The 72,089-nt window shown below is 31.8% G+C and overlaps 7 protein-coding genes across 7 annotated transcripts in view; all 7 read right to left on the reverse strand.

Annotated features, from left to right (window-relative positions):
- LOC132715074 (heavy metal-binding protein HIP-like) overlaps positions 1–1,779 on the reverse strand; it is a 3,965-nt gene extending 2,186 nt beyond the window's left edge. Inside the window, exon 1 of the mRNA XM_060698047.1 lies at positions 1,485–1,779. Within this exon, the coding sequence (XP_060554030.1) occupies positions 1,485–1,695 (211 nt within the window). The 5' untranslated portion in view covers positions 1,696–1,779. The remainder of the gene's footprint in view (positions 1–1,484) is intronic.
- Positions 1,780–7,128: 5,349 nt separating this feature from the next.
- On the reverse strand, positions 7,129–11,325 carry LOC132715080 (complement C1q and tumor necrosis factor-related protein 9A-like). The gene is made up of 2 exons (XM_060698054.1): positions 11,077–11,325; positions 7,129–9,439 (listed from the first exon to the last, which is right to left on the reverse strand). Exons 1-2 carry the CDS (start codon positions 11,264–11,266, stop codon positions 9,027–9,029), a joined length of 603 nt encoding a protein of 200 aa, XP_060554037.1. The 5' UTR covers positions 11,267–11,325; the 3' UTR covers positions 7,129–9,026.
- A 7,321-nt stretch (positions 11,326–18,646) lies between these two features.
- On the reverse strand, positions 18,647–21,110 carry LOC132715084 (uncharacterized). The gene is made up of 2 exons (XM_060698058.1): positions 20,540–21,110; positions 18,647–19,059 (listed from the first exon to the last, which is right to left on the reverse strand). The coding sequence occupies exons 1-2, from the start codon at positions 21,108–21,110 to the stop codon at positions 18,647–18,649; spliced, it is 984 nt and encodes a 327-aa protein (XP_060554041.1).
- Positions 21,111–29,240: 8,130 nt separating this feature from the next.
- On the reverse strand, positions 29,241–34,232 carry LOC132715081 (C1q-related factor-like). Its single transcript, XM_060698055.1, has 2 exons — positions 33,856–34,232; positions 29,241–30,773 (listed from the first exon to the last, which is right to left on the reverse strand). Exons 1-2 carry the CDS (start codon positions 34,184–34,186, stop codon positions 30,358–30,360), a joined length of 747 nt encoding a protein of 248 aa, XP_060554038.1. The 5' UTR covers positions 34,187–34,232; the 3' UTR covers positions 29,241–30,357.
- A 7,126-nt stretch (positions 34,233–41,358) lies between these two features.
- LOC132715082 (heavy metal-binding protein HIP-like) lies at positions 41,359–45,186 on the reverse strand. Its single transcript, XM_060698056.1, has 2 exons — positions 44,749–45,186; positions 41,359–42,747 (listed from the first exon to the last, which is right to left on the reverse strand). Exons 1-2 carry the CDS (start codon positions 45,077–45,079, stop codon positions 42,332–42,334), a joined length of 747 nt encoding a protein of 248 aa, XP_060554039.1. The 5' UTR covers positions 45,080–45,186; the 3' UTR covers positions 41,359–42,331.
- Positions 45,187–53,761: 8,575 nt separating this feature from the next.
- LOC132715078 (complement C1q and tumor necrosis factor-related protein 9A-like) lies at positions 53,762–58,852 on the reverse strand. Its single transcript, XM_060698053.1, has 2 exons — positions 58,448–58,852; positions 53,762–56,234 (listed from the first exon to the last, which is right to left on the reverse strand). The coding sequence occupies exons 1-2, from the start codon at positions 58,776–58,778 to the stop codon at positions 55,822–55,824; spliced, it is 744 nt and encodes a 247-aa protein (XP_060554036.1). The 5' UTR covers positions 58,779–58,852; the 3' UTR covers positions 53,762–55,821.
- A 6,463-nt stretch (positions 58,853–65,315) lies between these two features.
- LOC132715076 (heavy metal-binding protein HIP-like) lies at positions 65,316–68,172 on the reverse strand. Its single transcript, XM_060698048.1, has 2 exons — positions 67,628–68,172; positions 65,316–66,222 (listed from the first exon to the last, which is right to left on the reverse strand). The coding sequence occupies exons 1-2, from the start codon at positions 68,076–68,078 to the stop codon at positions 65,810–65,812; spliced, it is 864 nt and encodes a 287-aa protein (XP_060554031.1). The 5' UTR covers positions 68,079–68,172; the 3' UTR covers positions 65,316–65,809.
- Positions 68,173–72,089: the final 3,917 nt, after the last annotated feature.

The following is a 72,089-nucleotide window of genomic DNA, read 5'->3' on the forward strand; positions in this document are numbered from 1 at the left end:
AACGGACCGGGTTTACAAGGTCACCCTTCAAGATACTGTTGCTAAACTGGCGTCTACATAATCATGATGATGAAAAACACACCTTAAGGTCTTTTGAAAAAAAGAAAATAGCGACCGGGCACAAACTTTACGAGTCCAATATTAAGATTGACCACTCGTGTTTTTATTTACAAGCTGTATTCGCATAAATTGCCTAAAGACTTGATTACGCCAATGTTTTGCATTTATATCAATAAATAAAACATAGGTCAGATCTAACAACGAATCTTAACTAACCAAAACGTCGGAAAGCATAATTTCGTCGGTTTGAGAACATTCTGTACAATTAATTCTTGGAATGTTTAATATTTTTCAAAACAATCAACAAAGAACGCATTTGTACAAAGTACGACATCTACCGTGCCGTGTACGAGGAACGTAAGTTATTATCTATTTAGGCATTCCAATTGTTAGTTCTGAATGTTAATATATAGGTTATTATGTATAGTGCTAAAATAACCATTTGCTAGACTTATTGATGAAGTTACTCGCAAAAATAAATATTTTATAAAATGGCCAATTAGATATTTGTTGAAGTATAATTTTAATACTACATGTATTGAAAGAGTCGAAAGAAATCATATTATGCGAGCCTCTGCTATTGTTTTCATTTACACATCTTGTAAAGCAACAATTATACACAGCATTAGATCTAGTCTTTCATTGACACTTAGTCTTTTTAGGCAAAGAGACAATCGCGGCCCAGGGGTTAAGGTCGTTGACTTCAAACCAATTGCATCTCACAATTGAATGTTCAAATTGCGCCAGCGTCTTCAAATATTCTTTGATGTGAGGAAGCTATCCAATAAGCTACCAGAACGTCGGCGGTTCTACTCAGGTGCCCGTTTGTGCCTGAAATAGTGCACAAGATGACATCTAAGGTCAAAGCTGTCAAGTCACCAAAATACCTACACTTGTTGGTGCGACGTAAAGCGCAATACAAAAAAGTTTCGGTAATGAGATGAACGGAGAGGACGACAAATAATTGTAATTTTTCATATAGCCTATAGCTCTTGTCCATTTGCATAACTTATCAATCTACATTCGAATACATATCTGTCTCTATGTATAAATCGACCTGCACGTATACATAAATAAACCTCAACGTAAGTTTCTTTTTTTTTTAATATTAACATGTTGTCTCACAGGTTATTCTGCTGTGTACATTATGTATAATCAAATATCAGAAACATGATTTTTAAGAACACTCTTAAAACAAAGAGCCCTATAAACTTCATGAAATCGAACTGAAGAAAAATACATTTACACAAAATGTGAGTATCCTAGAAAAAGGTTATTGAAATTTCACAAAACATTAATAATGTCTTTATTTCATCAAATTGTAAAGCATTAAATATTTGTTGACATAAGCTATGAATAATTTAGCATTGGTTCGTGCTTGAACATTGATTCAAATAAATATTTATATGATCTATAAATTTTACCTTTTAAATTTTGCAGTTCCTTAATTTTTGTATCAACGCTTTTCGCTGTTTGTTCCATTTCAGATTTCATTCTCTCCATTTGAAATTCCATGCGAACCATTTTCTCTAAAACTTTCTCTTCGAAATCATATTTTGAACAGTGCGGTTCATCAGACTTTGCAAATGTTATCAGGAAAATCAGAAAGAAAATTTTACAGAATGAAATTCTCATTTTTATTTCCGAAGTGACACAAACGTTTCTTCAAATGCAAATAAGTTTATATAAAAAGGAAGAGGGCCTAGAATGAGAGAAGCACAGGAAAAAACGTATTTTTATCACAAAATTATTACCACGAGGGAAGTTTAAAAAGTAGAGTCATAGCTATCAGTCCACAGTAAATTTCAAGTTCCTGCGTCTTTGTCCTACAATCAATACGTATGATAATTCTGATACCAAACTATACAACCTGGAAAAAGAAAACACATTTTGTTGAAAACATATATGACATAATAATTTGCAAATCTACAATGAAATTACCTCATCTGTAATAGTCAGGCAGTCAAAAAAGTTGCTATTCATTCCGTTAAAGCACAACATCTACTATGGCCCGAGACCCCAAAACTAAACATTTTTTTCCCTCTGGCAAAAAAGACATGCAAATATACAGGCTAAAGAAACACCGTCTCTGCTTAAGCAACTTCCTATACATGTACAATATCACAAAGAAAAACAGGAACTTGACCTTACAGATGTTTTGTTATTGCTTAAAGTTTGTACCCCTGGTAAATAACTTGTTCTTACCGAGCATGTTGTTAAAAACAATATTTACGAACAATTGTGTCCTTCATATCTATAATCAACAACATGTAATTTCTGACCAAGTTTTCGAATTTGCCAATGATCATATTAGATATCAAATACAAATTTAACTTTAAAGACAACCAGGTATTTAAATCAAGAATAGTCACTATATCCAAGAAATCATCCCGGTCATTCGAATCTGTGGCTTACATCACTGTGGTCTGCTACCCATAGCTTATTAGTTCAGAGCTTTTCATATCAAATTTAACAATCCATTTACTGCATAACATTTTATATTAAGCAAAAGCATTTCGATTCTAGCACTTATACTGAAGATTTCTGTGAAAAGTTACTTCATTAGTCTTGACTTACAAAGTACATTTGAGAATATTTCCTAAAGTTTCTTGCAACTCGGCATGGTTGTGGATAAAGGCATGCAGTTTTAAATGTACATATGTTTTCAGATAAACTTTCATAAATAATTAGCTCAATAGTTTTTGGATTTTAGTAATAGTTCCGGCATCAATGCAAATAATTTGTAAATGAATATTGCTACTTATATCTGGAAAAGGCACAAAAAACGACATTCACGCAAATGTCCGAGATTTTTCGATTATTGTGATCAAGATAGAGAGGATTATAAATTCGAATAATACACGGGCGAAGTCAAATTCGTGAGAACTTCGTGAGCAAGATGATTTTTACAAAGTTTAGCAAAATGATATTTGTTGAATTTCCCTCAAAATTGTAGATATCTGCTCTTAATTACTGGTATATGTTAGAATAACAAAATATGTAATATATGTAGTATCATGCTATATAATTAGCAAATATCTCACTGACATGACGTATATCTTAATTGGAAACACCTGAAATCCTGCAACTAAGATCAGCGGAGACCACACACACAAACACACACTCAAAAGGAACAACAGCGTTCATAATTATGGGGATGTGTCTTTTGAAATATTCGCATATATAATGAAAAAATAGGCCTTCAGATAAAATGAAAGTTTTTCAAACAAATCATAATGAAATAGAACTTCTACTACTACAAATCCTGCCATATGATCTATACTGTGTCGGTGTGACTTTAAACCAAATCAATCAAACAAAAAAAACAAAAAGAAGGAATAAAAGGACAAGAAAGAAAGAAAGAAAGAAAGAACGAGTTATATAATAAACGCTATAAAATGTTGCATTTAATGAGTTCTAGCATGTGAATCATGATATCATATAGCTGAAACTATACGTTCAACAGAAGGATATTTATATGACGTGCTATTTTAAGCATTTATATTTTAGACATAAAATGAAACCTGTAATTTTCGTCTGAACTACATGTATATGCTTATTGAGTTTAGACCCAATACATCAGAGATTTATATTAAGGGCTTACCAACTCCCCGCAATAAAATAAATTAAAAGCGAAAAAAATCTGCCGACGATGACTTCCATTTGTATCATTATGCCGCAAACAACTTCCAATCAAAAGATAAGTTATTTTTTAAATTGAATCAAATGCCAATTATCACTGACGTTTTGTTAATGTTTTGTTAATACAGCAACAAATGAAGTTTAGAGCAACTTCCTCACTATTTATTTTGATTAGATAATTATAGACGTCTAAATTTTCTGCTACAAATATCGTTATTCCAACAAGAATTAATATTAAATAGCACAAAAGAAGATAAACAATTAAAGACTTATTTTGAGGTCGATGTATTGTGGGTTTTTTTCACCTTAAACAAGTTATACCTTTCTTACGTATCTGTTAACAAGAAACAGAAACATAAGTCACCATTGTTATATCGTAAAAGTGTATGCTCTTATTTCGTTAAGATTTTATTTACCGTTGTTTTTCAAAGATTTAAAGGCAAATAAAAAAACAAATTAATGTACTTCTTTATAAAGAATTTGATAATGTTTGAAACATTGTTAAAGACAATGTTAGATGCTTGTTACCTGAATAAAGTAGCGAAAATGATATTAGTAAGTAAATTGCCATTAAAGTAGCATATGTAAACAAAGAACTATTATTTCCTCCTTTCAAAATACTTATTGGTAAAAAGCAACAGATGAAAAAGATTATTCGGGTAAATGGCCAGTGAGTAACCTTTTGGATACTATTAATGTACATCAAAATTATAAAACTTTTGAGAAAAAAAGCATGTCTGGTATAATGGGCCTTAAAAAAATATAAAGGAGTGACACCTGACTTTAATTGTGAACAAAATCATTATATCAAATATTATATGGGAGATCTTTGTCTAATGATTTGGTTTGTTACGGATCCCTGCTACAGTGTTATTTCACTGGCCAAATAATCAAGAGTGCACGGGTTCGATATCCCGCTACTTAGCTGACAAAATGTTTTTTTAGAAACGGAGGTCCCATATATCTATTGGTGTTCTGCACCGGACATGTAAAAAACCCTAGTCCTTTTTGGAATTGGGCAACAACTGTATAATTCACTACTCTTGAAAAAAACTCTACTTACACATCAGTATGGCAAATTTGAATGATAACTTACAAAGGGTTGTTAATCGAATCGTTTTGTTTTGCCGTCTTACAGCGGTTACCTCCCCTTCACTACACAGAAACGACAACTGGTGATAAAATATTATTCGACTTGCATTATATCGGTAAATACAAATCATTCTTGTACATGTATATAACATTTGTACATGTTAACAACATTGTTTCCTTCAAATCAATTACATACTAGTTAACCATAACATTCAAAGTTTAATTTTGCATTATGTACTAAAGCTTCATATAAAAGAGATGTTTATTTTCTAGCTATTATTTTCCAAGAAAATAATGATTTGTATAAAAAAGATGTATCGTCCTCGCTTATATGATTGACAGACACTAATGTCTACAGTTTTAATATTTAATATCGTATACCATTAACAAAAGTTTATGAGCTTATTTCTTTAATATTTTATTGATTTTACTGATATAAAATTATAAAGCAGTGGCACCTTACTGAAATTTCTCTCAGGTCTCCTATGTAATATACTATCATTGTTTATATTCTTGATAATATATAACGATCACATTCATGGCATTCTTCCATTCTAAATGCAATTGTATTAATTCTATTACAGTATTTTTTGTCTTATGTACATATGCTCATTGCATTGCCATGGTTTCACTTTACTAAATGTTTCGTTATAGGGTTGTTTTCTCGTATGCCCAGTTTGGCCATGAGGAATCGATAAAAAAATGTTCTGCACCGAAAATGTAAAGAACCCAGGTTCCCTTAGGAAAGGGGAAGCAACTGTATCATGCACTGCCCCGAAAGAAAAAAACTCAACTAACTTATGAATATGGCAAAATTGAATGATATCTTACAAAGGGTTGTTAATCGAACTGCTTTGTGCTGCCATCTTACAACACTTATTTCCCCTTTACTACACAGAAATGACAACTGGTGACAAATATCCTTCGACTTTTGACTTGGAATTTTCGGTAAATACCAATTATTGTTGCACATGCATTTATACATTAATATAAGTTCAAAAATTATTTAAGACAAAAAGAAATGTGTCAGTAAGACACGGGTGCCTCCTTTCTGCTGTAGCGGATAGCGAAGTACAAAAATGTATGCATTACATAAATGCGATAATGTACAAACATGTTATACTTCAATTAGATCACAAGGTAAAAATATGTGCTGTCAATACGGATTTTTATTTTTAAACTTAAAGCAGCATGCTTCCAGACGTTATTTTTATGTATTGTATTTATAAATAAAATATTGTGAAGCGAACAAAAAATGTAATTTACACATTGTACATTGCAAACCGCCCTTACAATCCACGTAAGTTACCAAAAAATATGTACAATAAGCAAAAATAGCCTTCACTGTGTTTATCACGCAGTAAAATATGTTGAAAAATACTGTAAAAATCTGTCATTATCCGCACAAAACATGTAAATTATTACTTCAATCTTGATTCTCATTTCATGTCTTATATACTCTTGAAGGTCGGTGGTTCTGTTTTCTAGCTCCTGGATAAAACGTTGCATATAAGAAAACTTCAAGTTAGAAAAGAAAAAGAAAAGATTTTTGAGTCAAGCTTGTTTTATTTTCAAACCATTTGTGATTTGACAATTTAACATTTCAGCCAAGTTATGGAATGACTTTTGTTGTCTTGTAGGGTTGTTATTACTTTTGCTGTACATAATATCTACATTTATATATATAGAAATACATGTATATCAACCATCCGTTATTCTATGTTTGTTTTTCTCATTTCATTCGAGCTTGGAATACTGACAAATTAAGTTAACAAATTCAGAGTCGTCTGCTAGCACTAGTCGTATCACGTCAGGACCAATTTCAACTAAACCTGGCAGTTCCGAAAATATTTGACTAACAAAAGTGAATGTATATATAAGAAAATCAGATCTGAGATTTCGTTGAGGTCTGCTATATGTGAATAGAAAAAAAAACTAAATATGCAGCAACGTTAATGCTTTGTGCAGTAAATATTTGCCAACGTTTGTAACGCCAGTACAGTATTTGCTACTACTGTTCTTAGAGATAAGGGAGTTAACTCTGATCTTCATAGAGTTGTTATGAAAAGACTTATATCATTTTAAATGTGTGAAGTTTTTGTTGTTGCTTTATTTTCATTGCCTTATGTTAGGGCATGTGTAATAAGACAGCTATACCATAGGTTAGACATTTTAAAAGATAGGACGGATCTTACGTCCTATTTTTCGGCACGTTATATTTGAATACATTATGAATTGATAAAACTGCTTTTTATGCCCGGTAATGGGTCAATAAGTACAAATAAATCTAAATGTTTTACCAAATATGGCCTTGGTTTTTTATTGAATCTTTGATATAAACGCACATACGACAACAAACTATTATATACTAAATATGACCTTTTATTTTTGGAAACAACATACATTTGAAACTAAATATACGAATAAGAATAAAAAGTTTTATTCAGCATTAAACATGTTAAAACAATGAATATAGCCTTTACAAATCCAAAGTACAGTGTGAATAAAAACATAGAAAAATGAAAAGCAAATAACAAAATACCATTTTTACATTATAAATCGTACAGTTATCAGAAGTGATTATTTAATGAAACGTTAGTCTAATTTAACCCTCTACCTGATACAGACGTGTTTTGAAGGCTTTTCAACCCTCCTCCCTTTTTAAGGCCTCAAACAGTGAAAAATTACCCTATTAATGCCTAAAATACTTTTTTTGTTTGGGAAATGTTGTTTAAAAAAGTGATGACTTTTCGGCGACCTCTTTATCAAAAAGGTACCTCAGGGGGTTGTCAGAAGGGGCGTGTGCCCCCTTCTGTTTCGGGGGTTGCCGCCCCCCCCCCCCTCATCGCTAAGAAAATTTTGACATTTGACATGTCGATTGTAAGGTAACGTGTAACCAATGCTGAAGCGCCTTTTACTACACCTCAATCCATTGAGAAGTTGCAGCACTTTGAAAACAGTTTTGATGGAGAAAAACAATACAAAATAGTGTTTTTGGCCATTTTGATATGTCCCCCGTTGCAATGGTAAGAGGAAATTTACAATTGAGTATGCTGTTACAGAGGCTATGGTCCAGACAACATTTGTGCCAAGTTTCTTCAGTATTGAAGCATTTTTCATAGTTTTATAGCAGTTTGAACTTGTAACAAGAGGCTTTTCAATGAAAACGGCTATTTATCACAATATGCTCATGCGGTAAAGGGTTAAGAAGGAAAAAAGTATCATAAAATATGACCTTTATCTTTCATAAAATAATATCCATTTTAAACCAAACTACTACATACTAAATATGCCATTTATCTTTCATAAAAACGTACAATCCAAAGTCATATAAAACAAACTGTTAAATACTAAATACGACCATTATCTTTGATAAAAAAACATGCATATCAAACAAAATGTTATTTACTAAATTTGACCGTTATCTTAAAAAAGGACATTTGAAACAAATAATTATATACTAAGTATGACCATTATCTTTTATAAAAAAAACTACATATAAAACAAACTATTACATACTAAATATGACATTTATCTCTAGAACTTGCATAAATGAGAAATTTTGGGCATGCTGTGACTACCTTATCTTAACAACATTGTACTATAACAACGGTTTACTACAACAACGTTTGTATTTTAACTTTAAAATACACGTTTACACGAATATAAAACTTTAAGTAAAAAGGGAAAGGATGGAGGCAAATCTGCCCTATTTATAGGTAGCGCCTTGCATTCAAATTTATGAATGCTGGCATTATCCCGATATCGGCGAGGACACATTACCCACAGTGATAAGATACATGCGTTCGTAAACATATATTCAATCAAGAGAATTTGATTTTGTTTGCACATCGATACTTTTCATGCAAAATTTCACATGTTGCTAAAAGCCAAGTTTTATATACTATTGTCATTTAAGCTCTGGCTACGAACCGTTGTGAGTTCTTATCTATCCGGCTGCATGGTTACTCGTCCAAATACATGTATACAATGATGCTAATAAATCTGATGCTATATTTAACATTTGGAGTGAGATAACTAAGAATTGAGATATTGTGACATTGTGTTTACATAACTATACCAAGTAAGTAATATCAAATGTCTAGTTCATGAATGAAAAAGGTTTAATAGTTATCCACAAAATCATTTTTCTTTTGTTTCATCAACATTTTTGATGATAATTAATAGTTATATTGCAACTTGGTTGAAATCCTGTGCACGAAATAATGTGTTTATTTATGAAGCAAAACTCCAGAAAATGTGTTCCATCTGATAGAATCATGGTCTATTATATTACCAGAGTTACTACCTGATGGTTGAACCCACACGCTTTGTCCGGCTTTTAATACAACTATAGTGTCAGCGGTAGCACAGCTGTTATTTGAGTCACCATAAAAGGTTGTCTTAGTGTGAGCTACAGCATCAACCAATACATCCACGTTCAACCATTTCTTTGCCTGCACACAAAATGCTATAGTAAAAAGATAGGTTCCGTTTGTTGTGGCCGTGAATTTCCCTGTCTCACTACTGTAGGCATCTCCTTCATTGAAGAGTACTACAGGAAACACTATAACTTGACCTTTAGGAGCGGCAGTGTCATCCTTTATCCTTGCCTTGAATGCCACGGTTGGTGTCACAATCTGATCTGAAATAGGATTACAAGTAAGTTTTATTGAACGCCGCCTTTCCTTGTTGATCTTGTTTATCATATTGTACAAAATAATATGTCTATGAAACAGACATAAATATAGAATATTGAATGAGTGTACACTTCGTCGAATTGCTAATTAGCTACCTTTATTTTATCACATATTGGTTAAAATAGAAATAACCAGCTATGTTTCTAATTTCATATATTGGTTGTATGTAAAACAAAATTATGTTCAAATTAATAAACGGGAACAAGCATAATGGAGCGGGTTTACATGGTCTTTAAACAAAAACCGCAAAAAGAAATCATGTCATAAATGAACTTAATTTTCAACTCGATGCGACAATTATAGCAGATAGCAGGTCACATTGTCCTTATCGGTACAAGTATTTATGTATCTTATTAGATAATGTGGTGGATAATAATTATGTTGAACAGCCCATCTAAGTTCCCTGAAATAAGGAAAAGCGACTAAAAAAGCACGCAGTTTACGCTTAACGATATTACAAAGGTGTCCTAAGGTTGACCTCTACAAGATTTATTCGCGTATATTACCTGTTAGGTTGATAAAAACATCATAATTACGGTAATGCTTTGCACTTCTATTAATAAATTAAACATAGTGCAGCTACAATTAAGATTTACTAACCAAGACGCCGGCACGGATACTCCGACGGATTAAGAGCATTCTAAGCAGCTCATTCTTGGAAGGTTTAATAGTTTTCATAAACGAAAATCAACAAAGAAAGAATTAACACTAAATACGACAACCACCATGCTATGTACAAGAAACGTGAGTGTATTTTCTATTTACGGACGTGTCGTTCTACATGGATCATTTTGAATGCGAATACATAATGTATTTTCTTTTATTAAATTGATAGATAATTGATCGCAAAATATCATATTATACAAATGGTCAATTAGACACGCGTTGAAGTTTAGATTAAAAACTTAATTTATTAAACGAGTTGATAAAATAATATTGTGCAAGCTTCTTGTATTTTTCCATTTACACATTTAGATAGTCTAACGCTGAAATAATGCACAAAGCCTTCCGCAAATCTTTAGAAAAATCGTCATTTGACCCTATTCTGTGCAACACTCACCCCCTAAAAAAAAGAAAGAAAAAAAAATAAAGGAATGTAAGGAGCCGACTTCACGTATTTGTATTTTTCTTTTTTAAACCAATAGTTTTTATCCTTTTTGATCATTTATATTAAAATCTTCATTCGCGTACATATTTTCATCTAGGTCTATATCAGCCTGCAAGTATAAATCAAACATTTCTTTTTATTTAAAATATTGATTTGTTGTCTTATACAGGTTACTCTGCTTAGTACACTGTACCTTGTAACCTAATACCAGTAGCAAATATAACAAATAACAAAAACAATATTCAAATAAAAATAAAGATATAAACTTAAAGAAATAAAAATTTAAAAAACAAAGACAATTACAAAGATTGACAGGTTATATCGTTTTTGAGAAGACAGTTATTGAAATATGAACATTAATAATGTTTTGAATACTTCAATTAGGTAAAACATAAACTACGAACTACATAGCATTTGTTCTTCCCTGAACAATAATGTGAATAAACTAAAATTTATATGACTGATTAGATTTACCTTTTAGAATTTGCAGTTCCTTTAATTTTGTGTCAATAACCTCTGTCGTTTTGTTTTGTAGTGCTTCGATTTTCTCACTTAACTTCTCCTTTGATGTTTTAATGGTGTACGAACTTTTTGCCTCTTTTTCATCAATTTCTTTCAGTTTTCGGTCAACACTTTCCACTGTTTTGTTTTGTAGTGCTTCCATTTTTTCACTGAACTTGTCCTGTGTTGATTTAATGCTATACGAAAATTTTGCCTCTTTTTCATCCAATGCGAAGTAGTTTAAATTAAAAGGAAGATGCTCTAGTATGGGGGAGGCACAGGAAACATCAGTCTTATGTACCACAAATTTAACACCATGAGGGAAGTTTAAAAAGTACAATCATAGCTTATTTGTCCATAGGTGCTTTTCATATAAAATTTGTAGTTCTAAAAATAAGCAAATAATGTTAAATAGGAACATAGTTATGAGGAAAAGCATTTAAAACTGTTGAGAAATTTATAGTTATTCACACTCCATTAACTACTTTACATTTGGCATATTATGCCTCGGAAATCAATATTTTCTTAATTCTTTATATATGACAAAATTAAGTTTAATAATGTTTTAATAATGGATTAAGAGCATTTAAGATATTGAACAGTTGAATTTTAGTTTTGAACGTAAAGGTATGTATGTATCGTTAAGGTAGGAAAATATAAACAAAGTCCATACAAAATACATATTCATTTTAACTATACCAATTGCTAGTAGCACAAAAGGTACAAAAGATAGAACTTGTATGTAGTAAATTAGTATGATTTTGGAAACTTCTATCATGTAACCTTTGACCTCTAAGTGGGACCTTGACTTTGGAGGTAGGGGTGCAGGTGTTGTGCATGGCATATCATCTTATTAATATTACTATTTGTGCCAAGTATTTTCAAAATCCTTTTAACTATCTAGAAGTTATAGATCAGACATTAAATATACCCTATAACAGACTATGTCAATCTTTGACCTTTAAGTGTGACCTTGGAGGTAGGGACCAATGTTTTGCGCCTGACATATCATCTTATTATTGTGATTATTTGTGCAGGTATTTTTAAAATCCCATGTTATGGACTGGACTCAAAATATACCCTTCAACAGAATATGTAAATCTTTGACCTCTATGTGTGACCTTGGAGGTAGGGACACATGTTTTATGCATGACATATCATCTTATCATTGTGACTATTTGTACCTAGTTATTTCAAAATTCTGAAGAAGTTCTAAATCAGACACAAAACATACCCTAAAATAGACTATGTTAACTTTTTACCTCTAAGTGTGACCTTGAACTTGGAGGTAGGGATGCAGGTTTGCGAACGACACATTGTCTTATTATAGTGACTATTTGTGGCAAGTATTTACAAAATCCTCGATCTATGAAAAAGTTATGGACTAGACACAAAATATACTCTGTAGAAGACTATGTTAATCTTTGACCTCCAAGTGTGACCTTGACCTTGGAGGTAGGTGACCGGTTGTTGCGCATGACACATCGTCTCATTATTGTTAAAAATTGTGGCAAGTATTTACAAAATCCCATCAAGATAGAAAGTAATGGACCGGACACGACATATACCATCAAATAAACAATGTTGACCTTGAATGAGCAAGTGCGACCTTGACCCTGGAGGTAGGGATCTGGTTTATGCAAATGACACATCGTCTTATTATAACAAAAATGTGTGCTAAGTTATTTCAGATTCCTTTGATAAATGAAAAAGTTATGGACCGGACACAAAATATACCCCGCAATAGACTATGTGAATCTTTGACCTCCAAGTGTGACTTTGACCTTGAAGGTATGTGACCGGTTGTTGCGCAGGACACATCGTCTCATTATTGTGAACAATTGTGGCAAGAATTTACACAATCCCTTCAAAAATAAGAACGTTATGGACCGGACACCACATATATCCTCAAATAGACAATGTTGACCTTGAATGAGCAAGTACGACCTTGACCTTAGAGGTACGGGTCTGGTTTATGCGCTTGACACATCGTCTTATCATAACAAACATTTGTGCCAAGTTCTTTCAGATCTCTTTGATAAATGACAAAGTTATGGACCGGACACGAAAGTGTGACGGACGGACGGACAGACAGACGGGCAGACAGACGGAGCCTATTACTATATCCCCCTTTTTTCTTCAAAAAGGCGGGGGACAATAAGGCAAATGGGCTTTAAGCAAAGATTCAAGGCACTTATATAGAAGATATCTATAAATAGTAACTTCATCAGGCATAGGCTACAAACTGCACTTATTTTCAGACCACCTTTTAAGTTTCTTTTTATTCGGCATGAATTTGGATAAAGGCATGCAGTTTAAATATACAGTACATTGGTTTTCAGTTTAAAACATTTATTCCTAACTCAATATATCTTGGATTTTCGTAATAGTTACTGCATAAATTCAAATTTGTAAATGAATATTGTTACATATACAAGGATAAAGCAGAGAATAATAAAAACGACATTCACGAAAATGTTGGAGATTTTCGTCATGCAAAACTTCGAGAGCAAAGTTATATTTATTAAGGCGTCAAAGACATAACAGAATTCATAAAGACATCATGTCATGGGCGAAATGAAATAGACGGGGACTGCATGGAATAAACGATATTCATGGAGAGTGGATGAAAGGAATGATATTTATAAAGACTTCAAATGAGATGAAGGTTTCTTACCAGCTTTACTGGTGGAGGAAGACCTCATATGCCTTTCCGTGCATACAGGCAAAAAGGTCACCGTAGTAAACCTAACGACATTCCATGTCTTAGCTAGATAGATATTCCTCACATGAAGGAATAAGAAATCCTGTTTGGACCAAAACCCACAACGGCTAGGTACAGGTGGTTTGAAGCCAACGACTTAAACCACTCGACTACATACGGCCGCGAAATGACAGTTCTTCAGACATAACATCTTTTTATTTTTTTTTTCAGAAATTCAGCATGTGTCTCACTTGAAATCCGAGATTATCTTAGAAACATAAAGCATCGAAGTTTGACCAGTTGATATTATCTACGTATAACTAACGAAACGCATCCTTGATTGCCAATAATCATAATAGTTGCCTTCCAGACGGAAAGGGCAGGGGAAAGGTTAGTTTCTAAGGTTACTTACTTTTTAAACTACCCTCCAAATTATGGTAACCTGCTCTCAATAACAGATTTAATGTTGTGTAAACCATGCGAAATATTTAATGAATTTCTCACGGATGATAACGACCTTCAACACATTGTTTACTTTTATTTTAAGCACCAAATACCGGTATCCTGAAACAGATCAGTTAAGACATGATAACAGCGTTTCTCACGGCCCATTTTCCATATGTCTGCTTTGTCTAACAATTACAAAATGAAAGCAGGTACAGTTAAACTCTTGAACCTTGGTTTTAAAGCATTAAAGATAACAAAAAATAACAACAAAGATAGAGAGAAACCCAAAACAATAACAAAAAAATAACACTAAAAGATAACCTTGGTGACAAATTTCTTTTAAGATTTTAACTCTAATTGGCACTTTTTTATATATGATGGTAAATGTGATTTTTTTTCTTTTGGAAATAGTTTAAAAGCAAGTTTATTTATAAACACGGATGCTATCAATTTATGAAGATTTGTTTTCTAAAAAAGATACTTGCTGTATTATAAATTAATTATAAGCTTTTCTGACGGGTTAATTGGACGTTTATAAACGGTAAATTGCAATATGATATATTTACAAATAACTGTTTATATAGGGCCATATAACCTGTCAAAATCATATATCATTCCATTAATAAACAAACCTTGTATACTTAGATTAGGCCACTAAATCACAAGAGTGTTGTCAATACTAGGGTTTTACGTTTTCAAACTAAAAGCAGCATATCTCCAGTTTCATGCTAATCTAATTAGAAATTTAAAATGTATTTAAAAGTAAAATATTGTAAAGTGTACAAAAATGTATATTAGACATTGTACATTGCAAAATGCACTTACAAATCACGTATATTACCACAAAATATGTACAATTATGCAAAATGGCCTTGACTGCGTTAGTCACGCAGTAAAAATATGATGATAAATACTGCAATAACTGTCATTAATACCACAAACCAAATAGATTATTATTTGAATCTTGAATTTGTGTGCTTGTCTAAAGCTTTGTATCAAGTTTTTTTCTTAAAGTTGTTTTTTTTTTAAATATTTTAGCTTATGCAGGTATGCAGTTTTAATAGTTTTGACTTTGTTCTATACACACATAAGCTTACTTCTGTTCATGTCATGTATGCTCTAGAAGGTCGGCAGTTCTGTTTGCTAGCTCCTGCATGAAATATTGCATATGAGGAAACTTTTCTTCGACCAGAAAAAATATTCAAAAGTCGCTAATGTCTTGTAAAGGGGCGGGGACTGGGTCAACTTATTAAAGTTAGATAGAAAAAAGAAAAGTGTTTTGACCTTAGCCTGTTATATTTTCGACAAATGTTTTATTATTTGAAATTTATGATTTTTAGTGTGGTGTTGTTGTTGTGGTTGTTGTTTATTTCATTGTACATTATATCTTCATTCTATAGGACAAATAGAACGAAAACACCTACTTGAATTACACACCTCAGGCAAAATGCAAGAAATTCCCAAATCATCCAATTACGGCATTTAGAAGAGATTATTACATACAGGATATTCTTGTTCATAACAAATCCCACAGCAAACAATTTTTTCATCAGTAGACACATTTATTGGTATGAATGGGGTCTCGTAATAGGCATGCAATCAGATCACATGTAAATCTACTAATGTGGTGTATGCAGTTTATTGTAAGCGTAGCGAACGTCACATTTATTATGGTAAACAGGATGTAAGCTGTACCAAAGACATCTTTTTAATTTATCAAGAAAACTGACCAAGTACTACGATCCGTTAGCGGCACAATTTTACACAAACGGGCACACAGCCATTGATTTTTCAATAATTGGGCTAGAAAAGTATACGGGAATGACCAATACCGAAGAACTTGCGGGAAAATTGCTGAAAAATAGATTAAAATAAATACTAAAGAATAACACGACAGACTGCAAGCAACGCCAAGGTGGACGTTGCTCAATGGCGTTAAGTCACTTCCATTGTTTTGTTTGATATATTCATATGTTTCATAAATGCTGCTGAAGAAGGCCGAAAGCTATAGCGCATTTGAATAAGCGTTTTTGATTACACTTCTAAATATATATAAACATATTATCATCCGCGTTATATTTAAAACACCATCCAAGTGTTTCTTTCTCATTTCGTTTAAAGTTACATTAAATAAATATGTTAACATATTTTTGCCGTCGGCCTAAAAACCAAGCATTCTACAGTTTCATTAACCTTTTTAACAGTATCGTTGTAAATCTCATCAAATATTGTTCATAAATTAGGATTTTAAATGGAAAACCCCACGGTAACACTAAAGTTTTTATACGAATTTTAACATGCAAATGAAGACTATATTCAGCTGGTGTATGCGCTACGTCACGGAGTTATAGTTGCTATCCGGAACACAGCAAACATAAGATTTTCTAGTGCAAACACACTTTTACCGTTTAAGCTTCACGGTGCACTAGGCCTGTGGTTCAGAAAAAATAATCATCTCATAAAAAAGATTAAATTTGTATGAAAATATCCGTTTCAATGCGGAAATATACCGTTAAATAAGGACTGCTACTTTTAGTCATGTTTGTTGATTTAATATTGATGTACGGATGATCTGAAGGCGGAGTTTCTCATGCAAACAGAAATTGTACTTCCGAATTCGCTACAATGAGGTTGCACATTTGTATGCTCATTAAACTCATTTTGGTTGCCTGGACACCAAAATGAATGATATGAAACCCAATTTATAAATGGAATGTCGCTATTTCTTTTTTGATGAAATTTATTTAATGTAACTTTAAGCTTGGAATACTTTCAAGGTTAGCTTGATATTTTTAGAACTAGTCGTACCACATCGAACATATTAAAACAGGTACAATTTCGTCTTAACAAAGCTGCTGCGGGATTATTTGACCGAAAAACAAAGTGCATTTGGTCACAGAACAGTCAGTGAATGTAAAGATTAGAAAATCAAATCTGAGATTTTGTTGAGGTCTGCTTTATGTGAATAGAAGAAAAAAAGGCGAAATACATGTATGCAGTAGCGTTGGTTCTTAGTGCAGTAGATATTTGCCTTAGTTTGTAACGACAATTAAGTATATGCTACTATTGCTCTAAGAGTTACGGGATTTACTCTGATGGTATATATGGATTTCATTGGGCATAGAGTTGTTATGAAAAGACTGACCTCATTTTAAATGTGTTAAGTTGTTGTTGATTTATTTCTTTTCTGTAATGTTATGGCATGTACAATAAGACAGCTATAACATAGGTTAGACATTTTTAAAGACAGGACGGATCTTACGTGCTATTTTGGCATATTATATTTAGATATATTATGAATTGAAGAAACGGCTTGTTAAGCCCGGTAATGGGTCTATAAGTACAAATTAAGCTAAATGTTTTACCAAATATGACCTTTGAGTTTGACTTTAATCTTTGATATAAACACACATACGAAAAACAAACTATTATATACTAAATATGACCTTTTATTTGGAAACAACATACATTTAAAACTAAATATACGAATACGAAAATTTTATTCAGTATTAAAAATGTTAAAACAATGACATTGTTTATAGCCTATACAAAACCAAAGTAAAGTTTGAATAGAAAAATAGAACAGCAAACAACAAAATGTTATTTATACATTATAAATCGTACAGTTATCAGAAGAGATTGTTTAATGAAACGTTATTCTAATTTAAGAAAGAAAAAAAGAAAGTATCATAAAATATGACCTTTATATTTCATAAAAAAACATACTTACAAAACAAACTGTGACATACTAAATATGCCCTTTATTTTTCATAAAATACATACATTTAAAAACAAGCTACTACATACTAAATATGCCGTTCATCTTTTATAATACATATCAAACAAACTGTTACATACTTAATATGACGATTATCTTTAAAACCACGGTTCTTGCTTAAATGAGACAAAATGAGAATGCCTTGCTTTTACTACCTTATCTTTACAACATTGTAGTTTTATTAGAGGTTGTATTTTTACTTTTAAATACACGTAAACACGTGTCATACAAAACTTTAAGTAAAAAGGCAAATGATAAAAGCCAAGTTGCCCTTTTTATATGTTGCGCCATGTATTCAAATTTACAAATGCCGGCGAGGACGCAGTACCCGCAGTGAAGAAATACATGCATTCTTAAATCATATATCTTCATGTTGTGTACAATGATGTCAATAATTATGATGCTTTATTTAACATTTGTGAGATAAAAAAGTAATGAGACATTGTTGCATTGTGTTTTATATAATAAGTTAGTTATATCAAAGGTCGTTAAACTCATTCATGAGAAATGTTTAACATATATCCACAGTAGCGCTTTTCATTCGTTTCGTCAACGTGTTTGATAATATTTAATAATTGTATAGCAACTCGTATGAAATCCTTTGTAGGAAATATTTATTTATGGAGCAAAACTCCAGAAAATGTGTTCCATCTGGTTGCACCTTGGTGAATTATAATACCAGAATTACTATCAGATGGCTGCACCCACACGCTCTGACCAGTTTTTAACACAGCGACAGCATCAGCTGTTAAACATTCGTGATTTGCGTCGCCATAAAAAGTTGCCTTAGTGAATGCTACACCATCAACCATTATATCCACGTACAATGTTTTTTGAAACTTCACGCAAAATCCTATAGTAAAAAGATATGTTCCGTTTGATGTGGCCGTAAATTTCCCTGTCTGACTGCTGTAAGCATCTCCTTCATTGAAGAGTACTACAGGAAACACAATAACTCGACCTCTAGGAGCGGCAATGTCAACGTTTAGTCTTGCCTTGAATGCCACAGTCGGTGTCACAATCTGATCTGAAATAGAATCATATGTAATCTTTACAAAATGATACGCAAATGAAAGAGATATTAATAGGGGTTTTGAATGAGTATAAACTTATAATTTTTTCAATTAATATAGCAAAGAATCCACATGAATATAATATTTTATTTATCAAATAGTCGGAATAAGCACAGTTTACAAAAAAGTCTTATGTTTTCATTTAGTCGTCTGTACTGTATAGTGTAGCATTTGCTCGCTTTATGTTTGTGAATAATGTAATTATCATCACGTCAAATTGTTATAACACCTAAAATTTGTCGTTTAACGCAATTACATGAAAATTATATTACAAGGGTGATAACACTTTGACTTGACGTCATTTGCTGGAGATACAAATATGGGTTTATTACGCTCTAACGCCGTAGCTTATGTGATAAAGATAAAAACGAAATTATTCAAGTGAAATACATTGTAACACTTTGACGTGACGTCATGTTCGTTACATTAGAGTGTGCTAATGTAAGCGTTACACAATTGGCACGACAGTGAAAATGACTCTTTTTAAATGTTAACCATTCGTATTTTGAAGATCTGATAAATAGACTATTATTCATTAATTCGTGTATATTCAATACTAAATTTATTGAAATCTTTGAATAAAATAATATCATGCTCGCCAGAGGCTCGCATAATTTGATTGTTTTCAGCTTGTAATTAAAACTACATTCATTCAATATCCTCAATTATAAAATGATATTATTACAACGTGCCGTGGTTTATGTTTAAATTTTCATTTTAAGAACTACAACCTTGGGGCAATAGCACGACTTAATGTCAAGGAAAGACTAGAGATTATATTTTATTATTGTGTAAACAGCGAACACAAAAAAGTTTTGTTGGCAAAGGGGCGTCCGTGGGTGAGTGGTTAAGGTCATTGACTTCAAACAATTTACCTCTCACAGTTAACGTTGTGGTTTCGATCTGCACTTGCGTCTTTGTCTTCTGTCATGTGAGAAAGATATCCAGCTAGATTTCGGAACGTTGGAGGTATTACTCAGGTGCCGTTAGTGCCTATAATAATGCCCAAAGTGACACTTGAGGATCTTTCTCCATCAGTAAAGTTGGCATGTCGCTATTTGACCTATATTGTGTTGGTGCGACGTTAAGAAATATTTAGGCAAGGGGATGTAAGGAGACGAATGACACGCATTTGTAAACTTGATACAAGCCAGTTCGTTTTTCATATTATAATTCGACATTCGCGTACATATCTACCTCCAGGTATAAATCAACATGCACGTATATATAAATCAACCCTTGACGTAAAATCATATTGATATGTTGTTGTACAGGTTACCCTGCTTTGTACTTTATAATCAAAAAGCAGTTACATTTTTTTTTGAATTTTAAGAACCAAAAAATGACTAGAAATAATTATGAACTACATAGCATTGGTTCGTGCTTGAACAATAATTTTAATGAACTAACATTTATATGACTAATTAGATTTACCTTTAAGAATTTGCAGTTCCTTTAATTTTGTGTCAATAACCTCTGTTGTTTTGTTTTGTAGTGCTTCGATTTTCTCACTTAACTTTTCCTGTGTTGTTTTAATGGTATTCGAACTTTTTGCCTCTTTTTCATCCATTTCATTCAGTTTCCGGTCAACACTTTCTACTGTTTTGTTTTGTAGTGCTTCCATTTTCTCACTTAACTTTTCCTGTGTTGTTTTAATGGTATACGAACTTTTTGCCTCTTTTTCATCCATTTCATTCAGTTTCCGGTCAACACTTTCTACTGTTTTGTTTTGTAGTGCTTCCATTTTCTCACTTAACTTTTCCTGTGTTGTTTTAATGGTATACGAACTTTTTGCCTCTTTTTCATCCATTTCATTCAGTTTCCGGTCAACACTTTTCACTGTTTGTTCCATTTCAGATTTCATTCTCTCCATTTGAAATTCCATGCGAACCATTTTCTCTAACACTTTCTCTTCGAAATCATATTTTGAACAGTGCGGTTCCTCCGACTTTGCAAACATTAGCAAATAATTAAGAAAGAAAGCTTTACAGAACGATATCTTCATTTTTATTTTCAATGTTTCACAAGTTTCTATCGAATTGAAAATACTTGAGATGTATGGGAAAGTGGATACAATTTGAGGGAACAGTACACACTTCAACGTTTAACCTAAGAGGGAAGTTTAAAAAGTATCTTCATATTTTATAACGTCTCAGATTTAAAACTACGCTGTAATCATAAATAACACCATGGCATGGGTGTAGCAAGTAAATGACAGAGTGAGCCATGGAATTGATAAACAACCCAAGTTGTTGTGGTGTTTCTTCTTCTCCTTCTTCTTCTTCCTCTTCTTCTTCTTCTTCTTATTATTATTATTATTATTATAATTGTTATTATTATTATTATTTTGGGAGGTGAGGATAAGTATTATTATAAAATCTACCACATCTCAAGATAAGTAAAACACATTTTTTATCTTAAAAGAGATATCATATGTTCGAGAAAACTAAATTTTAAGAAGTTAAAAATTAAAAAAAGAAATCATTAAAGGTTCAAGAAGTTTCACAACCCATATTATACTTTATATGCAATGAAAAATGACTAAATTGCTTTTATTGTAACTTTAATAGTTATATAAGTTCTGTAAATAGTAAGTACATTTAGCTATCTAAAATCTCTTATCCTACTTTTGTCATTGAAGTTTAATCTTTTTTTTAAATCAGGATGATATTGAATATATCAATAGATTTTCATACAATGGAATATAGTACAAGTAACATTATGTATAAACAAAAATCTTGGTACTATATAGTGGTGAAACTTATCATATTAATAGTCATGTTCCAACACTTAATAATCTTTTTTTCTTTTCTTCTAATGCATGGAATACAAACTTTGCCAACTTATCTTTAATATTTTCAGCCTGATAACTCATTGATATATTTAATTTATGATTATATTTGGATTAACAAAATATTTGCTCGGTAAGTATTTTGATCCTAAATTTTTGTGAGCTGTACATATCATTACAAAATGGTATTTTGTTGCTACTGAAACTTTACATAAATTAAATATACGCTCAGATCTCTCTTCTTGTCTATATCTACCTCTTTCAATGTTGAAATCATGTGATGAAGTACGTCATTCTGCAAGTGCATTTCTCAATTACAAATTAAACAACAGATAAATATGTCTCATGGATAAACTTAGATTTATACAAACGATATAAATCTAACTTTTAACTTTGATTTAAATGTTCGTGCAAATTCTGCCTATATTGATCTCTCATTCTATAAACAAATAATTTTAGAAAAATGTTCCCATCATCTGCAACAATCCACATATTTTGTGAACGCAAGTTTACAAAATGTGTCGGCAAAAAGAATGGCACTCCTGCGCATGTCCGAAAATTTCCAATTTTTGTAACCACGATAGAAAGCAATATACTATCATGATAACTTAAGAGCGTAAGCATTATTATCTTAAATTCTGGCCTTGTCAAAATGCATGGGCGAAATGAAATTTACTAAATTTGTATGGGCGAAGTGAGATTTACGTGAACTGTATGGGCAAAATGAAAATTTTATAAAGACTGCATGGGCAAAATGTGATTCTTAAAGACTGCATGGGCAATATGCGTCAATCCGACCTTTCTCGAATCTTTATCACCATTGGTAAAGGATAAGGTTTGTGTCGTGTTGGCAACATCTATTGTTATCAGTTTAAAACCAATAATCCATCAGTTTGTTATGATTGAAATACGCTTAAAGTTGACATTGTATTGATACAGTTATACTAGTATTTAAGGATACTTACTTGTTACACCTCCCTCAAAATAGCGGATATCTGCTTTGTAATAACAGGATATGTATATCATGATATATTTAATGAATATCTCACGAACTTTTATGCCCTATGACAAAAGTTTTTTCCCATTGTTCTTCGAGCTTTGGAAGAAAGAAATGAAAACAATAACAAGGTCTTACCAACTTTCTGTGCAAATTTGAAATTAGAAATATGATACATCTTCCCAAATGTGCATAAACTATCGATCATGCAATTCAAAATACTACCTACAAAATAACAGTTTTACTTAATTCAACCGAATGTTAATAGAATATCAATTATGTAGCTTGTTATAAGTTCATAGGTATGCTCAGGATGATACCTTTGTCGAATATTTACATTCTTAGTTTCATTTAACGCGCTTGATTTAAGTTTAAACTAAACTTTAATGACACTTCGATAACTGTATAATTATACAACATTACGTCTCATCTGCAGTTTGGCGATTGCGTCAGAGTGGAATGCATTTTCATATTTTATCAAGTAGTTATTAATCAGCACTTTACATGTATTTTAAATAGTAACTTTCAATTCGAATTATATTCATTTGAATTCGTTTAGAATATTTAGTAGTGTCATGCCTTCGCAGCACAATTGGAGCATTAAAATTCCTAAAGAACACCAAAACGGCAAAATTGAAAATGTTTCAGACTAAGTCTAATTGAGCCTGTTCATGGAAGTACTGTCAAGTGCAAGCTACTGTCTATGCCCCTTAATACCGGCTAATGCAGTATCAACATTAAATCATGTTATCATAAAATTTTGAATTTAGAAACAATCGCAGATGTTATCATACGGCGGTGATTCATATACGGTAGCAAACCAATGCCTACATCCACAGCAAATTTGTTTGTTATTCATTTCATTTTTTTTTTGTCTAAGTACGATGAAATATAATGTGTTCTTATAACTATAGAAAATATTTCTACTTCTTATTTTATTGATTACGGAAATAACGGAATACTTCTATAAAATATCAATTCAGTCGCTATTTTTTTTTTTACGTTAAAAAACGACTGAGATTTATGGAAAGAGAATTTGTTTATTAAAGCATGATTCTTGTTAAAAAGGAATAAATTTAAACTTTTTAAATTTAAAAATTTAAAAAAGGTGGGAAAAATGAAATAGAATTTCAAAAAAAACTTTTAAAAGAAATTTTTTTCCTTCAAAAAAACGTACTTTTAGAATATTATAAGAACCTAGAACTTATTAAATTAAGGTATATTTGTTTGCTACTGTAACCTTATGTAGTACTAAAATATTGCAGTTATCAACATTTAGATCTTTTTTGAAGACATAATTACTTTGATTAGTGTTGTCACTTCTATCTTTCTTTAGGGGTATTTACCTCTTACCCTTGAAAGAGGGGGGGGGGGTAAATAAAAAAATCAGGGAGTATATAAATTTGTACAGTATATGAAGTATGCTCAAAGTGCAAAAAGTGTTTTATATCTCGTGGTAATTATGATGAATTAAAAAACACTTAATCTTTGTTACAAGAAGGAAATAAAATCAAATGGTTGTTTAAATATTTACATGTTGTCTCACAGGTTATTCTGCTTTGTACATTATGTAAAATCAAATATCAGAAACAAATGCTGCTGCTTCTGCTACTGCTGCTACTACTTCTATTACTTCTACTACTACTACTACTACTACTACTACTACTACTGCTACTGCTACTGCTACTGCTACTGCTACTACTACTACTACTACTACTACACTGCTACTGCTGCTGCTGCTGCTGCTGCTACTACTACTACTACTATTACTTCTACTACTACCCTACTACTGCTACTGCTACTGCTACTACTGTTACTACTACAACTACTACTACTACTACTACTACTACTACTACTACTACTACTACTACTACTACAAATACTACTACTACTACATCTTCTTCTACTACTACTACTACTACTACTACTACTACTGCTGCTGCTGTTGCTGCTGCCGCTGCCGCTGCCGCTACCGCTACCACTACTTTTCACGCTGTCTCTATCACTTATAATTAAATCATCTTAGGTTGTTAAGTGCTATAGACTAGTTTACATGACTTTAATTGTTCACTTGATGATAGCGTAATTGTTCGAAAGTTTCAAAAACCATGACATTGAAGTAAGTGTGCTGCTTTATTGCACGGTGCTCCGATTCTTAATTAAATAGTACAAAAAAGATATACAATTAAAGACTTATTTCGAGGTCGATGTATTGTGTTTGGGTTGTTTTTTCACCTTAAACAAGTTATACCTTTCTCGCTTATCCGGTTAACAAGCTATATATTGACAGAAACATAAGTCACCATTTTTATATCGTAAACCATAAAAAATAGTGTATGCTCTTATTTCTTAAAGATTTTCTTTACCGTTGTTGTTCAAAGATTAAAATGCATGATTTGTCTCAAAAACAAATAAATGTACTTCTGTAGAAAGGCAATCACGAATATAATAATGTTTGAAGAATGGTTTAAGAGAATGTTTTGATGCTTGTTACCTGAAGAAAGTTGCGAAAATGATTCAGGTAATTGGCAATAACCTTTTGGATACTATAAATGATCGTCAAACTAATAAAACTTTTGAGAAATAAAAATAAAAGCATTTCTGGTATAATGGGCCTTTAAAAACTATAAAGGAGTGACACATGACTTCAGTTGTGAACAAAATAATTATATCAAATATCGTATGGGAGATCTTCGTCTAATGATTGGGTTTGTTTCGGATCCCTGCTACAGTGTAAACTCACTGGCCAAATAATCAAATGTGCACAGGTTCTATTTCCAACATGTATTTAAGAAACGGAGGTCCCATGTATCTATTGGTGTTCTACACCGGGCATGTAAAAAAACACTAGTCCCTTTTGGAATTGGGCAACAACTGTATAACTCACTACTCTTGAAAAAAACTCAACTAACCCAGCAATATGGCAAAATTGAATGATATATTACAAAGGGTTATTAATCAAATCGCCTTGTGTCGCTATCTTACAGCGGTAGCCTCCCCTTCACTATACAGAAACGACAACCGGTGACAAATATTATTCGGCTTGCATTTTATCGGTAAATACCAATCATTTTTGTACATGTATAAAACATTTGTACATGTTTATAAACATTTTTCCTTCAAATTTATTAATATATACAATGTTGACCTTCGATCTTTCAAAGATTTAAAATTAGGAAGCAGTGACACCTTACTGAAATTATTTTCAGGTTTCATATATAATAAATTTACTGTTTTTTTTATTCTGACTTCTTATTTTTAAATCCTTTTGTATTAATTGTATAAAAAAACATTAATTTTTCTTTTGACATATCTCATAAAAGGCATTGCCCATGGTTTCATTTTATAATTTCGTTATTTGGGTTTCCCCGCATGCCAAGTTTGGGCCCGAGTATCGATAAAAAAAATGTTCTGCACCGGAAAATAAAAAAAAACTAGGGCCCCCTTGGAAAATGCAGAACTTTATTTATGCATGCCCCAAAGAAAAAAAAAGCAAATTTAAATTATAAAATTGGCAAAAATTTAATGGTACCTGACAAAGGTTTGTTAATCGAATCGCTTTGGTTTGCAGTCTTACAGCAGTTACTTCCCCTTCAGAATACAGTTAAGATAATTGGTGACAAATATCCCTCGACTTTTGACTTGGAATTTTCGATAAATACGAAATGTATCATAGTATGCGGACCTTTCTGTTTAAAATGTGTCCGAGTTAAATTGTATACATATACATGCACCGTGCGTTAACTGGATTGCAGGTGTTATTTGCCCGCACTCCAGAGCATACCCATTGATTGGCTCATTTTTGCTGGAGTTTACTTATTGTGACGGAAGAGAAAGGGAAAGCGACAGAAATATCATATTAAGATGCTCGTTCATTGGTTACTTTTCTCCGGGGTTTCATATTGTGCCCACAGGGAACGTGGTTTTATGTTTCACTATGATACAAAAGAGGAGGAACATCAAAACACTCGACAGTTTGAACTGGCGTCTACAAAATCATGATGATGAAAAACACAACTTAAGGTCTCTGCAAAAAGAATCAATTAGATAGCCACGGGTTTTGATGCTCTTTCTATTACTTATTCTTGCACATGCATTTATACATTAATATAAATTCAGAAATTATTTAAGACGAAAAGAAATGTGACAGTAAGACACGGGTGCCTCGTTTCTGCTGTAGCGGATGACGAAATGCAAAATGTATGCATTACATAAATGCGATAATGTACAAACATGTTATACTTCAATTAGATCACAAGGTAAAAATATGTGCTGTCAATACTGATTTTTATTTTTAAACTTAAAGCAGCATGCTTCCAGACGCTATTTTTTATTAATATGTATTTATAAGTTAAATATTGTGAAGCGAACAAAAAATGTTATTTACACATTGTACATTGCAAATCGCCCATACAATCCACGTTTTCTCCGGGGTTTCATATTGTGACCACAGGGAACGTGGTTTTATGTTTCACTATGATACAAAAGAGGAGGAACATCAAAACACTCGACAGTTTGAACTGGCGTCTACAAAATCATGATGATGAAAAACACAACTTAAGGTCTCTGCAAAAAGAATCAATTAGATAGCCACGAGTTTTGATGCTCTTTCTATTACTTATTCTTGCACATGCATTTATACATTAATATAAATTCAGAAATTATTTAAGACGAAAAGAAATGTGACAGTAAGACACGGGTGCCTCGTTTCTGCTGTAGCGGATGACGAAATGCAAAATGTATGCATTACATAAATGCGATAATGTACAAACATGTTATACTTCAATTAGATCACAAGGTAAAAATATGTGCTGTCAATACTGATTTTTATTTTTAAACTTAAAGCAGCATGCTTCCAGACGCTATTTTTATTAATATGTATTTATAAGTTAAATATTGTGAAGCGAACAAAAAATGTTATTTACACATTGTACATTGCAAACCGCCCATACAATCCACGTAAGTTCCTAACAAATATGTACAATAAGCAAAAATAGCATTTACTGTGTTTGTCATGCAGTAAAATATGTTGATAAATACTGCAAAATCAGTCATTATACGCACAAAACATGTAAATTATTACTTCAATCTCGATTCTCCATGTCATGTCTTATATACTCTTGAAGGTCGGTGGATCTGTTTTCTAGCTCCTGCATAAAACGTTGCATATAAGGAAACTTAAAAAAAATTCTCCACCAGAAAAACTCACAAGTCGCTAATGGAAGGTTTCCATGAACAGGCTCAATCAAACCGAGCCTGCAACATTTTACAATTTTGCCGTGTTGGGTTTTCTTTAGGGATTCTGTTTTCTCTATTTTAACACATTAAAGTTAAGAAAAAGAAAAGATTTTTGAGTCAAGCTTGTTTTATTTTCAAACCATTTGTGATTTGACATTTTAACATTTGAGCCAAATTATGGAATGATTTTTGTTGTCTTGTGGTTGTGGTTGTTGTTACTGTTATTGTACATTATATCTATATTTATATATATAGAAATATATCAACAACGTATCATCCGCTTTATATTTACAATATCATCCGTTATTCTATGTTTGTTTTTCTTATTGTTAATAAATTCAGAGTCGTCTGCTAGCACTAGTCGTACCACGTCAGGACTAATTTCAACAGAACCAAGAATATTTGACTAACAAAGTGTGTTGGGTCACAGTACATTTAGTGAATGTAGAGATAAGAAAATTAAATCTGAGATTTCGATGAGGTCTGCTATATTTGAAAAGGGAAAATACGAAATATGTGGCAAAATTGTTGCTTAATGCAGTAAATATTTGCCAATATTTGTAACAACTGTACAGTATTTGCTACTACTGTTCTTAGAGATAAAGGAGTTAACTGTGATGGTATCTATGGATTTCACTGGGCATAGAGTTGTTATGAAAAGACTTATTTCATTTTGAATGAGTGGAGTTGTTGTTTTATTTCAATTGTCCGTTAGGGCATATGCAATAAGACAACTATAAAGCAGGTTGGACATTTGAAAAAAATAGGACGGATCTTATGTCCTATTTCTTGGCACATTATATCTAAATATATTTTGAATTGATAAAACTGCTTGCGATACCCGGTAATGGGTCTATAAGTACAAATAAAGCTTAATGTTTTACCAAATATGACCCTTGTTTTTTTTACCTTAATCTTTGATGAAAACATACATACGAAAACAAACTATTATATACTAAATATGACCTTTATTTTTGGAAACAACATACATTTAAAACTAAATATGTGAATACGATTTTTTTTCAGTATTAAAACAATGTTTATAGCCTATACAAATCCAAAGTACAGTGTGAACGAAAAAATAGAAAAAAAAAGAAAAGTAAATATCAAAATGCTATTTTTACATTATAAATCATACAGTGATCAGAAAAGATTGTTTAAAAAAAAAACGTTACTATAATTTAAGAAAGAAAAAAGTACGTATAATAAAACATGACTGTAATCTTTCATTTAGAATCAAATTACTACATACTTAATATGCCGTTTATCTTTTATAAAAAGCAAACGTTTAAAACAAACTGTTACATACTAAATACGACCTTTACCTTTGATAAAAAAAACATGCGTATAAAACAAAATGTTATATACTAAATATGAACGTTATCGAAAAAAAGCACATTTTAAACAAACCATAATCTATAATACACTAAATATGACCATTATCTTTCATAAAAACATACATTTAAAATCAAACTACTACATAATAAATTTGACGTTTATCTTTAGAACTACGGTTCTTGCGTAAATGATAAAAAATGAAAAGGGCTTTCTGTTTCTGCCTTATCTTGGATGCATTGAAGTATCACAAGGGTTGTATTTTTACTTTTAAATTTACGTATACACGTGTCATATAAAATTGTAATCAAAAAGGGGTAGAATTAAGGCCAATCTGCCATATTTATAAGTAGCGACTTGCATTCTATATATTCATAAACGTTGGCATTACTCCGATAACCGGGGAGGACGCAGTGCCAGCAGTAATAAGATGCATGCATTTACAACATATTTTTAATTCCAAAGGATTTACTTTGTGTGCAAATCAATAATTTTCATGCAAAAGCCACATGTAAATAGACGCCAAAGTATATGTTTTTGTTTTTTAAGCTGTAGCTTGGAACCGTTGTGAGTTCGTATTTAGAGTTATGATGTCTATCCGGATATATGGTTACTCGTTCAAATATATCTTCATGTTGAGTACAATGATGTTAATTAACCTGATCTTTTATTTACCATTAGTAAGATAACGCAGTAATGAAATATTGTGACATTGTGTTTACATAATTATACCAAGTAAGTAATATCAACTGTCTTTTAACTAGCTCATTAATGAAAAGGGTTTAATACTTATCCACAGAGTCATTTTTCTTTTGTTTTCATAAACATGTTTGATAATATTTAATAATTATATTACAATTCGTGTGAAATTATAAGCAGTTAATAATGTATTTATTTATTGAGCAAAACTCCGGAAAATGTGTTCCAATAGTATGAAGGATGATGTTGGATTATTTTACCAGAGTCACTCAAAGACGGCTCAACCCACACGCTCTGTCCAGCTTTTAACACAACGACAGTGTCAGCTGTATGACAGTCGTTATTATCTTTGTCTTGAATGTATGTCCTAGTATATGCTACACCATCAACCATTATATCCGCGTACAAATACTTGCTACCCAGCACACATAATGCTATAGTAAATAGATATGTTCCGTTTATTGCGGCCGTAAATTTCCCTGTCTGACTGTTGTAACCTTCTCCTTCATTGAAGAGTACTACAGGAAACACTATAACTTGACCTACAGGAACGGCAGTGTGACCATTTAGCCTTGCCTTGAATGCCACAGTTGGTGTCACAATCTTATCTGAAATAAGATCATTAGTAGGGTTTACAATTAGATATGGTTATGAAAGACACATTAATAGAAGGTATTGAATGTGTGCACACTTCGCCAAATTGCTACATGGCCACCTACATTTTATCACATCTGGATTAAAAAAGAGAATAACAGGCTGTGCTTCTAATTTCATTTATTTCTTGTATGTAAAACAAAACGTTGTTGAAATTTTCTAAAGGGAACAAGCATAATGGAGCGGGTTTACATGGTCAGTCTTCAAACAACAACTGAAAAATGAAACTATGTGACTGTTATATATGCTTTTGTTTCAATACTATATATTTTAACTCGATGCGACAATTAAAGCAAGAAATTGGTACAAGTATCTATAAAACTATGTATCTAATTTTACAAATCATGTGGCGAAACTGGCGACTGCCTAATAATTATGTTTAATAACACACCTAAGTTCCCTGAAATAAGAAAAAAACGACCGGGACACGAACTTAAATATGTTACAAATGTCCCGTAAGGTTAAACACAGAGACTCTTGATCTTATTTACAAGCTTTATTCCATCAATTACCTATTAGGTTGATAACGCTAATGATTTGTACTTCTATCAATAAAGTTAACATAGTGCAGCTACAAAGATGCTTTACTAACCAAGACGCCGGCAGGGATAATCAGACCGATTGTGGGCATTTTAAGCAGCTCATTCTTGGAAAGTTTAATATTTTTCATAAAAGAAAATCAAGAAAGAACGCATTTACACTAAATACCACAACTTCAATGCCGTGCACGAGAAACGTAAGTGTTTTATCAATTTACGCACGTGCCGTTCCGCATGGATAATTTTGCATGCAAATACATAATGTATTTTCTTTTATTTGATTGATAGATAATTGTGTACAATACTAAAATAACCATTTATTTAGATCGCAAACCATTCCTTAAGATCTCAAAATATTTTATCATGAAAAATGGTCAATAAGACACTCTTTGAAGTTCAGATTTAAAACTATATTTTTAACGAATTAATAAAGTCATACTGTGCGAGCTTCTGGCATTTTTCCCCATTTTCTCGTTTTAATAGTGTAACGCTAAAATAATGCAGTCTTCGCCTATAAAGCTAGCAAATCGCCATTTGACCATTTATCTGTGTTGGTGCAACTCAACAGAAAATAAATAAATAAATAGATAAAAATGAAATAAAAATAAAGGAATGTAAGAAGACAGAAGACACGTATTTGTAATTTTTTACAATTAAGTTACAATCTTTGTATCCTTTTTTGATAACTTGTATCATAAATCTACCTCTATGTTTAAGTTAAACTGAGTTATAAATCAATGGTTTCTTTATTAATTTCTTTTTAACATTTAAAATATTGACAGGTTGTTTTACAGGTTATCATGCTTTTTACCTTACAAACAAATAGCAGAATAACAGTAATAGAAACTTGTTTTTAAGAATAATATTCAAACAATAAGTCATCATAAAAATTGAAAAAAAAATAAACAAATACATTTACAGAGAATTACAGGTTAGATCGTTTTGAGAAGACGATTATTGAAAATTCAGAACACATTAATTATGTTTTGAACACAGGCGCTAGTCACATAATCAAATATTTTACATAACCGGTCTATATATGTATATAAAGATATAAGGCCCCCAACGAAACAAAAACATCATGCGGAACAAGCAAGAACACTGCTGCAAGAAAGGACCAGATCACGGTTATCTCTTTCTGGTCGCCATCTGAAAGGGTCAATCCAAGCGTTAACGCTTTTTATTTCATTAAAATCCCTCAAATATTAAAGAAATGAGTACAAGTTTCACAAAATGCCAATATTTTCAATCCATGTCGTTTTCGACGTCCAATCTTTTCATGTATACAAACACGATTTCTGGTCGATTTTTACGAAAAAAACAAAAAACGGCTAGAATTTCCACGTACGTTCCATAAACAAACTCTTTTCCTATCGATCTGCGAAGTCTTAACTGATCAAATGCCCTCTTCATACGTAATTCATTAAAAAATACACAAGGATCTCGCTTGTGACAGTATATTTTATCGCCATGTATATACTGTTCTGCTCTGAATATCATACAAGGATTTGATTGGTTAAGATAATTATCGGAATACTATTGACCAATCGTATAATACTATTTCTTTGCTTCATTTACCTGTCACTTCAAAGTAAAAATGGCGCACTTTACTCGATTTCCGTTTCTACAAACAATAATTTTTAAATATTTGCGTACAAAGAGGGCTCTAGTTCAATTTAGACTTCGCAGATTGATAGAAAAAGAGTTTGTTTATGAAATTTATGAGGAAATTTTAGACGTTTTCTGTTTATTTCGTAGAAATCGACCAGAAATCGTGTTTGTATACATGAATAGATTGGACGTCGAAAACGACATGGATTGAAAATATTGGCATTTTGTGAAACTTTTACTCATTTCTTTGCTATTTGAAGAATTTTAATGAAATAAAAAGCGTTAACGCTTGGATTGATCCTTTCAGATGGCGACCAGAAAGAGATAACCGTGATCTGGTCGTTTCTTGCAGCAGTGTTCTTGCTTGTTCCGCATGATGTTTTTGTTTCGTTGGGGGCCTTATATCTTTATATACATATATAGACCGGTTATGTAAAATATTTGATTATGTGACTAGCGCCTGTGGTTTTGAATACTTAAATAAGTAAAATGGTAAATTTTTAACTGTGAAGTTGAGTTGAATTTGTAATATTTATTTTTAAAAAACTGCTAAAACAAATAAAAATGAATATGATTCAATATGAAAATTACCCAAATTATAAAAAGACTGCCCCACTCTTTTTAAGAATTGTGCGTTACCAATGAATGTTCTGAACGATATTTATAGAATGTCCGTTGTTCAAATAGAATTTTCATGTTTTTTCATGGTAAAGTTAAAAATTAAACACAATATTGACAAATGTCTAGTTAGTTTTCTATTTACCCGCTCAGTGACCATTTACACTCGGATGGGCATATATATGTGCAAATATAATCTATGAAGTACATAGCATTGTTTCGTTTTAAAAATAGTGTGAATAAAGCTTATATGACTAATTAGTTTTACCTTTGAGAATTTGCAGTTCCTTTAATTTTGTATCAATAACCTCTGACGTTTTGTTTTGAAGTGCTTCCATTTTCTCACTTAACTTTTCCTGTGTTGTTTTAATGGTATTCGAATTTTTTGCCTCTTTTTCATCCATTTCATTCAGTTTCCGGTCAACACTTTTCACTGTTTGTTCCATTTCAGATTCCATTCTCTCCATTTGAAATTCCATGCGAACCATTTTCTCTAAAACTTTCTCTTCAAAATCATATTTTGAACAGTGGGGTTCCTCTGAATTTGCATATATGAATAGGTAATTCAAAAAGAAAATTTTACAAAATGAAATTCTCATCTTTATTTTCAAAGTGACACAAACGTATCTTCAAATTCGAAGAAGTTTAAATAAAAAGGAAGAGGGTCTAGTATGAGGGAAGCACAAAGAACATTAGTCTTATGTACTACAAATTTAACACCGTGAGTGAGGGAAGTTTAAAAAGTACAATCAAAAGTGTTTTTCATATTAAATTTGTAGTTCTAAATAAAGTTTAATAGGAATATAGTTATGTGGAAAAGCATTTAAACTGTTGAGAAATTTATAGTTATTCACAATCCATTAACTACTTTACATTATGCACATTATACCTCAGAAATCAATAGTTTCTTAATTCTCTATATACATGTATGTCAAATTTGAGTTTCATAATGTTAGAGCATGTTAGATATTGAACAGCTGAAAATAAGCTTTGAACGTAAAGTTATATATCGTAAAGGTAGGAAAATACAGATAAAGTAGTATTTTGACTTCCATACAAAATACTCATGCACTATAATTATACCAATTGCTAGTAGAGCGAAAGGTATAAAAGATAGATCTTGTATATACCAAATTAGTATGATTTTGAAACCTGAAACAAGATACAGTTTTTGAGAAATTAAAATGATACCATTTCTCAGGCATAATGGGCTTTAAGCAAAAATATGTCTTACATTTCGATTCTAGGCAATTTTATAAAAGATATCTATGAATGGTGATTCATCAGGCTTAGCCTAAACTGTACTTGCTTTTAGACCACTTTTTTAAATCTTATATATACAGTATATTAGTTTGCAGTTTAAAACATTTATAATTAACTATATATATCTTGGATTTTTGTAATAGTTGCTGCATATATGCAAATAAACTGTAAATGAATATTGCTACTTATATTTGAATATAGCACATTATAATATTCGTCATGTAAAACTTCGAGAGCAAAGTTATATTCATTAAGGCGTCAGAGGCGAAACAGAATTCATAAAGACATCATGTCATGGGCGTAATGAAATAGACGAAGACTGCATGGAATAAACGATATTCATGGAGAGTGGATGGAAGGAATGATACTCATGAAGACTGCAAATAAGATTAAGGTTACTTACCAGTTTTACTGGTGGGGGAAGACCTGAGATGCCTTTTCGTGCATTATTTAAGGCAAAAAGGTAATCGTAGTAAAACTACCGACGTTCCGTGACTTAAGGCCTCAACAGACGGTAGGATTTAGTTGTACAGCACTAATTAGAGATAAGATGTACAATTTTCAAAGCTATACAACACTTGCATTCAGAAGGTAATTCTACACTGTAAGAATCATCTGAGGTTTCCCCTAAAAAGGATCCCTTTACATTGATCTTATACATACTTTACTCACTAAATACTTTTTTCGCCATGAGTAATGATTGAAACACCTCCATTAAAAAATATATATATATCTTTTTAATGTGAAGTGAAGCCTGACCGAGACTCAAACCTGGGACCCTCGGAATACCGTACTGCGGCTCTACTGACTAAGCTATCTGACCGCATACAAACTACCTCCCCTCCCGTAATTAGAGAAAAATTCAATACCGTGACATAATCATTTTCGGAATAATTTGGGATTCGAACATAACACAACTTTGGGTCTCCTGAAGAGCTTTTCAACATCATTTTTACCCCATCTTACTACTATGTTTACTTTTTAGCCCTAATTGTTCTGGAATTTCATTCATAACACCCATTATCAGGAGATAATTTGGTTATCTGTTACTTGTCATTGTGGGAGGTCTGTAAAAATCTGTACGACAAGATTTTCAAAATAGAACATGTCCTATCCCTTACATCTAGACTTAAGGTTTCCGAAATCAAGAAATAGTAGCCTTCACACATTAAGATTTGTCTGTACATCTTAGTTTTAATTGGATGTTGTACTTCAAAATCCTTCCGTCTGTTGAGGCCTTTAGCTAGATAGATTCCTCAAATGACGCTACATACGCCCTCGAAATGACAGTTCTTCAGGCATTACATCTTTCACTTTCTATTTCTTCAGAAATTCAGCACGTGTCTCACTTGAAATCCGAGATTATCTCAGAAACATGAAGCTTCGAAGTTTGCCCACATCTTGGATTGCCAATAATTATAATAGTCGCCTTCCAGACGGAAAGGCCAGAGAAAGGGTTAGTATCTAAGATTACTTACTTTTTAAACTACCCTCAAAATTCTGGTAACCTGCTCTCAATTACAGATTTAATGTTAGAATAAAGGGATGTGTAAACCATGCTTAATAGTTAATGAATTTCTCACGGATGTTAACGGCCTTTAATTAACACTTTGTTTATCTTTATTTTAAACACCAAATATCCTGAAACATAGATCAGTCAAGACATGATTGACTGCGTGTCTGTGGGCCCATTTTCCATATGTCTGTTTTGTCTAAGAATAACGAAATGAAAGCTGGTACAGTTAAACTCTTGAACCTTGGTTTTAAAGTATTAAAGATAACAAGAAAATAACAACAAAGATAGAGAGAAACCCAGAACAACATTAAAAATAACAAAACTTAAAGGAAACCTTGGTAAAAAAAACTAATTTACAGATTTTAAATCAAATTGGCACTTGTTTATATATGATGGTACACGTGAAGCTTTATTCTTGTGGAAATAGTTTAAAAGAAATTTTAATGATTAAGACATATTTTGCCCCAGTTGTGTTAAATGTTAAATGTTGTTGTTTTTTTACAGTTTACATGGTCTGTGTCTGTAACCAAAAGAAATGTATGTTTTGTGCTGATGTTTCAAAATTCTAAATTTTACCAGTTCATGTTGAATTCTGCTTAAGCCGGTGCTGGGGGACGTGGACGGTGGTTTGCACTTGACAGTACCGTCCATGCACAGGCTCAATCAAACCGAGCCTGCAATATTTTCAATTGTGCCGTGTTTGGCTTTCTTTGGGGATTCTTAATTCTCTCTATTTTGTGGACAATGAATTCCATTTTTCGTCACACTGCCGAAAGCTTACAATCAAATGAAAAGTACTTATTTAAAATTTAATCGAATGCCAATTATCACTGACTCTTTATAGTTGTTGATACAACGAAAATAAGCTCATAACCAACTATTTTTGTCATTTCTTTTTATTTTGATTAGCTCGTAATATATGCCAGAAGGTACGACTACCTATCGTTTTTCCGACACGAAAAAAATATTAATTAACATATAAGGCAATATACAATAAAGGATTTTTTTGTGGGCGATATATAATTTTTACATTAAAAAACTGTACCGTCCTCTCTTTTCCGGTAAGAATACTTATACATTGACTGAAACATAAGACAGCAATTTTCATTCGTATGTCATTAAAAACAGTGTATGCTCTTTTTTCTTTAGGATAACATTTACATAGATTTCAAGACACAATATATCTCAGAAACAAATAAAGGTGTGCTTCTTTATAAAAGGCAGACATGAATTTTATAATGTTTGAAGAATGGTTTTACAGAATGTTAGATGTTTGTTACCTGAAGGAAATAACGATAAATGAGTGCTTATTGCAAAAAACAACAGATTAAATAGATTGTTGAGGTTATTAGCCAGTGAGTAACGTTTTGGATAGTATAAAGGGACAACTTTTGAGAAATAACAATTTAACAACATTTCTGAGGTATGATGTGCCTTAAAAATTATAAAGGAATGACAAATAAGCAAGAGTGCACGGGTTCGATATCCCGCTATTACGCCGACACAATGTCTTTAAAAACAAAGGTCTCATGTATATCTACTTGTGTTCTGCACTGGGCATGTTAAAGAAGCTTAGTCTTTTTGTTTGCAACTGGGCAACAACTGAATCATTCACTACCCCCGGAAAAAAACTCAAATAACTCAGCAATATGGCAAAACTGAATGGTTGTTAATTCGAATCGCTTTTTGATGCCATCTTAAAGCGGTAACCTCCCCTTCACTATACAGAAACGACAACCGGTGACCAATATTATTCAATTTGTATTTTATCGGTAAATAGCAATCATTCTTGTACATGTATATAACATTTGTACATGTATAAAACATTTTACTGCAAATCAATTATATACTCCTTTCAGAGTTAACAATAAACTTCAACATATAAGTTTCCATTTTTTCATAAAGCTTCATTTGAAAGAGATGTTAGTTTTCCAAGAAAATAATGATTTTGATATATACTAATAGCATTGTCATGTTTTCACTTTACTTAATGTTTCATTATGTTATTGTTTTCTCGTATGGTCGTGAGGTATCAATAAAAAATGTTCTGCACTGAAAATATAAAAGCACCCGGAAATGGGCAACAACTGAATCATGCACTACCCCGTTAAACAATCAACTAATATATGAATATGGCAAAATTGAAAGAAGTCTTACAAAGGGTTGTTAATCGAATCGCTAAGTCTTGCAGTCTTACAATGGTTACTTCCCTTTTACTACAACATGTAAAAAGAAACGACAACATTCGACTTGGACTTGGAATTTTCAGTAAATACCAGACATTATTGTACATGTATATAACATTGAACAGAATGCAATGCTTTTATATATACATATAAGTTTAGAAATTATAGAATGCAAAACGAAATTTGTCCGACTGATATACAAAGGCAAATAGGATATTGTACGTTTGTAACTCGCTTTTCATTGGACAATCGTGACGTTTATATTATTAGTTATAAAGATCGTTGACAGGTTATATGGCCCTATATAAACGGCTATTTGTAAATATAACCCGAGCCGAAAGGCGAGGGTTATATTGCAAACAGCCATTTATATACAGCCATATTACCTGTCAACAATCTTTATAACGAATTTATAATTCAGCAAGCACCATTTTTAGATAAAAAAGTAAGATTTCTTCATGAATCGACAGCAGCCGTGTATACAAAACTATATAAACGTCACGATTATCCAATCAAAAATGACGTTAGAAACGTGCAGTATTATAAAGATTTATAAACACGATGCTATCACTTTATGAAGATTTTTTTTCTAAAAAAGATGCTTGCTGTATTTTAAATTTATTATAAGTATTTCTGATGAGTTAATTTGACGTTTATAAACGGTGAATTGCAATATAATATATTTACAAATAACTGTTTATATAGGGCCATATAACCTGTCAAAAATCATGTATCAATTCATTGATAAACAAACCTTTTATACTTAGATAAGGCCACTAAATCACGAGAGTGCCGTCAATACTAGGGTTTTACGTTTTCAAACTTAAAACAGCATATCTCCAGTTCCATGCTAATTTTATTAGTAATTTAAAATGTATTTAAAAGTAAAATGTTGTAAAGTGAACAAAAATGTATGTTACACATTGTACATTGCAAAATGCAATTACAAATCACGTATATTACCACAAAATATGTACAATTATGCAAAATGGCCTTTACTGCGTTAGTCAAGCAGTAACAATATTATGATAAATACTGCAATAACTGTCATTAATGCCACAAACCAAATAGATAATTATTTGAATCTTGAATTTGTGTGCTTTTCTAAAGTCTTAGTATCAAGTTTTTACTTGAAGTTGGTTTTCTTGAAATATTTTAGCTTATGCAGGTATGCAGTTTTAATAGTTTTGACTTTGGTCTATACACACATAAGCTTACTTCTGTCCTGTCGCCATTTCATGTCATGTATGCTCTAGAAGGTCGGCAGTTCTGTTTGCTAGCTCCTGCATGAAATGTTGCATATGAGGAAACTTTTCTTCGACCAGAAAAAATATTGTTTTGACCTTAGCCTGTTATATTTTCAACAAATGTTTTATTATTTGAAATTTATGATTTTTAGTGTGTTGTTGTTGTGGTTGTTGTTGTTTATTTCATTGTACATTATATCGTCATTCTATAGGACAAATAGTACGAAAACACCTACCTGAATTACACACCTCAGGCAAAATGCAAGAAATTCCCAAATCATCCAATTACGACATTTAGAAAAGATTATTACATACAGGATATTCTTGTTCATAACAAATCCCACAGCAAACTATTTTTTCATCAATAGACACATTTATTGGTATGAATGGGGTCTCATAATAGGCATGCAATCAGATCACATGTAAATCTACTTATGTGGTGTATGCAGTTGTTGTAAGCGTAGCGACCGTCACATTTATTATGGTAAACAGGATGTAAGTTGTACCAAAGACATCTTTTTAATTTATCAAGAAAACGTTAGCGCACAATTTTACACAAACAGGCACACAGCCAGTGATTTTACAATAATGTGTCTAGAAATACGGGAATGACCAATACCGAAATTTTTTAGAAAATTTGCGGAAAAATAGATTAAGAGTAAATACTAAAGAATAACACGGCAAACTGCAATCAACGCCAAGGCGGGCATCGCTCAATGGCGTTAAGTCACTTCCATTGTTTTGTTTGATATATTTGTATGTTTCATTAATACTGCTGAAGAAGGCCACAAGGCCGAAAGCTACAGCAAATTTATATTGAAGTTTTTGATTACACTTCTAAATATATATATACATATTATCATTCGCGTTATATTTAAAATACCATCCGATATTCTTTGTGTGTTTTTCTCATTTCATTTAAGCTTGGAATACTGTCAATGTTAGCTTAATATTTTTTAGAACTAGTGGTACCACATCGAAAATCTTAAAACAGGAACAATTTCAACTTAACATAGCTGCTGCGGGATTATTTGACTGAAAAACTAAGTGCATTTGGTCACAGTACATTCAGTGAATGTAGAGATTAGATAATTAAATCTAAGTGAGGTCTGCTATATCTGTGAATAGGAACACAAATGCGAAATACATATATGCAGTAGCGTTAGTTCTTAGTGCAGTAGATATTTGCGTAAGTTTGAGACGACAGTACAGTATATGCTACTACTGCTCTTAGTATTACGGGAGTTTACGCTGATGGTATATATGGATTTCATTGGACATAGAGTTATTATGAATAAAACTGACCTCATTTTAAATGTGTGAAGTTCTTTTGTTGTGTAATGTTAGGGCTTGTGCAATGAGACAGCTATAAGATTATTAATGAAACGTTTTTTTCTAATTTAAGAAAGAAAAAGAAAGAATCATTTAATATGACCTTTATCTTTCATAAGAATCATACATTTAAAACCAAGCAACTATATATTAAATATCGTTTATCTTTTATAAAAACATACATATAAAACAAATATTACATACTAAATATGGCCTTTATCTTCAAAAAGCACATTTAAAACAAACTATTATATACTAAATACGCCATTTCGAAGTTTTTCTTTGATAAAAAAACCATGCATATAAAACAAAATGTTATAGGGCCCATACTAAATATGATCTTTATCATAAGCATTTTAAACAAACTATCATATACTTAATATGACCATTATCTTTCATAAAAAACATACATTTCAAAACAACTTACTACATACTAAATATGCCGTTTATCTTTCATAGCAAACATTCATATACAACGAAAGGTTACATCCTAAATATGACGTTTATCTTAAGAACTACGGTTCTTGCGTAAATGAGAAATAATGAGAAGGGCTTGCTGTTACTACCTTATCTTTGCAACATTGTACTATAACCATGATAACAACGGTTGTGTTTTTACTTTTAATTACACGTATACATTTGTCATATAAAACCTTCAAATAAAAAAGAGAAGTATTAAGGCTAATCTGCCCTATTTCTATGTAGCGTCTTGCATTCAAATTTGCAAATGTTCGAATTACCGCCATAAAGGCGAACACGCAGTATCCGTTTGGTTTAAATAGGTGCATTCGCTTCATCGTAAGGTTCCAATCAATACTTTTCATGCAATAAGTCACCTGTTAATAAAATCCAAGTTGTATATGATATTGTCATTTAAGCTCTGGCTTGGAACCTTTGTACTCCATCCGGCTACATGAAAACTTGCCAAAAATATCTTTATGTTAAGTACAATGATGTATATTAACCTGATGCTTTATTTACCATTAGTGAGATAACACAATAATGAAACATTGTGACATTATGTTTACATTATTATACAAAGTAAGTAATATCAAATGTCTTTAAGATTATGATGATAAATGAATGAAATGTTTTAATACCTATCCACAGAGTCGTTTTTCTTTTGTTTCATCAACATGTTGATAATATTTAATAATTGTACAACAACTCGTGTGAAATCATAAGCAGTAAATAATGTATTTATTTATGGAGCAAAACGCCGGAAAATGTGTTCCAAAATTGTGAAGAAGAATGTCTGATTATATTACCAGATGAACTAGCAAACGGCTGAACCCACACGCTCTGTCCAGCTTTTAATACAGCGACAGTGTCAGCTGTATGACAGCCGTTATTTGCGTCACCATACATGTTTGTCCTGGTGTATGCTACACCATCAACCATTATAACCACGTACATCCAATTGTTTGCCTGCACACATAATGCTATACTAAATAGATATGTTCCGTTTGTTGTGGCCGTGAATTTCCCTGTCTCACTGCTGAAGGCATCTCCTTCATTGAAAAGTACTACAGGAAACACAATAACTTGACCTTTAGGAGCAGCAGTGTGATCATTTAGCCTTGCCTTGAATGCCACAGTTGGTGTCACAATCTGATCTGAAGTAGGACCATTAGTAAGGTTAACAAAATGATATGTCGGTGAAAGAGACAAAAATAAAAGTTATTAAATGAGTGTACACTTCGAAGAATTGTTAAATTGCCATCAATATTTGACCACATCTTCGTTAAAATATAAATAACGAGTTAAGCATCTAATATAATTAAGTGCTTGTACCGAAGTGGATTTTCATGGCCCCTTAAGAGCAAAAACTACAAAATGGCACCATGTCATATATAATTTTGTTCTATACTAAGTGTTTCAACTCGACGTGACAATGATAGAAATGTGTCTTATCCTTACTAGTACACGTATATTTATAATAGTGTATTTAATAAAGATACTGTTGTTCATGATAAGTTGGACGAATAACACGTCTTAGTTTCCTTACATAAGGAAAAGGCGAATGGGCACACCCTTAACGCTTAACGAGTTTGAGTCCAATATTGCAAAGGTGCCTTATGATATACAGATCCTGTTTTTTATGTGTTTTTTTTGTTGTTCTTGTTTGTTTTTTGTTGTTTTATTTTTTCTTGTTTTTTTTCGAATAAATACCTAAAGGTTGATAAAAAATGATAATGGTTTGCATTTCTATGTAATAGAAAGAGTCTCGAAACACGAGGCTATCCGGTTTGTACGCGGAATTGAAATGAGATTGCCGAATGTCTTGATGTTCTTTCTATTTTGTATCAGTTAAAAATAAAAACATATATCCTGTTGTCACAATAGGAAACCCCAGAGGAAAAGTCACAAATGAACGCGCATTGGAATATGATATATGATATATCTAATGCTATCTCTTTCTCTGCCGTTATAAAAAGTTAACCCCGTATATGTATTATTTGAGTTTACTCTGACACATTTTCAGCAGAAAAGTCCCAAAACTATGATACAACTAAAAATAAAACATAATGCAGGTGTGACAACGAAACTTTAGTAACCAAGACGCCGGCACGGTTTATTGACGGATTGGGGGCATTTTAGGCAGCTCATTCTTTGAAAGTTTATTTTTTTATAAAAGAAAATCAACAAAGATTGCATTACACAAAATGCCTGTACAAGGAAATAAAGTGTTATATCTATTTACGCACGTGCCGTTCCATATGGATAATTTTGAATGCGAAAACATAATTTATTTTCTTTTATTTGATTGATAGATAATTGTTTACAATACTAAAATAACCAATTCTTTAGATCGTAAAATATTATATTATAAAAAATGGCCATAAAAGCACCCGTTGAAGTTCAGATTAAAAACTAAATTCATTAAACGAGTTAATAAAATTATATTGTGCGAGCTTCTGGCATTTTTCCCATTTACACATCTTAATAGTCTAACGTTGAGATAATGCGCAAAGTCTTCCGCCTATAAAGCTAGCAAATTGCCATTTTACGCTCTTTCTATGTTGGTGCAACGCTCAACCAAAAGAAGTAAATAAATAAAAGAATGAAAGAAAAATAAGGGAATGTAAGGAGACGGACGTCATATATTTGTTGTTTTTTTAAAGCAACAGTTTTCTATCCTTTTTGATCACATATATCATAAATCTACATTCACGTACATATCTACATCTAGGTTTACATCAACCTGCACATAAAAATCAATCGTTTTTTTCTTTCTTTTTTGTGTACCTTTTAAAATGATGATATGTTGTCTTATACAGGTTACTCTGCTTTGTACTAGATAGCAGTAATAAATACAATGTATAATAAATACTTGTTTTTAGAAACAGTATTCAAATAAAAAAAAAACATATAAACTTTAAGAAATGGAAATTAAAAAAAGACAAATACAGTTACAGAGGTTGACAGGTTATATCGTTTTTGAGAAGACGGTTATTGAAATATGAACATTAATTAAGTTTTGGATATTTCAATTTGTCAAATGGTCATAGGTAAAAATGAATATGTGAAGACATAAACTATGAACTACATAGCATTGGTTCGTCCTTGAACAATAATGTGAATGAACTAAAATTTATATGACTAATTAGATTTACCTTTAAGAATTTGCAGTTCCTTTAATTTTGTGTCAATAACCTCTGTTGTTTTGTTTTGTAGTGCTTCGATTTTCTCACCAAACGTTGCCAGTGTTGTTGTAATGGTATACGAACTTTTTGCCTCTTTTTCATCCATTTTATTCAGTTTCCGGTCAACATTTTTCACTGTTTGTTCCATTTCAGATTTCATTCTCTCCATTTGAAATTCCATGCGAACCATTTTCTCTAAAACTTTCTCTTCAAAATCATATTTTGAACAGTGCGGTTCCTCTGACTTTGCACATGTAAGTAGGTAATTCAGAAAGATAATTTTACAAAATGAAATTCTCATTTTTATTTCGAAAGTGACACAAACGTATCTTACAATGCGAAGAAGTTTAAATAAAAAGGAAGAGGGCCTAGTATGAGGGAAGCACAGGGAACATCAGTCTTATGTACCACAAATTTAACATCACGAGGGAAGTTTAAAAAGTACAACCATAGCTTATTTGTTCATAAGTGCTTTTCATATTAAATTTGTAGTTCTAAAGATAAGCAAATGAAGTTAAATAGGAACATAGTTATGTGGAAACGCATTTAAAACTGTTGAGAAATTAATAGTTATTCACAATCCATTAACTACTTTACGTTAGGCACATAATGCCTCAGAAATCGGAGACTGCATCGGTGAAACTTTACGAAATCTGTATGAGTGAAATGAAATTTTCGAAAACTGTGTGTACGAAAACTGTATTGGAGAAATGAAATTTACAAAAAATGTATGAGTGAATGAGATTTAAGAACGATATATGGGCGAAATGAGATTTACGAAACCTGCATGGGCAAAATGTGATTCTGCATTGGCGTATAAAAATCATAAAGACTCCATGGACGAAATGAGTTAATCTGTACCTTTTCGAATCTTTGTAAGCATTGGTAGGGATGAGGTTTGTGTCGGGTTGATAGCATCTATTGTTATCATTCGCAATACGTCGCCAATAACCTTAAATCCATTAGTTTGTCATGATTATATAAAAGTTGAGAATTTATTGATACAGTTATGGTAGAATTTCAGGATATTTACTTATTAAACTTCCCTCCCTCAAAATGGAGGAAATCTGCTTTGTACTGATATTATAGAAAAACAGTATAAGTTTATCATGATATATTTGAATATCTCACGAACATTTACGCCCTAACTTCATATTAATTGTAAACATATGAAATTCTGCCAAGATAAACGTTTTTTCCCATGGATTGTTTTCATTACATTCATTTTTCTCAGAACCCCCCCCCCTAAAAAAAACAACATAAAAATAAATAAATAAAAATAAAGTAAGAAATAAAAAGCTGTAAGTAAAACTTAAATGGCTTTCATGCTTTATGCAAATTGAGTATGACTATTGTTGCTACTAATATTATTACTCCTGGTTATTCTTTTTTGTTACATATCTCCATCCCCTTTCTACTTTTGATTCGCTTATAATTAGAATAACATAAAAATAAGATCATACTTGATACATGATAATAGTTTAAGTGTTTGGAAGTTAAATAAAGCAAATCATGACTCTAGAGATGTGCTGCTAACGCACGATAATTCGAGAACTGAGAACAATGCATGCCTGTATGTATAAACCATGTTAACGTCTTTAGGAACACAAAAAAATGAAATGCTGAATAAAACAAAACAATTGTTTACAGAAAAATGATGAATAGATAGATAAGAGGTTAAGTAGTAAGGCATTTAAATACATGATATCTAATAGATGCAACTTAATGTAAGAACATTTATAAGACGGACTATTTGTAGCATTTATATCTTACAACATGGATTTTTCGTCTAAGATATTTGCTTTGGAAGAAAGAAATGAAAATCATAACAAGATCTTTCCAACTTCCTGTGCAAATTTGAAATTAGAAATAAGAAATAAGATACATCTTCACAAATGTGCATAAACTATCGTTCATGCAATTCAAAATACTACCTACAAAATAACAGTTTTACTTAATTCAATCGAATGTTTATATAATATCAATTACGTAGCTGGTAATTAGTTCAAAGGTATGCTCAGGCTGATAATTTTGTCGAATATGTGCATACTTAGTTTGATTTTACGCGCTTGATTTAGGTTAAAACTTAACTTTTATGACACTTCGTTAACTGTATATGTTATATATGGCGACTGCGTCAGAGTGAAACTTGGAATGCATTTTCATATGTTATCTTGTATTTATTCATCAGTATTTAACATGTATTTTAATAAGTAACTTTCAATTCATATTATACTCATTTGAATTCGTTTAGAATATCTATTAGAGTGACCATGTGTCAGGTCTTCGCAGCACAATTGGAGAGAAATAGAATTCCTAAAGAACCGCAAAGAACGGCAAAATTGTAAATGCTTCAGGCTAAGTTTGATTGAGTCTGTTCATGGACAGAACTGTAAAGTGCAAGCTACTGTCCATGCCCATTAGCACCAGCTTTGGAAGTGTTAACACTAAATCACGTTATGATAACATTTTGAATTTAGAAACATCCGCAGATATGTTTATACGGCGGTGATTCATATACGGTAACAAACCAATGCCTACAATCATGGCATTTTTTATTGTAATTCATTTCATTATTTTATCTAAGTCCGATAAAATAGAATATGTGTAGAACTATAGAAAGTTTTTTCTACTTCTTTTTTTATTGAGTACGGAAATAACGGATATATTTCTGTAAATATATTACACGTCATGCCAAAATTCTTTTTTTTTACGTTAGATAACTATAGACTAATGGTAAGAGATATTTTTTATAATAACAGCATATTTTACGTTGGTAAAGCATTTAACTTAACTGTTTTATTAAAAATAAAACGGTTAGAAATTGAAAGAGAAACGTTCAGAAAAAAAATGTTAAAAACAAAAATTCTCTACAGTTCAAATAATTCTTACTTTAAGAATATTTTAAGGACCCAGCACTCATTAAATTAAGGTGTAACTATTTGCTACTGTAACTTGATATATTAATAATATATTGCAGTTATTAGCATTAAGATCTTTTTTTAAAGAGATAATTTCTTTGATTATCAGTGTTCAAACTTCTATTTTTAAGGGTATTTTTACCCCTAACCTTTGAAAACTCGGGGCTAAATATAAATCAGGGGTATATAAATTAGTACAATATATTAAGTATGCTCAAAGTGCAAATAATGTCTTATATCTCGTGGTAAATATGATGAAACAAAAAGTACTTAAACTGTGTTACAAGAAGGAAATAAAATCAACCAAGAATCGAATACAAAAGAGAAACGTGGCAAATTTTGAGTTTGACTTTATTCATGTCGTTATCTCTTACATTTAATACTTGATTCTATTTTCATAAAAATAAAATTACATTGCAGATATTTCATTTACATGACATTTTATTGATAAGAGTTTCCCCGAAACCCTTGGTTATAGCGCCGCTATTGCTATACTTAGCATTACCTCAAAATGTGGTAAGGTTAACGAACTAGGGTCACCACTAGAACAAGGCAACTACTTTGTCATGCACTACCCAGAAAATAAACGCTCTGCAGGGGCGGTGCAATATAGGAAATCTCAGGCAAAAGTAAATAAATAAACAAGATATGTCAACTGTTGAATTTCACTCTTACAGCAGTTATTTCTTTCGTTGATGAATTGGCATTGAAAAAAACAAGAACAAAGATCAACAAGGCAAAGGCAAAGTTTACAGGACGCAGCCCCGGACACACTAAAAAAACCTAGAGCGGACATAAGGGTGAAAGGAGTGGGACATATAATGTGAAATAATATCAACTAAAACGGACCCATAAAGGAATTAAAGGGATAAGGGCTGTAAGGGTGAAAAGGTGGGGGGGGTAAAAATGGGTGAGAGTGGGGGATTGAGAAAATACTTACCGTCAACGACAATCCAACAAGACAGACATCACTAAACATGTAAACATCCAAAACAAGTAGCAAAACAGACATGAAAAACACATGAAGGAACACAGAGGGGTACCGCCTTGGAACGGTCAGTGGTAGTTAAACCACTGGGGAGTTTAAACCGGTTTTAGACGCGCCAAACCTCACTCTTAGCTCCAATATGTTCCTGAATGACATTAAAGTGTAAATAAAAATAATCCCCGCCAAGTGAAATTCTAACAATGGTCATGGTTACATTAGACGAAATAAATAAAACACATACAAAATTATGTAAATATGTAGAAAAAAGGTACAGCCTAATGACCATTACCAAAGTACTCGATGCCTTAAAGTAAGCCAGAGCAACAAGAAAATCACCTACAAGGGTCCGACGAAGCAAGACAGAAGACGAACAATTCAGTCCCAACGGGCTTTAAGAACTGTCCATCATATATATTGAAAGTCGCCCACAACGGCAATCAGTGATGAATATCGTCATTTTGTTGTATTTCAATATATAAATGATCGGCAACTATCAATTATTCTTGTATTAAATTGTACAGAATGCACTTCTCCTTGACAGTACCATAAGTTCAAGATTTAAATCTGACAACTGATACAGAAAAAAGCAATGATAAAAATGACGTGCATTTTTCTTAGAATTGTTGTGGTGTTCAACCATAATGTCTTAATCAATTAATACTAGTACAATTGGGACGTCCTCGACTATTATCTATAATAACCTCGGAGTTAATACAGATTAAAAGTAGATCTACCACGTGGTTTCAGATGTAAACAAAACTAGAAACTGTAATCTTCGATAATGTACGTAAATCGAATGTATATATTTGATATCCAAAGGAAAATTAAGTCGGTTTGATACAATTATGATTGAATATATGTCTGACAGCCATTTATATAAGCCAACTGATGTAAAAAAAATTAACAAGTCCGACTAAATGTCAACAGGTTGGCATTTTGTACTTTCGGATTCTACAACCATAATAATAAATATATAAATAATATATTGTTTGCTTTTGTATAATTTAGATAGACTTTTACTTGATATATTGGAAATAAACTTGCCAACAACTCCAAGCATAAAATTGCTTTTGTTTACATATCAAGTTTCTTAGCATAGGTAAGACCAAAATACCATATCCGTTCTGTGTATTCATATTGTTGTGTTCGACGTCCTTATCCGCAGACTGATGGACAGGGCCGGAAAGTTGTGATTAATATCAGTGAGGCGGCTGTATACTAAGTAACAAATACAATGTAACTTTAACAAATCATTGATGAATTAAATCAAAACTACCGCTCAAGCCGGTGCTAGGGGCGTGAGGGATGTTGCACTTATCCATTATCCCTCATGTACAGACTCAATCAAACTAAGTCTGCATTTTTCATGTAATTTTGTTGTGATTATTGCTTCCGAGGGATCACTTTGTTTAAAGATTGTTTTACCATTATATAGATAGATATATACAAACATTTCCGCCCAAATAAATACAGTAATTGTTTGGTTAGTTTTTTATGGCCCAGTATTCTTTTGGAAAGTCTAGGGTTCAACTAAGGTATAAGCTAAAGTTGGAAATATATGCACAATGGGACATCTTAAGATTTTTTCCACAAGTAAATCTAGAAAGCCGCCACAAAACACATAATTTGTCATAGAAAGTGTATTGCGAGATACTGATATTTACAGTTCAAAATAAGTCGGCTTTAAATAATAATTTAATAAAATGGAAGGCTGTTGAATTTGACTTTCAAAATTAATGATCTGTGATTTAATCCATCAAATCCAGTAAATTTATTTTTAATGTGTTATTTATAATTGTATATGATTGTCTTAACCTGTATTAACATATTCTCATTTGTAATAAATCATTACATATAATGAGATATGCAATTCAAAATATATTCAATTGTTATAATAAGGCCTCGTTTTCAATATATGATAGATGTTAAGTTGTTGTTGTTATTGTTGCTGTTGTATTAAATATTGTACTATTTGACAATTGAAAATACAAAATGTATAGAACAGATCTATACCGTTTGGCTTATGTCTTATAAAGATGTAGTATATTATTCATTTGATATATACCTGCTTGTATATAGAAAATCTAAGCTGCATTTAATAGCCACTATTGTTAATTATTTGTAATCTCCAATCATCCATGAAAGGGTAAATATCAAAATCTTCCAAGCTGAGAGGGATCATGGCTTGAATGGGGCCGACATGGCTAAGTGGATAATGTTCCTTACTTTAAATCTGCTTTCCCGTAACAGCCAGAGACTATCCATGCGATAAAGATATCCAGTTAGCTTTAAGAATGTCAGTGGTTCTACTTAGCTGACCGCTCGAACCTAAAATAATCAACAAAGGGGCATGTGATGTCTTATGATCTTATACAGTCTCAATGTAAACCCAAAGAAAATTTAACATATACGGTTGAGATTTTTATACTTAAATTCAATGCAATTATAATGTTTTCTCTAATGACATCATGTGAAACACTCATGAACGAGTTTTACAAATAGTATTATTGCAAGATAGATTAATTTACATATTAAAACAAATCTGAGCTTTATTTAAAAACGTGTTTCATGTTACACTTAATGGAGGAATATTTGCATATAAATATTCATCCTTAAATTGCCTTTTCAAACGGATTTGCTCGGCTTTAAACTTCTAACAGTTCAATCAAAGTTTAGGGACTTTGGTATCAAAATAAAAATGTTGAGCAACTGACTTGCATGCAGTCTGACCAGCCCCTATACTGGTGACAAAGGCTAAACACTTTTGGTTATACAGTAAACTTTGTTTAACTCTTCCATTCTCATGTATATTCCATACATCATCATCCGATTTTCATATGCTTCAATGTTCAGCAATTAAAATCGGTATATTATTCTGTTGCAATTTTCAGAGTATTGTAAACATATTCAGCTAAATTGTTTGCAAAATTATAATTTATTTCAACTATCAGAGTATCTTCTGCATTTATGATACCCGTATTTATGCACTTTTGTGTATGTTAGGTCCCAGAGGATGTCCTCAGCAATTACAGAATGTTATTATCCTATTCTTTAAGTAATGGTCTCCATTGCTGAGCGATTAAGGTTGTTGACTTCAAATCACTTGGTCCTCATGACTGATTGCCGAATCCCGAAAGGGACTTTGAATTCTGTCATACTAGGAAGCTATCCAACTAGCTTACAGAAAATCGGTGGTTCTACTCAGTTGCCCGCTTGTGCGTAGAATAATGCACGAAAGGGCTACTGTGGCCTACTTCCACCAGTAAAACCTGAATTTCAGGAAGTCTGATCATTAACAGAACGTTGGTAAACTCTTTTATATTTTCAGGTATGTTCAGCATAGCAGGATGTTCTTAAGTTTATTCTATATTAACTGTATTATCATCATTTATTGAATGTTTGATATATTATTGTATATATTTTATTTAAAAACATATATACTATATTGTATGTTTCAGGCATCAGAGGATCCTCAACAGATACAGAATGTTAACATTGTAATGAAAGCAATGAGGACGCCATATGATACTGCATTTGTGTCCCTCAAAATTATGTTGCTTTTTGTATGTATTTTATAATACTAGTATGTGGACTAGAGATGGTGATCATAATTCACTTTCCCCATTACACCGTCAGTTCAAATCCAATCAGTGACTTTGAAATCTCTCATGTTTGGAATCTATCAAGTTAACTCATGGAATGCTTCACTCCATTGACTGTTCTATCTAAAATAATGCACAAAGAGGCTTCTGATGCCTTTCTGTAAAGGGCTTCTATCATATGACCTTGGCAGTATAGGTCTGACTTAAAACCTAACGATCTTATGGGCCAATATACTTTTCAGAAAGCCATTGCATGCAGGTGAAATAAAGAAGAATTTTGAAGAAATAATTACATTAACAATGCTAGTCTTGCCATTATTATACTTCTACCATTTTGCTTTAAATCAGCAATACATAGCATTTTATTGTATCTATTTTTAGCTTGGAATACTGACAGAATTAGCTAAATCAGAATCGTCTTCTAGAACTAGTCGTATCACGTCGTGCATATTTCAGAAGGACCAATTTCAACTAAATCTGGCTGCCCCGAGAATATTTGACTAACAAAGTGCGTTAGGTCACACAACATTGAATGAATGGAGAGATAAGAAAATCAAATCTGAGATTTCGATGAGGTCTGCTGTATGCGAAAAGGAAAACATGAAATATATGGCAACGTTGATGCTTAATGCAGTAAATATTTGCCAATGTTTGTAACAACTGTACAGTATTTGCTACTACAGTTCTTAGAGAACAAGGAGTTGACTCTGATGGTATATATGGATTTCACTGGGCATAGAGTTGCTATGAAAAGACTTATCTCATTTTAAATGTGTGAAGTTGTTGTTTTATTTCAATTGTCTAATGTTAGGGCAATTGCAATAAGACAGCTAAAACATAAGTTAGATATTTTAAAAGATAGGACGAATCTTACGTCTTACTTTTAGACACATTATACTGATATATATTATGAATTGATAAAACTGGTTGTAATGCCAGGTAATGGGTCTATAAGTTCAAATAAAGCTAAATGTTTTACCAAATATGACTTTTGTTTATGACCTTAATCTTTGATGAAAACACACATACGAAAAACAAACTATTATATACTAAATATAGGAATACGAACATTTTATTTAGCATTAAACATGTTAAAACAATGTTTATAGTCAATACAAATCCAAAGTACAGCGTAAACAAAACATAGAAAAAAAAGAAAAGCAAACAACAAAATGCGATTTTTTCATTAAAAAAATGCAGTTATCAGAAGAGATTGTTTAATGAAGCGTTATTCTAATTTAAGAAAGAAAAAAAGAAGTATTATTAAATATGACCTTTATCTTCATAAAACACATACATATAAAACAACTTTTACATACTAAATACCGTTTACCTTTCATAAAAACATACATATATAACAAACTGTTAGATATTAAATATGACGTTTATCTTTCATAAAAAAAGCATACATATGAAACAAAATGTTATATACTAATTATACCTTTATCTTAAAAAGCACATTTAAAACTAAATATGAACATTATCTTTCATAAAAAAAAAACATTTAAAAATATACTACTACATACTAAATATGCTGTTTATCTTTATGAAACAAACTGTTACATACTATGACGTTTATCTTTAGAACTACGTTTCTTGCGTAAGAAATATTGAGCAGGACTTGGTGTTACTACCTTTTATTTACGACATAGTACTATAACAACGGTTGTATTTTTTACTTTTGAATACACGTATACATGTGTCATATAAAACTTTAAGTAAAAAGGGAAAGAATTAATGCGAATATGTCCTATTTATAAGTAGCCACTTGCAACGTTAGCATTATCCCGATATCGGCGAGGACACATTACCCACAGTAATAAGATACATGCATTCTAAAAACATATAGACCTTTTTACGACGCGGTCCGTTGCTACGAAAAATTAGACCGGCATTAGAATTTTCTCGCGCATGCGCAATCTACGTAGGCCAAAAAATGCTTCGCCTTACATAGAAATATAGTAGAAGTTCATAGACAAGAGTTAGTTCAAGGTAAACGGTAGAATGTTATATAAAATAGCTTTCAACAAATATAGAAAAGATGACTTTATAGCTTTGTGGCGAAGAATGCCATAAAAAGGCATGGAAAAGATACTTTTTTAAGAATTTACGATCACGGACCTGACACTGAGATCATTTTTTGAAAGAATATGTGGAAATATATCTATTAGCAAATGAAAAGTCAACTTATTTGCTCGTGAAATAGTTCATTTAAAAACAAAAGAAATTATATAACATGAAATCGAGATTAATTATCATTCAGAAAAAATATAAAAACAGGTGATAATGCATTTTTAGTGTTCAATATACCTGATTATATCCTTTATCCGATTTGCCTGTGATGCAAACAGAAATTTTTTTAGATTATTTAATAGATTTTAAATTTTTATTTTTTTTTTTCAAAATCTTGAAAAGTTAAGATGGGTTGTTTGGAAAAGATATAACACACTTCGTAATACATGTCATTTTTAATAATGCACCTCACACAATTTTTCTCTTCTCAAAATCCATAAACATTGATCGGTATATTTAAAAGTTACATAAATTAACATTACCATCTTAATAAGCGTAACTGATTAACTATATCATGATATTTAAACGTCCCGGTTGAATGAACAAACGTTCAAGTGCCAATCTGTTTGACACTTGCCGCCTGACCAATCCAGTTATTCAAAGGAAGTGTACAATACAAATTGTGTAATATTATGTAATATAGGGGTAATAAAATTTTATCTTTAACACCCTGCTGTTTCAATTTAAATTACTGATGGAAAAGTCGTCTAATGATACCTTAAACAAAGACATGTGTGTGCCCGTTTTGACCATTGAATTATTACTCCCGCACATTTTCGTAGATCTGTTAAAAATAAATTCACGTTTTCAGTACTTACCGTCTTAATTAAGTCATCCCAAAATTAATATTTTTGGGGTGACATAACATGAAATCGCATCTATTAAAGCCTTAAAGTATGATAAACTGTATAGACATCGTTATTGCTTTCTGCCCTACGCAGAATGCGCATGCGCGAAATGCAACATTCGTTGCTATGGAAAATCGTATTGTAAAAAGGTCTATATTCTATCAAAAGGATTTGCTTTTGTCTGCAAATCGATACTTTTCATGCAAAAAGTCACATTTTAATAAAAGCCAAGTTGTACATGCAGTTGTCTTTTAAGCTCTGTCCTCGAACCGTTTTGAGTTCATAACTAGTGTTCCGAAGTCTATCCGTTACACGGGTACTCGTCCAAATATATATATATATATTTATGTTGAGTACAATGATGTTAATTAATCTGATGCTATATTTAACATTAGTGAGATATGACACAGTAATGAAACATTCGGACATTGTGTTTACCTAATTATACCAAGTAAGTAATATCAAATGTCTTTAAGATTATGATAATTAATGAATGAAATAGTTTAATAGCTATCCACAGAAACAGTTTGCATTTGTTTCATCAACGTGTTTGATAATTATTAATAATTGTATAACAAGTCGTGTGAAATCATATGCAGGAAGTATTGTGTTTATGTATGAAGCAAAACTCCGGAAAATGTGTGCCAATAACCTGAAGAAGGGTAAATTATATTACCAGAGCTACTACCATATGGCTGAACCCACACACTCTGTCCATGTTTTAACACAGCGACAGTGTCACCTGTATGACAGTCGACATCATCGGTGTCTTTAATGTATGTCTTAGTGTATGCTACACCATCAACCATTATATCCACTTTCAAATGTTTGTTTGGTAGGACACAAAATGCTATAGTAAAAAGATATGTTCCGTTTGTTGTGGCCGTAAATTTCCCTGTCTGACTGCTGTAAGCATCTCCTTCATTGAAGAGTACTGTAGGAAACACTATAACTTGACCAGCAGGAGCGGCAGTGTGAGCATTTAGTCTTGCCTTGAATGCCACAGTTGGTGTCACAATCTGATCTGAAACAGGATCATAAGTAAGGTTTACAAAATGATATTGTTATGAAAGACAAATTAATAGAGGATATTGAATGTGTGCACACTTCGCCGACTTGCTAATTGGCCACCTACATTTTATCACAACTAGATTAAAAAGCAGAATTACAGGCTATACGTCTAATTTCGTTTATTGCTTGTATGTCAAACAAAATTTTGTGGAAATTTTCTAACGTGAACAAGCGTAACGGAGCAGGTTTACATGGTCACCCTTCAAACAAAATTGATAAATGAAACTATATCATATATGATTTTTTGTTTCAATACTATGTTATGAATTTCAGCTCTATACATCAATCATAGCAATGTACCTTCTCTTTACTGGTACAAGTATCTTTATAATTTTATACTTAAATTAGAAGATACTGTTGTGGAATTCGAGACTACAATGATTATGATGAATTACGCGCCTTAGTTCTATGACATAAGGTAAAAGCGACTGTGCGTAACAGGTCCGAGTCAAATATAACGAATGTGCCTTGAGGTTGTTTATTCCGTAAAATAGTATTGCCCGGCCGTTAATATATTTTGACCTGACTAAAATTTAATGTTAGCAAAGTCTACAGGCGCATCAATGAAAGCTGTATTTTTTAATTTCGGGTATGTGATAAAAAGAATATCAAATATTTGGTATGTGATAAATAGAATATTAAATTCGTGTAAGTTCATATCTATTTATTGAACTTATTACTATAAACAATATTGATATATTATAATTTTATACATCTCGTTCAATTCATTCAGTATTAAACTTACACTCATTCAATACCCTCTATTTATTAGATGTGTGAAGTTGGCAACCTATCGGTCAAACGGCCTGAAGTTGGCGGCCTGATGGCCCAGCGGCCTGGCGGCGTGAAGTTGGCGGCCAAGCGACCCGGTGGCCAAGCGACCTGGCGGCGTGAAGTTGGCGGTCTGGCGGCATAAATTTTTTATTTGTAGTAATGTTAAAAAAAATAAAAACGGCAATTAATGAAGGACAATCCTTGTTATTTTAAGTTATTTAATGGATATATAAAAATAATAAAAATCACTTTGAGAAAACGTTTTTATTTAAACACAGGGAATTTTACAGTTGTAGAAATGTTCTCAATAAGATAAAAACAGGGCATTATGAAGTTCTTAAGATTATTCTTGGTATATCCAGGTTTTAAAAAGAAAAAAAAATCACTTTGAGATTTTTAATTCTATCATTTTTGTGAAGTTGGCGGCCTGGTTGCCCATCGGCCTAAAATTTCTATGTTGTTGAAATGTTATATAAACAATATACAGGAATTTAATGAAGTTCTAAAGACAATTATTCTTATTTTAACGATATATAAACAGAAAAAATCACTTTGAGAAAAAAGATTTATTTTATCATTTTTTCGCTCGACTATTCGATAAGAATAAGTAGAGCTATTGTAGTCACCCGAGCGTCGGCCTCGGCGTCAGTGTCGTCGTCTGCGTCGGCGTAACCACTTATGTTAAAGTTTTTGTAATAGTTCAAATATTTTCAAAGTCCATTGACATATGGCTTTGAAACTTTGCACAATTGTTCACCATCATTACCCCAACCTGTAAACAGGAGGAGGTAATTGTATCAAGCATTTTTTTTTACTATCAAGCACTAATAATAGTCGAGCGTTGCTGTCCTACCGACAGCTCTTGTTTGTGAAACAATTACATTTACAGAGATTAAAAGCTTAGATAACTATTGGAAAGGACGCTTATTGAAGTGAAGTATTAAGAAGACATAGATTATCTTTTTGATACTTCAATTAGTTAAAGGGACTCCACTGAGTTTTTTAACATGATGGGACTGAAAATATTTTAAGACCACTAATCTTTGTGCAAAATTTCAGATCATTTGCGCACTTCGTTTTCCAAAATAATGATTCAAATTGTGAAAAATGACTCAAATCAGGCTAAAAAAGCATAAAATTACGATTTTCAATTTATTTCAAAATATATTTCTAACTATCATTGCATATAGATCTAATTCTGTTTAAAGTGGCCCAGCTCATTTTTGTAAGAAATTCAAATGTTATGTTTTAGGCTTTTAAACCTCAGTGGAGTCCCTTTAAATGGTCATAGGTACAAAATTATATATGTTAGACATTAACTATGAGCTACATAGCATTGGTTCGTTCTTTAACAATAACTTGAATAAACTAAGTATGAGAAATTAGTTTTACCTTTTAGACTTGGCAGTTCCTTTAATTTGGTCTCAATAACCTCTGTCGTTTTGTTGTGTTGTGCTTCGATTTTCTCACTTAACACTTCCTGTGTTGTTTTAATGGTATACGAAAGTTTTGCCTGTTTTTCATCCATTTCATTCAGTTTACGATCAACACTTTTCACTGTTTGTTCCATTTCAGATTTCATTCTCTCCATTTGAAATTCCATGCGAACCATTTTCTCTAACACTTTCTCTTCAAAATCATATTTTGAACAGTGTGGTTCCTCTGACTTTGCATATGTCAGTAGGTAACTCAAAAAGAAAATTTTACAAAATGAAATTCTCATTTTTATTTCCAAAGTGACACAAACGTTTCTTCCAATGCGAAGAAGTTTAAATAAACAGGAAGAGGGTCTAGTATGAGGGAAGCACAGGGAACACCAGTCTTTTTACCAAAAATTTTAACCCCCCGGGGAAGTTAAAAAAGCCAACATCATTAGGTTTTAGTTCAAAAGGGTTCCTTTTCCCATATTAAAAAAATTTGTTTTTGTTTTTTTGTTTGTTTCTTTTTAACGCCTTTTCCCAACAGTATTTCAGTCATATAGGCGGCATTAAATTTGTCGATCTAAAAGATAAGTAAACAAGGTTGAATAGGAACATAGTTATGTGGAAAAAGCATTTAAAACAGTTGAGAAATTTATAGTTATTCACAATCCATTTACTACAATACATTTTATTTTAAAACAATATGCCTCAGAAATCAATGTTTTCTTAATTCTTTATATATGTCATATTTGAGTTTAATAATATTTTATTTAAAGATGGAATAAGAGCACGTTAGATATTGAACAGCTGAAAATTAGCCTTGAACATAGTTATGTATCGTAAAGGTAGGAAAATATTAACAAAGTAGTATTTTGACTTCCAAACAAAATACTAATTCACTATGATTATGCCAATTGCCAATAGAGCTAAAGGTACAAAAGATAGATTTTGTATATCGAAAATTAGTATCTTTTTGGAAACGGAAACAAGATACAAAAATAAACAGTTTTTGAGGCATTATAGGGGCTTTAAGAAAAAAATATGTCTTACTGTTCTATTCAAGGCACTTATATAGAAGATATCTGTGAATATTACTTCTTCAGGCTTATCCTATAAATACACTAAATAGTTGTACCATTGATACCACTTTCTAAAGTTTCTTTTAAATAGGAATGGATTTTGATTAAGACATGCAGTTTTAAACGTACGATGGTTTTCAGTTTATATAAACATTTATAATTAACAAAATATTTCTTGGACTTTCGTAATAGTTGCTGCATGAATGCAAATAATTTGGAAATGAATATTGATACTTATATCTGGAAAAAAGCACACACATTTAAGTAAATATCCGAGATTTTCCGATTTCTGTTACCAAGATAGAGAGGATTATAAATTCGAAGAATGCACGGGATGAGAAGTTCAAGCAAAATGATATTGACGTTGGAAACATGGGCGTTATATTTTTCACGAAGACTGCTTGAGAAAATTGACATTCATGAAGATTACGTAGACGGAATTCTAAGATTGCACAGGCGAAATGTTTTCTTGATAAAAAACTTCGTGAGTAAAATTATATTTTTAAGGCAAAAGAAATTCACGAAGAGGGCGTGTCAAATTGAAATTAACGAAGGTTAAATGGAAAAAAAAGATATTTATGGAGGAATGATATTCATAAAGACTGCAAATGAGATCAATAAAGGTTGGACAAATGGGCGATAAATCTTTTTGTCGGGTTTTACGTATTACCATCACAGTATTGGTCATATGGCGACTTTCCTGCTTTACTAGTGGAGGAAGACCTCAGATCTCAGGTGCCCTTCCGGTCATCATTTCTGGCACAAATGGGAACCTAATAAGAACCTGGGTAGAACCACCAACGTTCCGTGAGCTAGCTAGATAGCTTCATTACATGGAAAATTCAACATCCCTGTTGAGATTCGGACCCATAACGGTTTAGAGTAAGTAGTTAGAAGTCAAGGACCTAAACCACTCGGCCATGTACACCTGCAAGATAACACTATTTCAGTTATTACATCTTTTGATTTCCTAAGAATTTAGCATATGTCTCACTTAAAAACCGCGTTGTTTTTGTTTTGTTATTATATAACATGAGCTTTGATATGACCAGCGACAACTGTAGAGAACTTATGTATTAACCTTATACATATCGTGATTATATCAGAAACAGGAAGCATCAATGTGTTTCGAGTTGATATCATCAACATATTAGTAAATTTCGGAAGGAACGCATCATTGATTCCCATTTCTAGTATCTTTCCGGACTGAAAGGGAAGAAAAAAGGGCTAGTATAAAAGATGATTACTTTTTTAACTACCCTCCAAATTCTGGCAATCTGCTCTCAATTACAGATAAAATGTTAGAACTACAGTATATGTAAATTATGCTTTATTTTAATGCATATCTCACGGATGTTTACGGCCTTTAAGATTTTGCTTATCTCTATTGTGAACTAAACATCCTAAAACTGAGATTTTATTGCCGTTTCTCACGATTCTTTTTCAATGTGTATGTTTTTTCTAAGAATTACGAAATAAAAAATAAAGCAAATACAGTCAAACCATTGAACATTGGGTTAATAAGCATTAAAAAAGGAGAGAAAGAGAAAAAAAGTTGGCCAATAATTTCTTTTAAGATTTTAATCAAAATTGGTACTTTTGAGATATGATGTTAAATGTGATTTTTTAATTCTTGTGGAACTAGTATAAAAGCAAGTTTAATGATTAAGTCAGATGCCCCATTTGTGTTTTAATGTTAAAAGTTTTTGATGTTGACAGTTTACAGGGTCTGACCACCCAGTGTTTGTGACTGTCGCAAACCTAAACTAAAGGCTTGCTTAAAAGTTAAATGCTTGCTTCCAGGGAAAAAACAACACTTTTTTAAGATTAAATATAACACATACAGAAAATGAGAAATTTATAAGCATTTTCTTTAAAAAAAATGCATTGAATATGTCATACAAATTGAACATGATTGCTACCACTTTTTCTATTGCTGCTACTTGTGCTAGGGTTGCAACCACTGCTGCTTCTACTGTTATTACTTCTATTGTTTTCACTACTTCTTTCAATACTTATACTAGTTCTATTTCGGTTACTACTACTGCTTGTTCTTCTGTAATTACTGCAGATACTTCCACTATTATTACTGCTGCTTCTTATTCTATTATTACTGCTGGTACATCTAGCATTATTATTTATTTTGGTTACTGGTAAAATATTGGTAACATTCTATTCCTTTCACCTAAGAAAACGTAACAGAGCATACCCACTGAGCCAGTTTTTAGTCATATTCATAGATTTATCACAAAAGTTAACAAGTAGTTCTTTTCAAAAAGTGATGTATCATTTATGAACTGTAAATGTATCAACCTGCAGCCATAGACAAATATATAAGCTTTCAGAAAATGTATTACTTTACTGATGTTTATTTCTGATTGATAACATTTTTACTTGCTACTTGCTAGGTTTTAAGTTTAGAAAGCACGTTTGGTATCTTAACTGGTTAGGAAGTTGCTTGTCTCTGTTATCTATTTCTCAGCGAGAACAAATTGTGTCTGTATATTTAAACCTTGCAAGATAAGACTTAAATGAAAACAAGAAGTTTACAAGGGAAAAGATGAAATATTAGGATAAGAATTCCTAGATTAATCACCGATATGCCACTCGTTGGAGAAGAGAAATATTTGTAATACCCATTTATTTTATGCCCGAGCGTGGGAACCTGTTTAAAAGTAACAGTTTTATTACACGATTTATTATTGTGGCATGCAATGAGTTTTAACATCTTAAAATATAATGAATGATATGAAATAGCTGAAACTAAACGTTAATCTGACTGCTGTGACGGACTTTATTTAGCAAATATGTTTTTAGACAGAATATGATGTTTGTAATTTCCGTTTGAACTATATGCTTACGGAATAAAACCGAATCATAACGAGAACTTATCAACTTCCCGAAAAAATAAATTTATCTGTACATTAAACAAACAAAAACAAGAAATAATTTGCCGACGATAAATTACATTTCAGTCTTATCATACAGCCAAACACTTACAATCAAAAGAAAAGCTTTTTTGAAACTGAATCAAATGCCAAGGCAAACATGAATTTTAAAATGTTTAAGGAATGGTTTAAGAGTATGTTAGATGCTTGTTACCTTGAGAAAGTAGCGATGAATGTGATTTTGACTTCAATTTAAAGTGTTAATTCTCTATTACTGCACTTATTGCCAAAAAGGAACAGATGGTTCAGATAATTGATCAATGAGTAATTTTTTGGATACAAAAAAAAAAAACAACAAAATTACAAAACTTTTGAAAAATAAAAATAAAAGCATTTCTGGTATAATGGGCCTTTAAAAATAAAAAGTGACACAAGAATTTCATTGTGAACCAAATCATTATATCAAATATCATATGGCAGATCATTGTCTAATGATTTGGTTTGTTACGGATCCCTGCTACAGTTTTATTTCACTGGCCAAATAATCAAGAGTGTACTGGTTCGATATCCCGTTAGTCCGCTGACAAAATGTTTTTTTTTTTAGAAACGGAGGTCCCATATATCTATTGGTGTTCTGCACAGGCATGTAAAAACACTAGTCCCTTTTGGAATTAGGCAACAACTGTAAAACTCACTACTCTTGAAAAAAAACTCAACTAACCCAGCAGTATGGCAAACTTGAATGATAACTTCAAACGGTTGTTAATCGAGTCGTTTTCTGTTGCCGTCTTACAGAGGTTACCTCCCCTTCACTACACAGAAACGACAACTGGTGATAAAATATTATTAGACTTGCATTATATAGGTAAATACAAATCATTCTTGTACATTTATTTAACATTTGTACATGTTTACAACATTGTTTCCTTCAAATAAATTATAAACTAGTTTACCATAACATTCAAAGTATAATTTTGCATCATGTACTAAAGCTTCATGTAAAAGGGATGTTTATTTTCTGGCTATTATTTTCCAAGAAAATAATGATTTGTACAAAAAAGATGTACCTTCCTCGCTTGTATGATTGACAGAAACTGAAGTCTACAGTTTTAAAATTTTATATCGAATACCATTAACAAAAGTGTATGAGCTTATTTCTTTAATATTTTATTTACCGATTTAAAATTATAAAGTAGCGGCACCTTACTGAAATTTCTCTCATGTCTCATATATAATATACTATCATTGTTTTTATTCTTAATACTATATAACGAATTCTTCCATTCTAAAATGCAATTGTATTAATTCTATTGTAGTTTTTTGTTTGTCTAATGTACATATGCTCATTGCAATGTCATGGTTTCAATTTACTAAATGTTTTGTTATATTGTTGTTTTCTCGTATGCCCAGTTTGACCACGAGGTATCGAGAAAAATTTGTTCTGCACCGGAAATGTAAAGAACCCGGGTCTCCTTAGGAAAGGGGCAGCAACTGTATTATGCACTGCCCCGAAAGAAAGAAAAAAAACGCAACTAACTTATCGATATAGCAAACTTGAATAATTGGATGATATCTTACGAAGGTTTGTTTATATATATATATATAATGTACAAAAAAGTAACAAAGTATCATCCTGTTTATATTTACAACACCATCCGTTATTCTATGTTTGTTTTTCTCATTTCATTCAAGCATGGAATACTGACAGAGTTAACAAATTCAGAGTCGTCTGCTAGAACTAGTCGTACCACGTCATGCATATTTAAACTGGAATAATTTCAACTAAACCTGGAAGAATATTTGACTTACAAAGTGAATTGGGTCATACACAGTACATTTTGTGAATGTAGAGAGAAGAAAATCAAATCTGAGATTTCGTTGAGGTCTGCTGTATGTCAATAGAAAATAACGAAATATGCGACAATGTTAATGCTAAGTGCAGTAGATATTTGCCTATGTTTGTAACGCCAGTACAGTATTTGTTACTACTGTTCTTAGAGATAAGGAAGTTAACTGTGATGGTATATATGGACTTCTTTGGGCATAGAGTTGTTAAAAGACTTATCTCATTTTAAATGTGTGAAGTTGTTTTTGTTTTATTTCAATTGTCTAATGTTAGGGCATGTGCAATAAGGCAGCTATAACATAGGTTAGGCATTTTAAAAGATTGGACGAATCTTACGTCCTATCTTTTAGGCATATTATACATTTAATATATATTATGAATTGATAAAACTGCTTGTTAAGCCTTGTAATGGTAAGTACAAATAAAGTTAATTGTTTTACCAAATATGACTTTTGTTTATGACCTTAATCTTTGATATAAACACACATACGAAAAACAAACTATATTTTTTATTATAAACTAAATATGACCTTTATTTTTGGAAACAACATACATTGAAAACTAAATATATGAATAAGAATACAAAGTTTTAATCAGCATTAAACATGTTAAAACAATGATTATACCCTATACAAATCCAAAGTTCAGTTTGAACAAAAACATAGAAAAAAGAATAGTAAATAATATTTTTTACATTATAAATCGTACAGTTATCAGAAGAAATTGTTTAATGAAACGTTATTCTAATTTAAGAACGAAAAAAGAAAGTATCATAAAATATGACCTTTATCTTTCATAAAAACATACATTTGAAACAAACTGTTACATAGTAAATTCGACCTTTATCTTTGCTAAAAAACATGCACATAAAACAAAGTGTTATATACTAAATATTACCTTTATCTTTGTTAAAAACAAAGATATAAAACAAAATGTTGTTTACTAAATATGACCTTTATCTTTGTTATAAAACATGCATGTAAAAGAAAATGTAATATACCTAAATATGACCTTTATATTTGTTAAAAAAACAAAACATATAAAACAAAATGTTATATTCTAAATATGACCTTTATCTTTGTTAAAAAAAACAAACATATCAAACAAAAAGGATTTGCTTTTGTGTTCGAATCGATACTTTCACGGAAATATTCACCTGCAAATAAAATCCGAGTTGCATAATTATACTGTTGTCATTTAAGTTCTGGTTTGGAACCGTTGTGTGTTCATAGTTTATCTGGCTACATGAAAACTTGTCCAAATATATCTTCATGTAGAGAACAATTATGTTAATTAACCTGATCCTTTATTTACCATTAGTGAGATAACACATGATGAAACATTGTAACATTGTATTTACATAATTATAACAAGTAAGTAATATCAAATGTCTTTAAACAAGTTCATGAATAAAAAAAGGTTTAAAAGCTATCCACAGAATTATTTTTCATCAACTTGTTTGATAATATTTCATAATTATATAACAACAAGTGTAAAATCATAAGCAGTAAATAATGTATTTATTTATGGAGCAAAACTCCGGAAAATGTGTTCCATGCGAATGAAGAATGGCGAATTATAGAACCAGAGGCACTACCAGACGGCTGAACCCACACGTTCTGTCCAGCTTTTAACACAGCGACAGTGTCAGTTGTGTGACAGTCGACATAATCGTTGTCATGAATGTATGTCCTAGTGTATGCTACACCATCAACCATTATATCAACATGCAAATATTTCATATTATGCACACAAAGTGCTACAGTAAAAAGATATGTTCCATTTGTTGTGGCCGTAAATTTTCCAGTCTGAGTGCTGTAGGCGTCTCCTTTATTGAAGAGTACTACAGGAAACACTATAATTTGACCTACAGGAGCGGCAGTGTTAGTATCTAGTCTTGCCTTGAATGCCACAGTTGGTGTCACAATCTGATCTGAAATAGCATCATTAGTAAGGTTAACAAAATGATATGTCTATGAAAGAGACATAAACAGAACAAATTGAATGAATGTACACTTTGTATTTCAACTCGATTCGACAATAATAGCAAGACACCTTATTTGTCCTTATTTGTACAAGTATTTATGCAACTTTGTATCTAATTTTAAAGAAAACGTGGTGGAACTAGCGACTACAGAATAATTATGTTAAATAACACACCTAAGTTCCCGAAAATAAGGGAAAAGCGACAATACACGAACTTTGGGAATTTTTGCGTAAGGTTAGACACTAGTACATGTAGTATTCTTATTTACAAGCTTTATTCGCATCAATTACCTAATAGGTTGATAAAAACATGATTACGCTAATGTTTTGTACTTCTATCAATAAATTAAACATAGTGCAGCTACATTGAAGGTTTAATAACCAAGACGCCGGCACGGATAATCCGACGGATTGAGTGAATTTTAAGCAGCTCATTAATGGAATGTTAGATATTTTTCATAAATGAAAATCAACAAAGAACGTATTCACATTAAATAAGACAACTACCATGCCGTTCACGAGGAACTTAAGTTTATTATTTATTTACGAACGTGCCGCCCTGCATGGATAATTTTGAATGCAATACATAATGTATTTCCTTTTATTTGATTGATACATAATTGTGTACAATACTGAAATAATCATTTCTTTAGATTGTAAAATATTATATTATAAAAAATGGCCAATTAGACACTCGTTGATGTTTATATTAAAAACTGAACTTATTAAACGAGTAAATAATATAATATTGTGCGAGCTTCTAGCATTTTACCATGTTCACGTTTTAATAGTCTAACGTTGAAATAATCAAGTGTTGGTGCAACGCTCATCCTCCCCCCTCCCGAAAAATGTAATAAAAATGGGAATGTAAGAAAACAGACGTCACGTATTTGTATTTATTTTAATAAAGCAACAGTTTCTTAATCATTTGGATCACTTATCTACATTCGCGTTCATATGTACATCTAGGCACGTATAAATCAATCGTTTCTTTTTATCTGTGTGTATCTTTTAAAATGATGATACGATGTCTGATACAGGCTACTCTGTTTTGTAACCAAATAGCAGTAACAATTATACCAAATAATTGTTTTTTAAAAAACAATATTAAAATAAAAGGACACATAAGCTGAAAGAAATGAAAATTAAAAGTCAAAGACAGTTTCAGAGATTGACATGCTATATCGTTTTTGATAAGGCGGTTATTGAAATATCAACATTTATTAAGTTTTGAATATTTCAATTAGGTAAAATTGAATATGTGAAGACCTGAACTACGAACTACAAAGCATTGGTTATTCCTTGAACAATAATGTGAATAAACTAAAATTTATATGACTATTTAGATTTACCTTTAAGAATTTGCAGTTCCTTTAATTTTGTGTCAATTACCTCTGTCGTTTTGTTTTGTAGTGCTTCAATTTTCTCACTTAACTTTTCCTGCGTTGTTTTAATTGTATTCGAACTTTTTGCCTCTTTTTCATCCATTTCATTCAGTTTCAGGTCAACACTTTCCACGGTTTTGTTTTGTAGTGCTTCCATTTTCTCACTTAACACTTCCTGTGTTGTTTTAATGGTATACGAAAGTTTTGCCTCTTTTTCATCCATTTCATTCAGTTTACGATCAACACTTTTCACTGTTTGTTCCATTTCAGATTTCATTCTCTCCATTTGAAATTCTATGCGAACCATTTTCTCTAACACTTTCTCTTCAAAATCATATTTTGAACAGTGCAGTTCCTCTGACTTTGCATATGTCAGTAGGTAACTCAAAAAGAAAACTTTACAAAATGAAATTCTCATTTTTATGTCCAAAGTGTCACAAGCGTATCTTACAATACGAACAAGTTTAGATAAACAGGATGAGGGCCTAGTATGAGGGAAGCACAGGGAACAACAGTTTTATATACCACAAATTTGACAACACGAGGGAAGTTTAAAAAGTACAGTCTCAGCTTATTAGTTCATAAGTGCTTTTCATATTATTTGTTTTGTTTGTTTGTTTGTTTCATTTTACGCCTTTTCCCAACAGTATTTCAGTCATATAGGCGGCATTAAATTTGTCGATCTAAAATATAAGTAAACAAGGTTGAATAGGAACATAGTTATGTGGAAAAAGCATTTAAAACATTTGATAAATTTATAGTTATTCACAATTTATTTACTACATTACATTTTATTTTAAAACAATATGCCTCAGAAATCAATGTTTTCCTTATTCTTTATAAATGTCAAACTTGAGTTAAATAATGTTTTAAAGATGGAATAAGAGCACGTTAGATATTGAACAGCGAAAATTAGCATTGAACATAAAGTTATGTATCGTAAAGGTAGGAAATATAAACAAAGTAGTATTTTGACTTCCATGCAAAATACTAATCTACTATAATTATGCCAATTGCCAATAGAGCTAAAGGTACAAAAGATAGATCTTGTATATAGAAAATTAGTACCTTTTTGGAAACTGAAACAAGATATAAAAAATAAACAGTTTTTGAGGCATTATATGCTTTAAGCAAAAATATGTCTTACTTTTCTATTCAAAGCACTGATATAGAAAACATCTGTGAATATTTTTTCATCAGGCTTATCCTACAAAATGCAATAGAAAGTTTTACCATTGATTCCACTTGCTAAAGATTATTTTAAAAATGGATTTGGATTAAGGCATGCAGTTTTAAACGTACATGTACGATGGTTTACGCAAATAATTTGTAAATGTATATTGATACTTTTGTCTGGAAAAAGCGCATATTAAGGCAAATATCCGAGATTTTCCTATTGATGTAACCAAGATAGAGAGGGTTATAAATTCGAAGAATGCAGGGCCGAAGTGAAGTTCATTAAAACTTATCAAGCAAAGTGATATTGACGTGTTATATTATTCACGAAGCCTGCATGAGAAAATTGACATTCATGAAGATTATGTAGACGAAATTCTAAGACTGCACAGGCGAAATATTTTCTTCATACAAAACTTCGTGAGCACAATTATATCTAATAAGGCAAAAGCAATTCACGAAGACAACGTGTCAAATTGAAATTTACGAAGGTTGCATGGAATAAAAGATATTCATGGTATGTGCATGGCCAGAATGATATTTATAAAGACTGCAAATGCCGAGATAAATTAAGGTTGAATGGGCGAGCGAATGGGCAAAAAAGTTTTACATTTTACCATCACAGTATTGGTCATTTGGCGACTTTCCAGCTTTACTGGTGGAGGAACATCAGGCATCCCTTCCGGTCATTATTTCTGGCACAAACAGGAACCCAGTAAGAACCAACGTTTCGTGTGTTAACTAGATAGCTTCATTTCACGGCAAAATTCACGGTTACGGGCAAGTGCTTAGAAGTAAAGGGCCTAAACAACTCGGCTTCGGGCGCTCGCAAAATGACAGTTCCCCAGTCATTACATCTTTTGATTTCTAAAAAGAAATAGCATAATTATGTCTTACTTTAATAAACCTTGTTTGTGTTTTTTTTTATATCACATGAGCGTTGATATGACCAGGAACAGTTGTAGAGATTTATGAGATTTATTCGAGATCTCAGAAACAGGAAGCATCGAAGTTTGCCGAGTTGATATCATCTACGTATTGGTAACTTTCGGAACACATTCTTGATTGCCAATAATCATATTTGTCGCTTTCCAGATGGGAAGGCCAGAATAAGGGTTAGTATCTAAGGATACTTACTTTTTTAACTACCCTCTAAATACTGGCAATCTGCTCTCAATTACAGATAAAATGATAGAATAACAGGATATGCAAATCATGCTTAATATTTAATGAATATATCACGGATGTTTACGGCCTTTAAGACTTTGTATACCGGAATCTTAATTGTAAAAAAAACAAATATCCTGAAACATAAATCAGCCAACACATAAATTACAGCGTTTCTCACGGCACATTTTCCGTATGTCTGTTATTTTTGTTGTTTTTTTCTTTGTAAGAAATGAAAGCAAGTACAGTTAAACCTTGAACAATTTACGTACGTCTGTTCTTTTTTTAGAAATGAAAGCAAGTACTGTTTAAACCTTATGTATTATGTTAAATATCATTATTATATTGATAAGTGCTTCAGACAAGATAAAGTCACTTTATTAGATACTCGAAAATAGATCTACAATATTAACTACAGTAACTACTTCTAGTTTACTATTGCTATTACTTGGCTCCTACTTCAATTTAATTACACATTACTATCCCGTTTCTACTGTTTTTGTTTCATACCCCGTTTCAACCTTGTTTTGGCTACCTCCTTTCTACCATTTTGATGCATATCCCGTTTCTATCTTTTTGTTTGCTACCTAAATTCTACATTTTATTATTCATACCCTGTTTTTACCTTTTTGATTGCTACCCGAATTCTACTTTTTGTTATTCATACCCCGTTTCTACCTTTTTGTATGCTACCCCGTTTCTACTTTTTTGATGCATACCCCATTCCTACTTTTTGTTTGCTACCTCCTCTCTACTTTTTTGATGCGTACCCCGTCTCTACCTTTTGATTGCTACCTTGTTTCTACTTTTTAATTCATACCCCGTTTCTACCTTTTTGTTTGCTACCTCATTTCTTCTTTTTTGATGCATATCCCATTTCTACCTTTTTGATTGCAATCCCGTTTTTACCTTTTGTTTCCTACCTTGTTTCTGCATTTTTATTGATACCCAGTTTCTAACTTTTTGTTTGCTACCCCGTTTTTACTTTTTTATTCATATCCCGTTTCTTGCCTCAATTTTAATTTCTTATTCATAACCCGTTTCTACCATTTTGATTGCATACCCCGTTTCTACCTTTTTGTTTGCTACCCGTTTCTAATTTGTCTTAGCTGATTGATAAAATTACATTTAAAGAAAACAACATTAGATTGGTAAGTGCATATATGAAGCTTTGAAATCACTTTATTTGATACTCGAGTTTGGAATCTTCGTAAATCTGTAGTCGTGATGCTTTAATACCGCCGGCTACTCCGATACCATATGACTGAGAAAAAAAAACATGCCATCAAGTTGATAGGAAAAAGACGAGAAAAAAAAAACAACTAAGATATGAAGGGTAATCGTTGACAAGCTCGAGCGTGAGAACACGTTTAAAAATTGTTGATATTACGAGTAAATTACAAAGTTTAATATGTTTGCATTTAATGAGTTTTTCATGTTCTTCGCTTATAAACAGCTAGTTGGGAATACACTATTAACGGAAGGCCGTAGGATATTTTACGATTGGTAGGCAGAACATGCCTGGAATTTTCGTCTGAGCTGTTTTTGTTTGTTTTTGAAATGAAGATTCAAATCATACATAATCCTTACAAATACTGATCAAATTTCTAAAGAATTCAACTAAAAGAAATTCGCAAATTGTAGAAAACATATCAGCGATGACTAACGTTTCATGTCATATTGACATTAAAGTAGCTCGCCTCCAAGTTCATGCCTATGTTCATGAAATGTTTGAAAATGCATTTGAAAGTAATATTTTGTAAGATTTTTGAACTTAATTTACACATTGCAATCGGCACTTTAAATACCAAAGAGGTCCAAATATGCACAAAGAAACAACCTTGCTTTATTAGTCACAGAGTAAAAATATTCAGATAAATACTGGAAGATCAGTCTTTAATCACATTTAACATGTTAATTATTACATGAATATTGAATTCAGATACCTTTCTTAAAATCTTAAAATAAATATCTCAAGATTTTCTTAAAATATTTTGGCTCATATGGAGGCATGCAGCTTTAAGATGGCCAAAAATGTTCTTTTTGTCTGTGTGGGTAGGTTTTAAGTCATAAAGGGTTTTACATA

Source organism: Ruditapes philippinarum, unplaced genomic scaffold (assembly GCF_026571515.1).
Source record: "Ruditapes philippinarum isolate M1 unplaced genomic scaffold, ASM2657151v2 ctg1755_1_1_1_1, whole genome shotgun sequence".
Taxonomy (NCBI): Eukaryota; Metazoa; Mollusca; class Bivalvia; order Venerida; family Veneridae; genus Ruditapes; species Ruditapes philippinarum.

Coding starts and splice junctions, on each gene's coding strand:
- LOC132715082 (XM_060698056.1), bottom strand. CDS start 45,079: ATGAGAATTTCATTTTGTAAAATTATCTTTCTGAATTACCTACTTACA. Junction 42,748..44,748: donor GGAACTGCAAATTCTTAAAG/GTAAATCTAATT, acceptor GTCCTACTTCAG/ATCAGATTGTGACACCAACT.
- LOC132715078 (XM_060698053.1), bottom strand. CDS start 58,778: ATGAGAATTTCATTTTGTAAAATTTTCTTTTTGAGTTACCTACTGACA. Junction 56,235..58,447: donor GGAACTGCCAAGTCTAAAAG/GTAAAACTAATT, acceptor ATCCTGTTTCAG/ATCAGATTGTGACACCAACT.
- LOC132715076 (XM_060698048.1), bottom strand. CDS start 68,078: ATGAGAATTTCATTTTGTAAAGTTTTCTTTTTGAGTTACCTACTGACA. Junction 66,223..67,627: donor GGAACTGCAAATTCTTAAAG/GTAAATCTAAAT, acceptor ATGCTATTTCAG/ATCAGATTGTGACACCAACT.
- LOC132715081 (XM_060698055.1), bottom strand. CDS start 34,186: ATGAGAATTTCATTTTGTAAAATTTTCTTTTTGAATTACCTATTCATA. Junction 30,774..33,855: donor GGAACTGCAAATTCTCAAAG/GTAAAACTAATT, acceptor ATCTTATTTCAG/ATAAGATTGTGACACCAACT.
- LOC132715084 (XM_060698058.1), bottom strand. CDS start 21,110: ATGAAGATATCGTTCTGTAAAGCTTTCTTTCTTAATTATTTGCTAATG. Junction 19,060..20,539: donor GGAACTGCAAATTCTTAAAG/GTAAATCTAATT, acceptor ATTCTATTTCAG/ATCAGATTGTGACACCGACT.
- LOC132715080 (XM_060698054.1), bottom strand. CDS start 11,266: ATGGAAGCACTACAAAACAAAACAGTGGAAAGTGTTGACCGAAAACTG. Junction 9,440..11,076: donor GGAACTGCAAATTCTAAAAG/GTAAATCTAATC, acceptor ATCCTATTTCAG/ATCAGATTGTGACACCAACC.